Source organism: Telmatherina bonti (genome assembly GCF_933228915.1).
Source record: "Telmatherina bonti genome assembly, chromosome: 2".
NCBI lineage: Eukaryota > Metazoa > Chordata > Actinopteri > Atheriniformes > Telmatherinidae > Telmatherina > Telmatherina bonti.
The window spans coordinates 28,518,054-28,590,142 of record NC_136620.1 but is presented as its reverse complement, the minus strand read 5'-3'; the positions used below and the strand labels follow the sequence as shown (position 1 = coordinate 28,590,142).

Below are 72,089 nucleotides of genomic sequence, written 5' to 3'. Positions count from 1 at the left end.
ATTCTCTTTGCTTACACTTTTAATCGGCTACGGAGCGCTGAAATACTCCAGCTGGAATGAAAAGCAGATGAAGGCCTTCTTAACTTTTGACTGCAAATGATCTACAAATCCTTGAGCAGGATTGTTGTTCATTCTTCAATTATGTAAGCACTGCATCTGTTTTTCTCCTACTCACTTTGTACAAACAAATTCTCAAAGAAATATTCCAAAATGAAGTATACACTCGCTCTCTGCTGACAGTCTTCTGAAAACCGGATATTCATTGCCTGTGACTGATCGCCTCCATATACGTTTGTATAGAACAAATGCAATTTTTAAAGTCCTTCTTAGCCCGTGTGCAGATAATGCAGAGATGAATCTGATTGTTGAAAAGGGGTTGGAAATGCCATTTATTTCAAACAATCCGCTGATTGTGTAAATGTATTCTCAACTCTTGAATCTGCATATTTGCATACTGTAACAGTTACAGCTGTGGTCTCAGAAGAGTTTATCATTATTTCACATTTATTTTGTCTCCCTAATTACCTAATTAATTCCGTTGTTTTGATTGTGGTGTTTACCGTTTGTTTTTGTGGGGGCGTAATCCTGTTCTATTTGTCTGTTTGAAGAAGGAGCAGTCTCACTGAATTATTCATGCTGCGCTCCAGCGACAGCACAGCCGTTTAAATGATGAAGGCATTTGTGAAATCCTCTCTTTCACACACACACACACACACACTGTCTTTCTCACTCTTGCCTCTTTCCTTCTCAGAGCGCCTGAGGCAGTGGAAGTGTGAGGAGGGGAAGAGGATTTCACCAGACTCACAAGAACACCTCAAATGAGGCGATGGGAAAACATGTCCCTCTAATGTGTCTGGCTGATCTCTGAGAAGGCCGGACCCAAAGCAGCGTCTAATCTGACGGCATTACGTGACCTTTCATCTCCACTTGTCACAGAAAGCAGTGCTCCACCCTGGGCATCCTTACATGCCTGTGTGTGTGGTGTGTTTCTCCAGCCCAAGCGCCCACTGAGCAGAAATGTGGACACTTGAGTAGACATAGGCCCCTCCAGAGTGCTGCTGATGTGTCAAAATGGTGGTCGGTGATTGGATATCACTGTGTCATATAGTGGTCGGGTGTCCACTTCACACCTTCAGCTGTGACTTTTCACAGTGTTGACGATACTTGATAGACCAAAAGTCAGCAATAACTGTGCATCTATTCTAGGGTTGCTGGTATCTGGTTGGACTGTTTCTTTTTTTTTTTTTTTTTTTTTTTTAGGAAATCCTGTTTCCCCACCCTCAGTGTGGTCTTAATGGTGTTCCCTCTTAGAGAACACTTTGTCATAGACACAACAAGCAGGGGGGCTGATGGCGCTCTCTGGGGATTGTCTGTTTGTAGTGTTTACTGCCAAACCCTTAAGGACTTACAGGCACTTTCATCAGCACTCAGTGGTACATAATACACACTTTCCCGCTCGTGTTCACTCAGCTTTTAATGCCTCGCATGCTCCTCATTCTCCTGTGCATCTTAAAAAACTGTACACAACACCTCCAAGTCTCAGAGGTCACTCGTGTGTCTCGGTAAAGCCTGATTGCCACCTCCAAGTGGCTGCACACCCCCATTATGCATTTGCAGGAGGGGTGTTCTACGTCAGCCTTGATTTGTTTGCAGCTTCTTATATTGATTCTTCTTCACGGTGGTAGTTTTTTAAATGCAAAAATCCCAACCAGCTCTAGTTTATGGTTTTCATAGCATCTTTTGCTTTTGATGATAGCATGATGGACATTATCAGCAGCAGTAACTCCAGGCTGAGACAAAAGCCTCGAGCATGTGATACGTATGGTGGTTTTATTTAAAATCTTTTTTAATGTGTTGTTTTCTCTCTGTAGGCTTGTGGATTCTGCATTCTATTTGATCTGCCCAAAACATACATCTTTAATCTTTGCTGCAGGCTGTGTGAGAGGGAGTATGTGTGCCACCGCTGCCTCCCCACAGAGGCTGGAGGCCTGCTTTCTCACTGCTGCGGCCCCTCTGGGAGACCTGCAGAGGGCAGCATACTAAACACACTATCTCCCTCCTGCATTGGCTCCTTTACACCTGCACAGCTATCTTTATCAACGTACATCTTCATTAGCTCACTGGAGGAAGTCAGAGAAGAAAAGAGATAAGAAAAAAAGAAAGAATGAAACCATCATGGGCCCGCGGGGCGCTCTACTGTTTGTACTGACACAGAGGACGAGTTATGCTAATTGAGAGTTCTTTGCATAATTAGGAAGAAAAAAAAACTTTATCATTGTTATTAGTGGGGAATGGCCAGACTGCGGCTAATTTCAAGTTTCCCAGCAGGGTGCTGTGGGAGAACAGAAGGGAAAAGGACACACTCAATGTTATTCCTTCTGTCTTTTGATGCAGGAAGCATAATTCATCTAAGATACTTAGCCTGAGTATGCTTTAATGATGATGACTTTTCCCAAAGTGATTTAAAAAAAAAATGTTTTAATATATTGTCTTCTTAGCAGATGCGTTTGATGTGGAAAATTCAAGGACTGCATATTAAGTTATCTTCCTAAATGATTTTCTTATTTTCTCATTTAACAAGCCTTCAGTTTTTGATTTTTTTTATGGGTGACTATGTATTTTGTTGTGATTGTGGCTCTTGTATAGCTCTATGTAGAGAGAGAGGGGGAATGCGGGTGTTGTGTATATTTTGAAACCATGTTTGATATCACTGAAATATGGCTGAGAGGGCAAGCAAATAGCCGCCCAGTTAAACAGAGCTATAAGCAGGCTGTGGTTAACAGGCAACACAGTCGTACCAAAGTGTTGGATCTATTAGCTCCTCAGCAAGGCTTCAGCAGGTCATTAAGGTTCAGTAAGATCCTAAGACACCCTATGATGCATTTTTTCTTTTCACCTAAATGTGAGCAAGCCAGGCGGTGGATGTTCTATGAAGGAAGTTGTCTCTCTCTCTCAAAGCACAAGGTCTGTACTTGCTTTAAGACTGTGAGCGATAGTTTATGCCGCAGTAAGTATTCCTTTCAAAGGCTTTACAAGGCACTGGGGATTAAGAGACTGTACCACACTCATCTCATTTGTGTCAGAGCTGGGAAAAGGGAGCACTCTAAACGCACACTGCGCCAATAAGCCTTATGGTACAGAGTGGAGGCAAGGGCTCTCACAAACATTGCACCTGCCCCAGTTGTTTTGGGCCAACATGGCCGTCTGTGCAGCGCCTGCTTCACAAATTCAAGGAACATTCCCTCGCTTCAAAGGTTTCCCCCACTTTTTTTCATCTTTATGCACCAGCCCATGGCCAGAGCCATGGATTAATATTTCAAAACATGTTTCTTGCTTGCAACCCCCCACCTCTTGCTACTCCTCCTCTCCCTTCCTTGCCCCCCTTTACAAACCCTGCCAACCCCCCCCCCCCCCCTTCCCAGCATCATCTCTCACACTTGCAGCCCATTCCCTGTTCACCACTTATTCGCTCTCTCCCTTCCCCACACCCCCCCCTGCCCCCCTACAACCTGCCTCCCTGCCTGCATGTTCACCAAAATGTCTGATATTTTTCCATATCTCGTGCTTTGCTGCTCCACTGCTCTCTTCAATCCAATCACCAGGGCAGTATGTTTTATGAATTAATAAGAAATGATCCTGGAAGGTCCAGTCAGGCAGTTGAGGCGCCAAAAGCAGAAGGATGAAGCGATGAAACAGAGGGGGAGAGGGGATGGGTGCCGTCTGCAGTCGAATTTTAATGAGTACCAAGGGGAATATCCTATTTTATTTTCGTGGGGTATCCTTCTGGTGCATCGCTCTAAATCACTGTCACACAAACAAGGTATTCCCATCATGCCTCTGGTTTGGCTTGGTAACTGTGTCATCTTGTGGCGCTGCCACCTCACCGGCACACCTGCTCTGCTATCCTAATTGAACAGATGATCTGCCAATTTGTCATGTTTATCTTCAGAGGCGTTCTGGCGTCAATGCCCTGCTCTGCTCAGCCCCCTCAGAACACTGTGCAGATGTTAGCAGGGCTTTTTTTTTTGTGACAGATCTTGTAGTCATTACTGAATAATTCATTGCTGCATTAATGTCTTTAGATAGCATCTCCAGTATCTTGCACTGCTTTTTTGGCTTCCTCTCTTCTCTTTCTCCTCCAGCTCCACACAGGGGAAAACTTTATTATTCTCTCCTCTGACAGCAAAATATGCAGATAAAAGATAATTGCCTGGCTTGACTCAGCCATTGATATGAAAATAGGATTGGAATTATTCACTGAGGTTTAAAGGTTAGTTGAAGGTTATTATTCAGGGAAAGGTGTTGTGGAAAGAAGTCTTTACAGCCTGGCGTGCCTGACAAGACATTTCTGAGGGGCTAATATGGTGCACATGCTGCAAAGGCCATTCGGCAAATAAACAGAAAAGGGTCTCCTGAGATTTTAACATTGGAGGAGTCAATTATTTAGGAGCAAATTATGGCTCACTGTGCATAAATATGCACTCCAAATAAGACGGCGAGCTTGATTTTTGAGCACACTCCAGTGTTTTTTATTCAGTTTTTTTTTTTCTATTCAGTGTGTCCTTTCATTCAGCTTTCTACGCATGGTGGAATGTAATATGTACACTGTAATGAAGAGGGAGAGGGCTCCCTCAGCCAACTTAATGTATTCAGTCCATTGCATGCTTATAGGCTTGTTATGGTTCAGATAGACTTTGAGCGCAGGCTTAATAAATCACCTCCACCAGCAGTCGTCTGATGTTTCTGCTTAACAGCTGCTCTGATGTCTGTGGTTGGCCCATAGCTACTTACGCCAGTCTCCATTACCATGGCAACTGGGGTGGGGTTGGAGGTGGGGGGTTGTATGCAGGTAGCGTGCTGTAAGCTGGAAGAAGTCATGGTGTGCTGTTTCATAGCAGCCACAGAGCAGCAGACAGCTCTCTCTCTCTCTGTCTGTCTGCAGGCGGCTGGTCCCCTGCACATCTGCTCCTGCACCATACGTTGAGGCAGCTGAGTGAATATGCTGTCAGACTCATCATTTTCATGGATTTACAGGCCTACTTTGTTTCCTCGCATTTTCATGCACATGCAGCTGACTGAAATACATTTATATCTATTTGTGTAATTATTGCAAAACTAAGATGTTATCAAGTGTAATTTTTTTTATTAGTATTTTTCATGCAGATATTTGATCATATCACTGACATGATTCTGCCAATGAAATGATGTAAAACAAGGACTTCTCTTCGGCAGCACATCAGTTTTCAGACTTGTAAACCCTCATCTGGAGACTCTGAGTCTGAGTTGGTGATGCTTTCATGTAAATACATCAAAGAGAAGTGAGATGAGAGGCAGAAATGATCACACTCCTCCAGGGAGGATGCTACAGTTCACACCTCCTCTTCACCTGCTTCCTCACACTCTCATTTTATCCTTTTTCTGTCCGTTGAGGTTTGCTGTCTCCATCCAAAGATGCAGGTGTGATCACTCACCCATTCACTGTCAGTCAAAAACCATTTCTCCTGCACCCAGAAATAGAGGTTATTCAAATTGACATCATCATAAAAACCTGTCATGTTGTCTTAATTTTCCCACACAGACTAACGTTAGCCAAAATCATTCTACTACACAATCACATTTTAATTCTCCTTGGAAAAAGGACAGAAATTCTCGAAATGTGGCAGTAATTTTATTTGTCATTAATCCTCTCCTTTCTCTAATTCTGCCTCGGGAAGAGCTATGACATATTTAGCACCAGGCACTGCACTCAATTTATTGAACCTAAAAGCTGTGTGGATTAGCTATTGAATTGTGTGCTAAAAGATGCAGCACTGGTGTAGTTACACATAAGTGTTTCCACTGGTTCATACAAGGGCAGAATTAGGTCTCCATTGACAGTGATAGACAGCATGCTGTCAATATCTGTCTACTCTTCTGTTTCAGACCTCTACTAAAGATCCCTGACACCGTATCTCTTTCCTCCCTTCAGTCCCTGCTAAGAAATTGGATCCCGTCCTCAAAGCTAAGCACTTCAGGATGAAGTTTTTCTGAAGCCAAAACTGCTTGTGTGATTACAGACAGATCGATGCCTTGTGGTGTTTCCAGCCAGCTCACCCTGCTAGCACAGGAAATGATGCGATCCATGCAGCTCTGACATTGACAGGCCCCAGGGAGGTAACAGCTTTACTTACTAGAAAAATGCTGTCCATTAGCTCAGTCGGGTGGCTCTGCCCTGTCATTGTTATGCTAGCAAGACAGTGACATTTGTGTTGTGCGGATGGCAAATGCCTCTCTAATCATCTATGAGAAGCGCAATTTGAATTTTCATCAACTTTGACAGACAGCTCCTGAAGAATTATCATGAGGAAAAAGAATTTTTTTCCTGACCCTAAATGCCACGGCTGCTGCCACTCCCTGTCAGTGTCCCACAGTGCTAATGACAAAAGCTGCAGATGGTCATACCACATCTCCCTTCAGGCGGTTGACCTTTAGCTGCAGTGATACTGTTCAGAGGTTCAATCTCATGACTTTTCTCATAGTTGTGGAAAGCCCTGATGATAGGCCATGTCCTCTCTCAGAGTTCAACAACAGACCCTCTGCCCAGGAAGTGGGGCTTATATCCATGTCAGAGAACAGCAGCATTTCAGGGCATAGGTTGTTTTGTTATTTTTTTATGGCTGAGACAGCATCTCTTAAACCCAAGCACTTGTATTGACCCACCTCCCATTTCTCTCGCTGTCTCACTCTCATCTCCCACTGTTTCCTTGTTTGAAACAATATAGCCTGCCTGTTGTTATTGATTCCAGAAGATTGGACCCTGGTAAGTGCTCCTTCGAGTCTGCTGTTTTATTAAGTAATTGTTCCAACAGCAGATGACAGGGCTGGGAAAGTTTTGGCTGCCTCTAAAAGGCCTGGTATTAAGAGTGTGTTAATTGATGGGGCAGTGAAGGAGGGAATTGCCTGCACTGAGAGTTTAAGGCAAAGCAGCTGATATTTAACACGAACTCAGAACATTCACTTACATAAGAGCAAAATAGAATTCTTTCATAATATCAAGTAGGCTCATCCTTTTATAACCATGAAAGTGCATGATGAAAACTGTCAGTAGGCATGATGGAAAGTTCTCAGGTTGCATGCTTTCGGTTTCAAGGAGGATCTATCCAAGCTAGGAATTTTGTTGGCATTAGTGAAGCCTAACTTTATCCACTCTGCCATGCTGAGTGTATTTGCTAAAGCGTCTGAGCTGCACAGTCAGTAGCAAGAAACTGTCAGCAGTACAGGGGTAGTATTGCATGGCAGGCTGTTTTATGGAAGCCACCCGAAGTAAATGCTCCATTCATCCTGTCTGTCTGCACCAGCCTCCATTTCCTCCTCTGTCACACGCATGGTTAAGAGCAGCTTGAAGCATTTATCACAAGGCTAGAACATGGAGGGTGGGGTGGGTGAGGGTTGGGTGTTTGTGTGGTGGAGTTCAAGCAAAAGCAAACAGAGACAATTTTGATTTTTTTTCTCTCACATCAAAACATCTGTACTTGTAAGAAAAACAACAGCGGTGCCCACCACCCCCCACACCCTCCAGCCACTTCTGATCTGCAGCAACAGCTGCATACTGATTCTGCATCAGTTTGATGTCTGCGTAAGTGTTGACATTATTTTGACAGCTATAATGCATTGTGCATCTAATTCCATTAGCAGTGAGTGGTTATCGGCTGTTTTCTATGAATTTAGTGTGTACGTGTATATCTGTGTGTGTGTGTGTGTGTGTGTGTGTGTGTGTGTGTGTGTGTGTGTGTGTGTGTGTGTGTGTGTATGTGTGTTATTATGGTCAAGTGAATCCCATTTGATTCTATTTACAATAACAGCATGCTCTGCTGCGGTTGCATTTCAGTAGAGAGGTAATTTGCTAATGGTGGGGCCCTTATTAGAAAGCAATTATTATTAATAACCAGTGGGTGATACAAGAGCTGATTTAGTCCTTAAAGCACACTGTTTTTCCTCCGATGTGGCCAAAGTGAGTGTGGGTGTGTGTGTGTTTGTCATTCTGTCTTTCTCAGAGATGATTGCCAGCCCCACACCATCGCCTTCACCTCCCACTGGCCTGCTGCCAAGCAGCGGCATTGTCATTATCAGTGTGCCAGAGGCTGGGTAAATGTCATTATTGTAGCTTGCGAATTCCTCCAGGGAATCAGCAGCTACCCGTTTAATTTCTCTAACAGCCTGGGAAATATTTGTTGCATCACCAGCCCGGTTCATGGCAAACATCTATTGCTGCTATGCAATTAACGACATAGATCATTTACATAGTCACAGAGCTAATTTTCATAATGTTCCCTTTATTATCAGAGGAAGAAATTAACCCAGGAATTTATTTACACACCCACTGCAAATGGTAACAGTGTGGTAATTGGCTGTTAGATGATTAATAAGCTTATAGCACATGCTAATGAATGGTGCACTCACAGTTTCAGAGGTGCTCAGGCACCATGCTTGTGTTTTGGCAGCTTAATTAGACAGATAATTATGTACTTGTTGCTTTCACTTCCAAGCAAATGCCATCAAACATTTAAAAAGGTTAAACTGGCTCACGTTGCTGAGATTGTCCTGGTTTTATTAATTCTACTTCGCTATAAATGAATACACAACACAAAGGCTGGTTATTGCTTGAATTCCTTTTTGGGAATTGGGAGTGAGTATAAGGCGTCATTATGTTATCTGTTCCAGTTTAGTGCTTGAATGAGTGGAAAATAATGAAGAAATGAATGATTAAATGTCCTCGTGAATGCATAAAGTTACACTTCTTAAAAGCAACACTTTTATTGTACGATGAACCATTTCTGCTTATAGCTGGTAACAAGAGAAGATCATCCACCTCTCTAATCCCTTCATTTTTTTCAGTTTCTTTCCTGTAATACAATGATAATTTATTAATTATTACACTGGTTCCCTTTAAAGATTTTGTCCTCTGTGAAATAATGCCTCACCTCTTTGGGGGGATTCAAAGACCAGACATTTTCTGATGACAGGTTCAAGTTAGAGTCAACAAGATGCTTTCACTGCATAATGCTGTCAGACAACCATGCTTAACACATTGTTTGTTTGCCTTCTTAACTGAGGATGCCAAGAAAAGCCCTTTTTTTTAAGTTGTGCCTTCTCAAAACATAAAGCAGCACTTTGTAGATAACTACTGTACTCTGCAATTTTCCCTATGCAAGATCAAGCTTGGAGTAGCCGAGTCTTTACAAAGAATTCATTTGATTGTTTTGTTCTGTCTGCTCTGTGCTGAATAAAAGTCAGTGGTTGTCTATGGTGGTGAATCCTCTCGGGTAGCTGGCGATGAATGTTTGATGTAAATCCTCCTTTTTTTTTTTTCCATCACTGACACAGCTCAGAGCAAGAATCCTCATTGATCTGGTGTTATAATCACAGATTAAAAGAACCCTCCCCAAACAGTTGCCTGATTATTACTCTTGCTATATGCTGCGTTCATGACTGAGTGAAATCCACATGCGGGCACTGAAGGGAGTCTCCTGTATGATGAGTAGAGCTGCGAACGCACTTTCTTTAATGTGGCCCCCACCGGATATTGTGAGCACCGAGTCTGTGGATCTGTTTCAGCTCATTAGCTTCCAAACCTGAATCTCACATGTTGTGCCTAAAAAGCAAATGTGCAAAGAGATGAGGGAAGCAAGAAGCCACATTTTCTGGGTTATTCAACAGACACAAGGTCTGTTCAGAAAATTTGTTTCAATGCTAGAAAACAAACTTCTATCTTGCACAAACAAGGTCAGTTTCTGATCACTTTACTTGCATCTAATTTCAGATGCATTTGACTGCACATGTTTTCAGCTTTCTCTGTTACATTAGCATTGAACCTACACAGTTTTACTGCAGTGCCAATCCTGAATGCTGATTGAAGACACTAATAAACTGCCTGATCCCTTCTGCGAAGACAGATGAATGCCTCAACTGCAAGCCAATGGTATTTCAATAGGCTTTTGGCCTCTTGTCAAACCTCCATTTGTGAGTTTAAATGATTGGTGAATTTCATCTTAATTATAAATTACAAAGTCGAGCCAAGCCCAGAGTTCATTCTCATCTTGTTCTGTTTGCCAATTATGGATGTGGCTGGCTACACGGTGGCTTCCACCTCTCATTTCTCAAACCCACATCGCCCCCAGAGCAGAGAAGATTGGTACGTGCCCGGCGTCCTGCTGCTGTGCTCAAAATGAAACAGATGAGATTACTCTGTGTGCATGAAGATGATTTCACCTAATATCAACTATGAGCCTGCACCATGCATACTAACGATATGGATATGCTTTTTCATATGAACTAGCTCTCACCTTCATTAGAGTATAAAATGAAACATACTTTTTTCACATGATTGATATTCTGGGGAAGTGAGAGACTTGTGAGACTGTTAACTGTGACAAAGCTAAGCTCGCTATCCTCTCCTGCTCAGTTCTGTCAGTGCAGAAGAATAAGTTCACAATGGAGCACATTAAATTGTGAGAAATCAGGTCAAGGAGGAATTTTTGCTTGCATTCAGCTGTTGTAAGAGGGACTATTAATTCATGTTTTTCCCATATCAGATTAAATTTGCTTTCTTCATGCATGTGCTAAAGATAATCTGTTCCAGTGCTCAGACTTATGATTATCCTGGTGGCAAGGACAGAAAAGCAGACTGGCAATTGCAGCCCCAAGTAATTAAATTAGTCCTGAATGGCTAATTGGATCAATTTAGAAGGCAGACACTGTCAAGGATAAGAGTAATCATCTATGCAGGAGCAATCTTTTATTGCTCAGACACGTCTTGTAGAAAGACAAGGTGTGATCCAAAAGGTTAATGTAATTACTGTCCAATTCTCTCACTCACTGTGCACAATAATGCTAATTAATCTAAGATCTCTGGACTATAATGAAGCACGACAACCCAGGTAACGCTGATTATAGTTTTAAGGACATGACTGAATATTCTCTGTTATTTCTTCATACTAGGCTCAGCAATGATGCTGCAATTAGCTCACTCATTTCTCACACTATTGGCCTCAAAGTCTATGATATGCTGCAGACTGAGTGCATTTTGCTCTCACCTGTGTGCCATTTTAGTATGATAGTCATGTATTCTAGCCCAATAAAGCAGTGATTTACATTTTATCCAAGGCAAGCTCTCCCAGCTCAGTGAAGTGTAAAGCAATGTAATGAGAGAGAGACTTGGCTTATGAACAGCGCATTCATATTCATTAGCAGCAGACATTAACATATGATGCCCGTGACAGATCTGTGATGCATGTTTTATGAATGCAGTTAATGGCACGCTGACAGCACGGCAGGCCATAAAGGGCCAGAGCAATCCACCAAATGAAAGCCACAGAGCAGTGGGACGATTATTGATTCTCCCCTGTGTCCTATTGATCTCTGACGTTTTCATCTGGCACAGAGCTGCTAATCTGCTGTGTATCAGAGAGACACCCACAGTGCAGCCCATTGACTCTGCTATCAATAGCCACAAAGCTGGATATCATTAAATCCTCATCACTTTGTTTCCCCCGGCCAGCCGCCATAGACGACTAAGCACTCTGCGTGACCTCTGAATAACCACTGTCCACTGGCTTGTTTATGGCTTCAGCTTCTGGTGCCTGACATTTACTGCCTCTCTTTTAATAGGCCAGTGTAACAGCTTTGCTGTACACAAAACTGATATTGACCACTGCCTCCAAGTGTGTGACTGAACATGGTTTTATTCTATCACTTGAGCACATACTATTCCTCACCCACTAGAGAATGCATTCTTTTTTTGTCTGTAAATAAGATCTATATGTGGGAGGTAAATGTTGAAAATTCCTGTCAGGCTCATCAAGAACTAGTTGACATCAAAGTAAAGCTAACATTTCTTCCTCTATTAAGCTTTGACAGCAGTAGAATAGTGTGTTTGATTGTTTGAAACTGTCCTTCCAAGAAAATCAGATCTAATTTTCACCCCCAGAGGGTGGTGTCACCGTGGGTAAAGCCATCTTTTACGTACACATATAAGACTGTTGTAGCCACTGTCATATCACACATCAGTTGAAGGATGACAGATTTAAGGCCTTGAGGTTGAGATTGACCATCTTATTCTTTTGGAGCCAGAAATGTTGTGCAAGCGATGGATGTGACCGAGAACCCAAAACTACCACAAACATCTTTATAGGAAGCTGAAGCAGCGCAGCAAAATGGTCTTGCAGTTACTTATGCATTACTTTAGGGCTTGATGCATTTTAAATGAGTGAGTATATTAAAAAATGTACCCAGTGAACACTTGGTATGACGGAGAGAAATAAACAGTAGAAACCAAAGCAATTTTCCTACAAGACAGGAAGCATATTTATTTCTTTTGTAACATTGAGTATTTATTACTTTGCTTTTGGAGCCTGCCTCTAGTGGGTATTCGGAGAATTGCAGTTTGTTTTTTCGTTTGCTTTTGGGTTTGTATTTGTTTGTTTTTTAAGCCCATCTGTGTTCCATTAACTTTTCAGCCTGACAAGTTTCTGGTCTGTTCTGATCGAAAACAGCATCCATGAAAGATGAAAGCATATCGGAGTTCATAATAACCTCTTCACTATGGCAACAAACAAGCTAATGCTGACACATCTTAATACAGTACTGTGAATGCTACATCACACTGAAGTGTGTGTACAGAATAGTGGTTTCTAGAAATACAATATGGCAGCATGAAAAAAAGGAAATTATACATAATCACTGTAATTTTTAAAGAATAGAAAGACAACATTAACAGGTAATTGAGGTATATTTCACTTTTTTAACCAAACTGTTTTTGTCCTTAAAACTAACCAAAACATCACCAGTCATGTAAAATCAGAGAGCACATGTAAGTGTAGCATTGCCATATGTTCTGGATGAGTTACTGGTCATTGCACAAGAAAACTCAATGAGAAAATAAGTATGATGATTACTCCCTGCAGATGCTCCAGCATCATGAAACTAATGGTGATAATTAATGAAGTACTGCTTTGGCTAACAAGATTTAGAGGAAAATTATTACTTGCTTATTGCGTCTTTCAGACTTTTCAAAAGGCTGTGTTTTATCTTAGGTAGGTGCACAAAAATATACTGCTCATTCTTTCCAAGCTGCAGGGTGAGAGGGACATCGGGGAGAGCCAAGAAAAGACTAAGCCGTTGTGGTGTTCATAGTACAGGAGGAGAAACTCTCCTCCAAAGCATGAGACAAGGACGGGTGACACGGGGATCGATGATGCTTAAGGTGTGGGGGTGACAAGGACAGGTGCAAGGGAGCTCCCTACCACGGTCCATTAGAGACAGAGTCTTGCTGCTGAGAGCAGACAGCATGATAAACAGCTTCAGCTCTGATAATACTCCAGCTGATCAATAGCCTGTCCACCTGCCCTCCCTGAGGGACGAGCAAGAGTAGCAGCCATGACAGCTGACCCTCAGGTCATATGTCTGAGTGTGTGCGTTTGTGTGCATGTGTATGTGTCAGGACCAATCCTAACATGAGCTACACAAAGGTTTGGGATTGTGAACTGAGAAAACTCTCACTGCATCAGATGAAGCATCGTCTTGCCCTCTTGACCTTTCAGTCTAACCTTATCTTTATAATGTAATAGAATCAACCAAGCATATCCAATTAGTATCTGCATGTCCTTCACTTAAGATCTAATGGTTTATTCATTGTAGAATAAAGCAGACATTTTCACATCCTGGCCAGTCATTATCATGCAGAGTACTTTGTTCCACCTGCTTATGTCCAGTACTTCTCCTCCCTGTAGGGAATTTTAAAGACAAGAGGGCAGACAGCCAAACAATTGTTACTAGAGTTAGTAAGAAATAGGATTAAACTAATTGGTCAATTAGTTAACAAGATGACTCTAAACATAAACATTTATCTGTATTAGAAACAGGTTGCTCATTTTAAACAAACTGAATGTAAAAATATTTTCACAAGCAAGTTTTTTATGTTACTTTTCTATCAAGGTTTAAGGTTGGATAAATGAAAAAAAAAAGTAAACCTACCATTTTGGTTGACATTTAGAAGCACTTTATGAGCAAAAGCTAAAACTATCATTAAATCCTCATTACACTGCAATCATAAAAATTAACTGCAATTTATACTTCAGGTGCAAAGTTAAAATGTAGAAGCATTAATGACAATGTTAAAACAGCAAACTCATTTTAGCAGTGATAGAAACTGACTTGTTGATGTAAGTTTAAATCTCCCAGTTTCAGAATATGTTGGACAATGGGGATCCAAATCCACCAGGTCAGGAAAACAAGCAACAAGTTGATCCTACTGTGATATGTAAAATCAGCTTGATGTGTTACCTCTGCATTAGGTAGTAGATGCAAGGTTGTGCTAAAATGGCATGCTTGCCCCAGTTTTATGGGCCAAGTTGTGGAGTCAGGACACTTAGGAGTTACCCAAACTATTTTTTCTGTACTTAACCAATCATTATTGACATTTAAACGTAAACAAGTAGATTTATGCCTAAACCTCTGCAGTCCCCCAAAGGGAAGATGAAACTATAAAAAAAAGTTTTATTGTTAAAAGTATTGCTCTCATATTGTTACATCACCTTCTACTGACCCAAAAGAGGACAGATTATGGCTTTTGTAGACCATGACACAGGAAGGAAATCACTGTGTTGACCACCAACTGAGAATTTGTGCTAAAAACACATTGTTCAATTTCAAGATTTAGAACTTAGAATGTGTGACTGAGATCAGGTTACAACAAGTATCAATGACGTGAGCCTATGATCAGTCCACATACAATAGCACAAGTCTGAGGGTTCAGACACTGAACCAGGTTTTAATATTACCTGAATTGACGTATTTCTCCATCACCAATAGTTAATGCAAATGCTATCATCATTTATCCTTCATTTTCAGTTCAAAATAACCACTGAGATTCACAATATCTCAACTGACCTGGTAACCTTTACTGGGTGGACGTTTGATGGCACTTCCCCTCAACCATACCTCAATCCTCAACTGGATTCATGGAACTAAATAAAATAAACATTTTTGGCTTGCCAAAAAGAAAAATTAGCATGAAACATTTTGTCAAGAAGAACCTGGCAAGTATGCAATGCCTCAATCCTCCTTCTGTTTTTTGGGATAAAAGCACATATGTACAAAGAGCAAAAAGAGGAAGTAGTAGTGTTTGAGCAAGTGGTTGCAGTGTGCATCAGTATGTGGATGTGAATAAACAACAAGACACATATACACACATAAAAACTGTAGTGTTGTCACTCACTGACTCAAGGCTGCACGTTTGCTCTGAAGTCCTTTCTTCTCAACATGCTTGTGTTATCACACAGCTACAGTTGTGGCTTCAATAGCGGTGAGACATCCTGACTTGGAAAGTGAGACTCCATATCTTAAGCAACCCCACAAGCCATAAACCACAGGCAGCAGCTTCTGCAGCCCAGCTTGCTGTGACTTCAAACACTAACAAGCTGGAATAACATTTTGCTTGGGGTGGCTTCCCTTGACGGCTTCCAGCTGCTGGAAAGCTGATGGAAGAAAGACAAGAATTATTACAGGCCTTGTCGCATTTGGATAAAACCTAACCACATCATATAGAAACTGTGGGATCACAGAATGTGTCGTTGCTGCTTCTTTCTCTGTGGATCAAGATCCGGGATGGAATCAATCTGCTGGAAAATCAATGTCCATGTCTGTGCTTGCATCCTGCTGTCAGTGGTTCTTGAAAGCTGCGTGTAGAATTAAAATGACACTTTGGGTTGACTGTGAATTGCTTTAAAAAGTGCTTTGATTTCTAAATGATACTACAAAACCCGAATGAAATGCTTTAGTGTCACCATGAAAAAACTGAGGGAATAAAGCAGCAGAAGTGAATCTTCACACCGTGAGATAAACCTTCATCCAAAAGAATTTCAGCTCTCATGGTTTGTTAAGATCTGTTTCACTCTGTGGAGGCTGTCATGCTATTTCACAACAGGAAATATATAGTAATGATTAACCAACAATCTGACCCAAAAACATCTTCTCTGCAGGAGCACAGGAGATGCACAGATAGAATGACAAACTCCTATATATATCTAGAAATAGGTATATAAAAAAAATGATAAATGTAGCCCCCCAGGACAGAGATGAGTTATACTGAACCACCCACTAATGAATGAATAGTAAATATGTAGGAGCAACATTTTCCCTGAATCAACATGTCTCAACAGATTGCGCTGTCACAGGTCACAATGTTTCCTCATACCTGTAAAACAAGGAAATTAAAACACAAATGAGCAAAGCAGTTTCACAGAAAAACAAGAAGTGGGTGGAAAGAATATTACAAGATTTCCTCTTACAATAGAGGTTTGTGAGCTGTCGTCAACACCGCTTTTAAAAGGTCAGGTAGTCTTTGTGTGTGTGTGTGTGTGTGTGTGTGTGTGTGTCTATACTTGGTAAGACATCGGTTCTGCTCGGCTGCAAACACTAGCAGAACAAATGTATCACAGATGCGCCAACAGAAAAGCTGTTTAGGTCTGGGAGATGACAGGAAACTCCAAAGCTGCCTCCATCTTGCTACACTGTTTTCTGCCACTGTTTTGCCGCCTACCATCTCAACACCAGCGCATAAATTCAGCACTGAGGTGCATCAAATTACACTGGAGGGTGTAGCTGCACGTCTAGTTTAAACAGAGCTTGCCTTGATTTTAATTAAACTATAATTGGTTGGTTTCTTTAAAACAAAACAATATGAGAAGTTGGTTAGAAGATATGTGCTGTTTATTCTCCTGGGTAATGGACATGAGAGGACGCCGGGACCACCCACCTTGACATGAAAATGGGGCAGGCGGGCTGTGGTCACAAAGCAACTAGCCTGCTCTAACCAGATAAATCTCTGCTTTCATGAACCACATGAGAAGGGCCTACATCTGCAGAACATTTCAGCTGACATTTGGACTTAGTGCGGCTTACAATTTAGACATCAGAGAGCTGTGAAGACGTGGAAATTAGGGATTTGGGTTTGTATGATGGAAAGTTGTGTGGTTACAAAACAGGATGAGTGAGGGGTGGTTATTCATCTGTGCAGGGAGGATTAAAGAAAACACCTGTCTTTCTGTATTTCCTGTCTGTCTGTTCGTAGTATAATGTTGCAGCCTGGAAATAAGGCATTATTAACATCTAATTCAGATGTCAGTCAGAAGTGTTATGGACATTTTATTTTTGTTTTTTTTTCTTCATGTCATGTGAGAAGCTCTTGTTTTGTTCAGTTATTATTACTACTGTTGGGACATGTTGGACTGGTGGACAAAAAGTACGTCATCAGCCTGCGCATAGTGGGTGTGCGACGCATGTCTGTGGTTGCTAAGTGTAATGTGGTCATGTTGCATGTCCTGGCTGCCTAAAAAGAATCCCTGGGATTGAAAAGATCCACGCAACCCGGGGTGAATAAAGTTGCCAAAATCGAGACGGAGTCCTGTCTCTTTTAAGGGTGCAACAATAACATTATTTAGCAGCTCTGGAGAACAAAATATGACGAATGGTTTTAAACAGAGCTTGTCCTTGGCATCAATGAACATGCACGTAGGGTATCCACAGTCTGCTGGTGGTGAATCATCTTCTGTATGTCTTCCAGACAGACTAAATGAAGTTAAGAAATGGAAGCTGATTTTGTGTTTTTGTTTTGTTTTTGTTTTTTTTCTCTCCCCTCTTTCCACATTGTTTTGATTTATAACTGCAGGTCAGACTACATCGCACTAAAAATAACAAAGGAGCAGAGGCAGCACTCGCGGCTCTGTGATTGTATTGATTTTGATAGCTGGTCGTAGTGTTTGTATGGCTTGGGGCAGATTTTATCGAGAGCAGTAAAATAACAAAGGAGATGGGCTGGAAGTTCTCTATGTATACCAATCAGAATTTATAAATTGCTCCATTACCTTTATTTCCCTTGGTTACTCTGGGAACATTAGCAATCATTCTCTCATGGGCTTGGCTCATAAAACTAATAATCTGGTGATTTAGTGCCTCGTGGCACAGTGCACCCAGTCTAGCCCTCTCTAATCCATTCATCTTGCCACCTATTAGCTTTAGTTTGGAGGGACAAATTGCCTTCCAAGAGAAAATAGGTCAATAGGTGTCCTCTATTAGAAATAGCTAACAATGTAACTGTTTTTTTTTTCTCTCTGCATGTGTTTGGTAGAGTAGTGAGGCTGATTATCATTCTATTTGCATACTGGGAGGTTGCTTCAATTATCTTTCCTGGACTGCATGACAAATTGCAAATAACCAAGGTTACATATGCAATACTTCATTTATTCTGCATTTGCTTTTCTGCAAGTATGTGCACATAGTCCTACATAAACCGTTTAGTGTGTGTGCATGCTTGTATGTGCATGCATACAGCTGAGTGTGCTGCAAAATGAAGTCAACATTGTTTTTATTCTCTTGTTGTATGATCTTTAAGACAGATGTCAGTGCTGTGAGCTGAGAGGATTTCTGCTGCATGGTGGCTCTGTCCCACTGTCCCATTAGCAGCTCCCCAGGGAGAGAAAGATCTGGAATCTGGGGAGACAGAAGCTGATTAGCTCAAAAATCTCAACCCTGGGGACCGAGGCAAAACAGTGACTTCATCACGCTGAGACTTTCTGCCCTGTGATCTGGCTGACGGTGCAGTTCAGTAACAGTCGCTCTCAGTTGATATGAGTTGGCAGCAGACTGTGGCACAACACAGCCCACCCAAAACTGCCAGGGTTGTTCAGCATCTATATGCTTTTAACTTGTTTGTCATTTCAGTGACTTAATCTGTTTAATTTGTCTATAAAGCAGCAAAGTTTATTTTATTAAGTAAGCCACACATTTAAGTCTTAGTTGAAAGGAGATACCGGATACCCTTGTTTGAGCGGGAGTAACACACAGGCATTCATTTTTGTATAGTCAAAAGACAATCCCACAGTGTTACTGCTGCTCAGTGGCTGCCACTGGCTGTGAGGTAGTTATTTGTGAGGCCCAGTGTGTAGTTGGGTCTGTAATAAGTCCTGTGGAACCCTCCCTCCATCCGTCAGAGGTCTGTGGTCACACAGCTGGCCCCGTCTGGCCAACCGCTGCAACCTTGCTACTTCCCCTCCCTGGGTGGGATGACAGTCGCAGGCAGCAGGGAGAGAAGAACAGGCGATGGCCTTCTGTTGGTTCCTCACCAGATGTGGCCTGCCTGTCTGTCTGTGTGGCTGGAATGTGCTGTACATACAGTATATGGATAGAGAGGCTTTTAGACAAACAGGGAGGCTGTATTTATGTATCCTAAAATGAACTTTTCATAGTCACATGGCATCTTCGTGGCACCACACAGGGCCTGCATGTCAGCTGGTCTGTGCTTCCGCTGTCAGGGTACACACCTCCACACAGCTGTAATGCAGACATTTATCAGCAGTGAGGCATCCTGTCCACTAATATCACTTCATCTGCATAGAGTGTGCAGATGACAGTGAAAACAAATGCCAAGGGGGGGTGAACCATTAGACTAAATAAAAGTCGACAGCTTTAATTCCAGCTCCTGTGGGGACTTACTTTAACTGGCTGTGAGGAGCCGTCTCCCACAGTACACCCGAGTCCTGCTTTGTTAGTCCATAAAGGGTCGAGGGGATGCATTTGTCACATGAGGGGAGTCATCACAGTCCCCCGGCGGACGGCCTCTGTCCCCTGCAGACTCTGCTGATGTAATCTGCCAGACTTAAACTTACATTTACACAGGATGCACAGATGAGATAAGTGGCCCCAAGGCCAGCTTATCTGCTGCTATCAGAGGAGAGGAGCCAAGCCCAGCTTTCCTTCTCCTTCTCCCTCTGTGTCCTACAGCCCTGTTGCTCTGTCAGACTGCAGCAGATTTGTGTAATGACATCAGAGGGAGACTGAGGCCTGGCGACAGTGGCCCAGAGGCGCCCGAATCATAAACCTAATTGGTGGCTGTCGCAAGTTAACTACATAGCAAATTTCCACGTTTTCCCTGTGCTGCTTTATTATATGAATGGCTGAGAGATGGGAATAGCTGTCTCAAACAGCTTGTATCATTTGTAAGCAGTTTCTGGACTTTTTAATGTAGAATAATGTAGTATAGGAATATTACTACGCTTTTATTTCTCAATTAGTACGACTCACGGTCTTTACTCAGCTTGTTGCAGGGTAAATTCGCCTTGGGGTGTTAGTAATTTTTAGGTAAAATGAAGACAGGTAACAACGACATAACAAGGGAAATGTTGTGCCCACTTATGAAGAATCTTTGGTTTCTTTGCCCGAGGAGCCATTATAACGATGCGTAGGCTGTCCTGGTTACACAGGCACAGTCATTTCATGCAACCAAGTACCTCTGCCGGAGGCACCCGCTCCACCACCACGTTCAAAAATACAGTGTTTGGCCCAGCAAATCAGCTAGCTCCACAGACCACGCTTAAGCAGCTTCCCAACCTCAAAGCAAGGGGTCAGTGTAAAGGAAACACATCACACTAGAGCCACAATTGCAGCCCTCAAACATGAAAAGTCTCTTTTTATTTTTGACAGACTTCCCACTTCTAATAGCCGGTTCTATGTTCTGCATAAACAAACTGTGAGGCTTGGTCTGCACAGGCAGCCAGCAGCGGTGGCTTCAGTGGTGAGTTAGATTACAGGCTACGATGGAGCTGTGGTCAAGATGGCACATACTGAGCTCTGTGACAGTCAATTCAGCTCTCTCCCACTTTCTAACAGCTCAGTGGTGAATGCCACATTTCCAGATGTCAGAGCTGTGGCTTCTGAACTAGCTAGTCCTCACTGTAGATTCACTTTGGTGTAAAATATTTCCTGCAAATGCTATTTACCATATAGCGTGATTTTATGTCTACAGACATCTGTAGATTCTTGTGTTGTGATTTGATATTATATCCTATATCCTTACATCAGTCTTTTCATGTAGGAGATATTTTCTTTTAAAAGAGATCCTCTGTTTCATAGTTCAGTTTAAAAGGGGATTTGGGTTGTCCAATAAATGTTGAACATCGAAGTCTCATTTTTCCTCCATCCAATAAAATTATATCAAATACCCTCACCACATAGCTCTAGTTTTGTGTTTGTGTGTACAACTGCTGTTACGATGAATCTGCCAGTGTTTGCTCCACCCATATCTGTAGCAGCGCCTCCTCTTTCCAACACTGTTAATGTCAGCAAGCTTAATTAGTGCCAGCAGATCCCCCCACTAACTGTAACTTCATTAGTGGTTGTCAACAGGCCAAGCTACACTGCACACAAACATCATTATGCCTGTGCTCTATCTTTTGTCTCCTCTCTGCTCTAGAAGCTTACGCTGTATATCTCGATATTACTCCCTCTGCATTTATATATACACACACACACACACACACACACACACACACACACACACATATATATATATATATATATATATATATATATATATATATATATATATATATATATATATATATATATATATATATATATATATATATATATATATATATATATATATATATTTATATATATATATATATATATACATATATATAAATCTTGCCATAATAATGGTCCTTCAAATGGGATGAATGGGAAGCAGTAAGATCATCTTTCACTCCTTACAGAGTTTGAAGATGCACCATAAGCCCAAACTCACGCTTTTCTTTCTAGTTAACAGGTAGAAACAGCTGTGAAATGCTGTGTTTTCATTGTTCAAACAGTTATCACCTAAACAGTTAATGTGATGGTTAATATTAGTTCAGTGATAATCACAAGACAGTTAACTGGAGTCAATCACACAACTGAATAAACTATAAAACCATTTCTAATTTAGTCTCATATTGGTTACTTCTCTGACATATAAATCTAAATTGTGAAACCTCAAATTGCATTCGTTGACCCCGATGTTAACCATAACAACAGGATCAATATTGAAATAAAAGATCTGCAATGTTTTGTGTAGGTTTATACATCCCTGTGAGCAGTGACAGTGCAGATGTTTTATTATTTTATTACTTCACTTTCTTTTTTGGAGGGGAGCTGAGTGTGTGACATGTAAATGGGATCATTTGCTTTGTCAATTATCCCTCATCCTTCTACTGTTTGGCTGTCACTGAGCTGCATGTCAGCACTGTTAGACTGCTGATAGAGAGATAACCTCAATCCTTGTTAGAATCCTGACAAACGGAGCTTGTCAGTCCAAGGTTCTGAAACCTCCCTAATCAAAAAATCTCTTGGAGTGAGCCAGTGGGTTCTGCAGGGGTGAGTGCCATCAAATCCTTTCATGTACTCTGGCTAAAGGAAGAGAGTGAGAAGAGGAGAAAGCTTTAGCAGGTACACTGTGCTCTTTGTTTACCCTTTCTCTTACCAATCTGGTGCACAGATGGCCAACAATTATTTCTCTGTGTGCGCACTGCCGCTGGCGAGCCACCAGCTTTTCAGATTGGTGTAATCCTTTATTATTTATGATTGTCTGGGATTTTTGGATCAAGATTGAACACAAGCTGTTGAATAACCGAGACGAGCAGGAGGGGCAGAGAGAAACGAAAAGCAAACAAAGAGAGTGGAAACTGAAAAGTCAGGGCATCCATAATGAAGATGTGATGCTCACTGTTAGTAGAACTGCTCCTGAATCCTGCACACTTTAATCCCATTAACACTGACTAAATACACCATTTGTTTTAAGCTTGCCAGTGGTGGTGTTTATGCTAATAGCTTGGCTGCTCCGGGCGATTCAGAAGACTTTTGGAGGGCACCAGCTAATAATTAGATTTAATAAGGAAGTCAATTTCTATCCTCATTTGAAATAAAAATAAGAGGCTTAGTCTCTCATAGGACAGGCTTTAATTTGTTGATTTGGTCTTGCTCTCTCTCTTAGGGCTTCTGTCTCCATAAGTCTTTAACTCTTTTGTGTTCTTGTTTAGAGGACAAACCAGGAATAAACAGATTGGCTGGGGAAGAATTGCAATAAGTCTATAAGAATAGACTTTTCAATAAATATGAAACATCTTGTTGCCTAAAATGATCACATTTATGTTCTATTACATTACATTACTTTTGTTGTAAGCCTTCATACATGTAAGGAACTTTCAAGTATGAGATTTGAATTTTTCCTCCATCACTCCTGTTCTGACTCTAACATATAGACAGTGACAAGCTGTAAAGGTGCTGCTGTTCTGACCTGTCCCATATACTCCATACCTCATCATCCTATTTGACTGCTGGGTGCAGCTCTGCCAGGCTCATGAGCACGGGGTTCCAGCTGGAGGACCTCTCTGATCTGCTGTCAGACAGCAGCCTCTCCCTACCCTGCCTTGATAACTTCCTCAGCTCTCTATTATTCTTCTCTACCCAGTCAAGCTTTCTTCCCTATTCCCTCACCCTGTCTCTCTTTTTCAACTTAATAATGGAATCAAGCACCCCTCCAGCGCAAGCAGCAATGCCGGCCTTTGGTGAAAGAATCATTTTATACGAGCATATGTCAGTCAGCAGGTATAGGAACACTTGTGGAGTCAATTTGGCAGGAGTAGAGCTATAATACTGTGTGCCAGGGAATATGAAATGCTCCTCAGTGAAGCAGAAGTGGTGAAGCGCTGTTGTGATGACAGAGGCTTGTGGTCTCATGAGGAGATTTCTAAGATAGTATTCAACTCACATTTTCATTAAGGACCTAGTTAAAGCAGTCTGCTCATTATTCATCTGCTCTGTGAAGGTGCTTCACATTTCTCACTGATGAGGTTTTGCCTTACCTACATCATTGTTTGATGTAAGTGAATATAACCCTCAGCCTCATGAGACACTTAACCAAACAATTCAGTCTCTGACCTCAATAGAAACAGCACTTTTCCTGCCGTTACCCTGACAACAAACTTTTCTTTCAAGACAGTCATGTGAAGTCATTCCAATGCCATGTGAATGTAATCATGAACCATAACTGAATTTAGGCCCAAAGAATTTTTTAATCACATTAGCCATTTAGCAAACTGGATTAGAGTAACAGAATCTTTGTTGTGCAACTCAAGGTCCTCTCAATCAACTGGTACGGCTTGATCCTCAGATCAGTTTAATGTCGTTGAATCTTTGCACAGTACAGAATGTGTGCAGCAAAATATGAAGCGCATCAAGAAGCAGATTGTTAGGAATAATTTAATACCTGGACACTGCCAGCAACTAACTCTAATCTGTAGTTTGTTATGAAAATAGATATGATGCAGTTACAAATTTCCTGAGTTCAGGGTCTGTTGAAGAAACTACTACACACTACTGCAATCCTTATACTTGACTGTACAGAAGAGCGGGAGTGAAAGAAAAAAGTTGAGAAAGGCCACTGTCTGCCAGCTTTGCCTCTCTGAAAATAGTATTCTGAATTTAAAGGGATAAGAATAAAACTGGCAACCCTCCAGCTCTGCTATGTGTGGTGGACACACAACAAAAACAACGCAGGAAGATGACAACATTACATACGATAACAAGCCTGTGAGGGGAAAGGGGGAGTTCAAGTGTCAGCTGCCAGCTCCACTGGAAAGTGTTCCAGACAGAGCATGAAGTATTTCATCTGAGGCTTTTCTGTGTTTTAGATCCAGTTTGTTTCTGCATGAACTCAGATTTAACAGCATTAATAGTACTGACTACTATAACCAATGTACTGATCTGAAACACTGATTTATGACTGAACATTAACTGAAAGAAGACAAAAATGTGATTGCTGCTAAGATGAATGATTAGCAAATGCTGCTAATTGTTGAAGAGCTTTAGTGTCACACCCTCAGTCTTTTTTAATTACTATGTGGGATTCTGGGTGTTAACAAGTACTAGCAAGTCGATCAACTAGTTTAATGATGGGGTGAAAGTGAAAGCCAAGACACATAGCTGTGGTTTGGCTTGTCTTTTCATCATTATGCATGTATAGTTGTGAGATATTTTAGGTGGAAATTTGATGCCACAAAATTCATATGAAATCAAAATCCTGGCAGATAACCTCCAAACACAGTTGGATTGTAATCTTATACCATGTGTAATTTAGGTTACATATGCTAAATCTAATCAGCAGTAAAGTTTAACAGTTATTTGCATTAGGTTAAGATGAGTAAAAACTTTCCAACACTTCAATATTTTGTCTTTTTGGCAATTTTTTTTCCCCCAAAAACAAGCCATTTAAACAACCTGATCTAATGGACAGAGCAAGGACTTCATCTATGTTTAGAGAATTATAAGAAATTGGGAGGAGTGGAAAGAAAAGTAACTAGAGGACGTAACTTAATTTGAGTTTAGAATGTGCATGCACAGGATGTATTTCGTTATACTGCTTAATGCTGTCAAGTTGTTGTTTCCAAACGTGAAAGCCAAAAAGTCTGTGCTTTTTGCCTCTCATTGCTGATAAAAAATATTTGCACAAATGACTTTTTCAACTTTAAAGAGGTGTATGTATTATTATTACGGTGAGTACATATGTGAGGGTTGTTGATTGCAGGGAGTATTGATTTCAGAGTATCATTTGGCTGTGCCCCCGCCGCTGAGGGCTATTTACAGCTCCAGATTCCTGCTAAAAGCCTCTTTTTGTTTTGCGACACTTTTCATGTCTGCATTTTTCTCTTTTGATAAGGACTCTCATCCTGTTTTCATTGATTACTGTCTGATGACTCATCCTGATAATACAGTACAGGCAATTCATCTTTCCACCACATACTGTGGGCTCTTTGTTGCATGGAATGTGTGTGCGTGTTTTTGTACACTTCTGTCTCCTGCCTGTGAATGACGTGGCTGCGATACACAGCGTGTGTGTTTGTTTGTGAACGTGCGGTATGTAAGTCTGCAAATCTCCATGCAACAGCAGTACCCTTAAGTGTACTACTGCCATACAAACCCAGCCTTTGCAGTATCAGGGCTTCCATTTAGAGTTTAGTAAACACGAAAGCAAGGAGGCATTAGAAAGTATGGCCAAGCCATTTATTATATAAAAGCCACTTCATTGAACCAGTACTATGAAAGTGGCACCTATGCCCAGTAGTTCCACACAATCATCGATCTTTGCCTTGTTGGTGAGGCTGCAAAGGTATGATTTTAAAATGTATACTCCTCAATTTCACCACAAAAAACACATGCATGAGTGTGACAGGAATCGCTACCTTTGAACAATATAACCCCAAGGAGATTGTTCTGTGGAAGAAGCAAAATATTTGCTCATCTGAGCCGTATAGAAGGGAGTTTCAAGCCAGTTCAAAGTGGCAGGACTCAGGACAATCCATGCTCTGTCAAGAATTAGAGCCACCTCTGCAAATAGGCCTACGTGTAATGCCTGAGGGTAGGAGTTTCACCAAGGCTGGGGTTTCCGTGTAAATAAACAGAGTGGGGGTCTCAGTGGGCGGAGGGCCTCTTCTCCCTGGGGTTTGGCCCAGCCTTTTGTTGCCTTTAATCCAAGCACTCTCTATTGAAAAGCATGAGGGGGTGCCTGGCTGAGATTAGCCCGCCAGCTCTTGTGTGTTCTTAGAGTTTCTCACACACTGCCCCGTACTTTTGGAAATAACACAGTTATCCCACATCCTCAAGTTGGCTGACAAGAATGACAAGTAAGACGACTGCTGGGCAATCTCAGACTTTATCGTGACATAATGAACTTAGCATTCCCTCAAAAGCTGCTGCTATGCAAAGCGAAACATGGCTGGCTGTTATTGCTCCTGAGTAATTTTATACAGACCAGACTTATGTCATTAGTTTAAATGTGTTTTACTGGCATGACCATAATTGAGTTTTGTACAGGATTACATCGTGTACATGTGAAAGGATACCACATGTCTTGGCTTTTGCTACTTCATCAGCGATGACAATGTTTTATATATTTAAAAGCCAGAGCCTAGTTAGTCAGTATCTTCATGGGTGTGTTGTTTTTCTTTAATTGCCAGTCTTATTTTCAGAACTAAAATAAACAGCAGCTGATTTTATATTCATAAAAAGTGTCTTTTCCAGTTCTTTGATTGTGGAAACAGCACTAGTCTTTAAAAAAAAAAACACATTACTAACATCATGCCTGCTGCTCGAACAGGTCGATTGGCCTTTGTGATAAAAGTAAACAGTATGCTTTTGTATGCTTGTTATATAGGTCCATATGTAAAGAAAAACTACAGGTTGTAATGTTACAACTGTTTGCATGCTTCCTTTGTTTAATGTAGGCTCTCATTACCACGTGGTGGTAACAGATTGTTTGAACTGGAGAGAAAAGCCATTCGAAGCTAATTAAGCAGCCATTCCAGGCTCTATTCACAGGCAGAGGACCGGGGAGCACAGGCATTTGTCAGCGCTTGACCCCGCGTGGTATTGATTGACAACACTGCGCTGTGAATGACAAGCTCAACGCCAGTTAGCCAATAGGAAGTCGCCGAGTAAGTGCACCGCGCTGCTATTGGACGAGAGGTCTTAAAGCCGCAAAGGGCCCCCACGTGGGGTAGAGCTGAACCTTCAAAACAAGGCATAGAGGCAGTGCTCAGACATGGCTGATGTTCATATCACACAAAGGCAATCATCTCCTCTCCCCCCCGCTGTGCAAGTATCACCCAAAAGCTGATAGGTAGGCGCGCGGACGTGTTGTGCAACAATCACGAAACGCTTAAACTAAAATGTATATGGAGACGCTTTAATTTGGTTGTTGCTGACGACGGATTGATCATTATTGTGTTCTTCGTGGCGTGTGTGTTATTGAGGATTAAATTAGTTTTATTTTGTTTTCCTCTGCTTTTCTTTTTCAGTATAGTTCACAGTTACATCGCTTGACGCTGTAAAACCGCCTCCTTCAAAAACACTCTCACCTCCCACCTTATCCCTTCTATGGAGATAAAAAAAAAAAAAAAAAAAATGCTACAAGAATGCTTGTAGTATAGCACACCCCCTTTCCAACCTCCCCCCTCCATCTCGCTGGTGGTCTAACCCAAAATTTCATTAACTTTATTTCGGCAGCAAAAAAAAAAGCCCCCTAATGAAGCGCGGATGTGGAATTTGTGCTGTCTCTGTCAAATTTGGATATCATCGTCGGCACATCAATGCCTGCTGTTGTTGTCGTACACGGTGGGGCGGACGGCTGATGCCTTGTGGATCCGCGGGATGATGTCATGTATGGTTGCACCCCACGTGGGGCCGTCGCTCTCCGATAGGCAGATGTGGCCGTATTCCTTCCGAGTAATGCGATTGGACAGATAGGCGCTTTCACGGCAGTTCAGCCCTGCTGCCTGTGTGTGGCAACCGGGGTAAGCTGGACAACTGGGGGAAATGCGAGATTGTGGAGAGTACCATGTTACGCTTTTAAAGAACCTCTTCGAGTCAGAAGACAGATTTTGGAGGCACATTTTTTTCCTCTTTCTCTCTCTCTTTTTGGGATTAACCAGCCACAGAAGGCACACATTCAACGGAGGTTCGCGGCCGAAAAATAAAGTAGTTTAATCGAGCCCGACCGCACCGATTTTTCTCCCAGACTGCTGCCCCAGTCCGACTGGGCGCGTTCCGGAGAGTGAAGATGCTTGTCAAGAACCGCGTCCACATTACGACGGGATTAAACGCATGAATTATTACCTCTGTGGGGGTTTTTTTGTACGGGAACAGAGGTCCGACGGACGGTCGGGACGCGCGTTCGGGTACGTATTTACCCGAGCTGTTGATTTCTTTTTCATCTTTTCAGGGGCGTAAGCTCCACTTTCATGGCTCCGCGCGGAGTCAGGCAGTAGGTGGAAGCCAGCTGCTGTGGGTTGTAGTCAGCCTGTAGACGTCTGCTCATTTGACAAACATCAGTCAAGGCTGGACTCGCAAACACTTGAGTTTCACGCAAGGGCTTTATTTTAATGGAGAAAAAAAGTGGCATCTTTTATTTATTTTTTATTATTATTATTATTTTATTTAAAAAAAAACGTGTTTGCTTTAAGTGTAATCCTTTTTTTTTTCCACCCTCATGAATCTTTAACCACTGATCGAATAAGGTCACAAAGAACACAGGAGTTCACGTTTAATGCATTTTTCAGACGACTTGAATCGCAGCAATAACTGGGGGCTGTGCTGTGCTTTGACTATTCACTGGTAAACAACGTGAACTGCATTAAGTTGTTTATTTTACAGCTGTAGGTTAAACAGCGTCATTTTTTCAACACAGGATTTTCTCGACCTCCCCTGCATACCCCCCCACTCCTGTCTTCTGAGACTAGTGTGGCTGTGAGCACATTTCAACCATTTTGCCAAAGGACCTGCACACTGGAGAGATAAACAAAGGATACATTTCAAGATGTATCCACAAGGCCGACATCCGGTAAGACATGCATCCTCTATACTTTGAGCAGTTTACAGATTTATGGCAGAACAGCTATTTGTAGGTTCCTGACTGTGCCGATTCCCTCTCAAACTGCCCTCTAAAGCCTTTTCTGCCCCTCTCTACAGGTCATCACGTTTTCTATATGTTACAGTGTATTTATCTCACACCAGGCTGTGCTCTTAAACCAGTGCAGATGTTTTCCACACCTGGAGATATTTACTAACGTATAGCTGTGCTGAAAATGAGGACAGGTGGTGATTTGAAATGATCTCTGGGATGAGGATTCATATTCGGTGTGAAAGCCTATTCATGTGATGTTATTAGCAGCTGGAGGTGTGAAGTAGATCCACCTCTTTGGTGTGGTAATGTGTTACTGCAAAGAAGATATTATCCTGAAAGTAGTCAGATGTGAGAACTCCGCTGCATGGGGCACAATGACAAAAACTGACAGAAGCTCAATTGTATGATTGGTTTTTTTTTTAATTTTTTTTTTTTTTTTAAATTTAAGATATTTATTTTGTAATCTTCTTTCAGGCTCCACATCAACCCGGCCAGCCTGGCTTCAAATTCACTGTAGCAGAGTCTTGCGACAGAATAAAAGATGAATTTCAGTTCCTGCAAGCTCAGTATCACAGGTAATCGTTATCACCCAAGTACAACCATCAGCATTTGTTCTATTGGTTTATAAAAAAAAAAGTTAAGGGTCAAATTTAAGGTGATTCCAAGAATGAAAAATGACCCATTTCTATCCTGCTGTCGAGTAGTTAAGTGCGAGTGAGTTACTGAAGTGGTGGGGATGCTTGAAAATGACACCTTGTCTTCTATTTTAGTCTTAAGGTGGAGTATGACAAACTGGCCAATGAGAAGACAGAGATGCAGCGCCACTATGTCATGGTAAGATTATGTTACAATAGGGAGCAATTATGGTACCAAATTGCAAGGCTTGTTGTAGATCCAGTTGGGGTGGAGTGACACAGGCTGTTGTGATCACCTATGTAGTGGTTAGGGCGGGCTGAGTGTCAGGTACAGGCCTGTGAAAGCCCTCAGGGGGTTTGATGCAGCTGGTCGTTACAGAGGAGCTCTTCCTGTCAGGCAGTGGGCTGAGGCTCCATTATAACATGCCCCTGATCTCCAAGGGTTGACTGCAGCGTTGCCCTCTGTGTGTGCTGATCTGATTATTCTCCTAGGAGACTCCACACTCAGACATATGCATGGCCATAAATTAGGCGTGAGCTGCTGGTGGAGGCCCAGAGCAGTGTGTGGGAAAATGCACCACTGTAAACAAGATGGAGGACATGGAACAAGGCTGTAGCAGATTTTTCTTTTCTTTAGCACCAGCATGCTTTGTAAACTTAAATTATCTTTTATTTCAGCAGCCGTTTAGAAAAACAAAGGTGTGCTCTTGACACAACAAATGAGCTCAGACATGATGCAATGAGCAGGTTTTTTTTATTTTCTATGGAAATGTACTCTATTGTCCCAGGTAAACACACACCTGGGATGATTTAAACCAGTATATTCTGACTTAATTTAAGCCTGTTGTTGTTGTTTCACGGTTAAACATGTCAGCCTGACAAGGAGGGGGTTAGGTAAACATGTAGGGAAGTATCCCACAGCCAGCACAGGGTGTCAAGTTACGCCATGGCTGTAGGGCTCTGATCTCAGACAGAATGGCTCTCTTGTTTGAGAGTAATTTTCGAAGAAGCTAATGGACTGAATAATGCATTGGCCTCATCAAATAGACGCTGACTGGAAAGCCATTTCTGCCCCGGCTGCCACTTGTGGGCTCCACAGATTACATTTCAGCCAGACAGACTGACCTGGCTGGAAATATCAAAAGTGTTGAGCAATCACGTTATGCTAAGTAAACAGACATCATGGAGATTTGAGGGCTTAAGATAGTGATCAATAATTCTGACCCTTTCTTCTTTGTGCCTACACTACAAACAGATAAACATTGACTTATTGGCTGTTCACTGTCAGCTGCTCAAAGAAGTCCTTTTTTGTAGTCTGATCTTAGTGCATCACCTCGTAGTTTTTATCACAATGTCCGAAACCATGTGTTGATGCAGTTAGTGTACAAATCAATGCCATTGATTAGTGGCTGTACAGAGTTGGCTAATTACATTGAAATCAGAATTTTTAAAAATGGCACTTTTGCAGAGTACGTACTATAGATTGTAATGTTTCTTTGCTTTAATTTCAGTATTACGAGATGTCTTACGGGTTGAACATAGAGATGCACAAACAGGTATGTATCTTCTCCTTTCTCATATTTCTCAGCCCATAAAGTCAGATGCAGGAGGAGTCTTGTATGGTCTGTGAATGGAACATCAGTAATAAGTTGTAGACATGCAGATCTATTGCTTGTAAACTATATGGCTCAACTGCAAACGTGTACTGTACAAGCATTCAAACCACTTCCATTTACAAGTGGTGTAACGCCTGGATTTGACTCAGCTTTTTGATAAGATTAAAGGTAGACTTTGACAGGCTCAGCCTTTGACGTAATGATTAAAAGGAGAGGACTTCTGATGGGTCAGTGTTTCTTTTTTAGACAAGTAGCAATTACCAGAGCGGTGCAAAAGTCGTGTAGACACTTATTGTGCCTTTATCTTTATCAAAGGCTTCTAGCTTGTATTGCTTCATAGATCAATCACACAGATGCCTGAAGTTATAAAGATTTTATGAATGAGTAATCCTGAGATTTCAGTGTATGCTCATCTTGGACCATTCAGTCTGTCCCTTCTATTGTGACTGCTTAACTTGGTTAACGACAACACTGGGAGCATGGCAGATTGGCATGGTAGGGTGATCCATCAGTGTCTGGGCTGTATGTCACACATCCACATGTCTGTCAGGCCTCGGGCCCCTGTGATAGCTTCTGTCAGGCACTTATCACCAACCAGAGCAAAGAAAAGGAAGGGGGGAGAATAGACCTGGGGGAGGGGCAACAGCCCAGCTCTGTGTAAACAGGTTAATCGACTGATCCATTTTAGCGCCTGACTTTTATCAGGAACCTCAACAGAGCTGATGGAAGCGTTTGAATAATTCATCAGTGGGGCCCTAACCTGCTGAACGGCATGTTTGTGAGCAAACAGTGCAGGTCCCATCCTCGCAGCTCCCCGGCTTACATCTCAGGCAGGGGAGGAGGAGAAAATGGGGAGTGGTTAACAGGCGGGGTTGGGATGGATTATTGGATGCACACGGGCATATTATTTTCCCACCTGGAGATTTATTCCACAGTGAGGAAACCCATTGCTCTAACTGTGCCTTTTTCATTACAGCACGGGGACATAATTCAGCTTTCAGAATGCGCGCACCGGCACAGCTTAGATGGACTGATGTGGTGGTCTTATCTGATCCCGCCGTCAGCCGTAGCAGTGCAGAGATGCAAACGGCTAATTTCTGCTGCATGATGTCAGTCCATAATTACCATCATATGGTGCCTGTTTCCAAGAGATGCATGGGGTTTGGGACTTGTATGTTGGTTAGCTTCAATCAGATTTGGCTGTTACCTGTAATTGCGACACAGACATGAGACCCATGCCTGCAGCAATCGTTTGCTTATTAGCAACGAGTCTTTCTTGTCTGGTGCCAAAGCAAACTTGATCAGTCAACAGACTGTCTGTATTGTTCTTACAAAAGAGGCGTGCTGTGAAAAGTGGAACTGTGTCTCTCCAAGCCATCAGTGCTTCCATTTCTCCAATCTGTCATGTGGGACTGGACTGCAGTGTAACGATTCCTCGTCTAAGCTTTTTGATGTCGAGTCAAATTATACAAATGTGAAATTGCTGAACTTACATGTGGTGGTACTGAAAGGATTATTTTGTTTTTATTTGGAGCAAAGATGCTTTAAGATCAAGTTTTAAAGGTATTCATATCTAAAAACACCTGACTCAAATGAATAGCTCATAAGCAAGTGTTCAAAGATCGTGCTGGAGTTGGAACAAGCTAAATCATGTTGGGCAGTGGTTCCAGAGAAGCAGGATTAGGAAACACTGAGCTAGATCAGTACTGATGAGTCAAAATGCCAGTTAGAAGTTTACTGTGGATTTGCTTCACATTAACAATGACAGAGACTTTCTGCGACATCTCTTCTGCAGACATGATCATTGTGTTAGAGGACTGAAAGAACTAGTCTAGTTTCTTCTCACAGAAACATTTAGTTCTCTGGGAAATTTCTGACCCTATAAATATTTGACTCCTCAAATATTGTTTACGGATGGCTCACCTGCTTTTCCTCTGTATTTAATAGTCATCACTGTCTCAATTCCATTTTCCCTCTGCTGATAGCAACAGGCGAACACCTCTCTGCACACCATTGACAAGCCAGTCTGAGATTGCTCTAAAGTGGTACTACACAAGTCCGAGTACCTGTAATTGTGTAGCAGCAGTGCAAAGCTGGCCTCTCAAGAGCCAAGCTGTCATCTACTTAAAGTGACAACAGCCCCATTTTTATCTGCCAGTAGAACAAAAAAAAAAAAAAAAAAACAGTCCTCCCTGCACTGTGTTGTATCTGTTTTGACAGCAGTGGTGAGCTGAGCCGATGCCTCTGCCATGTATTTGCATGTTGCATTGTGAGAGTGTAGAGACTGGCAGTTGTTTAGGGCAGTGGATAAGCCACCTCCTGACCTCTCCCAGCCAGCTGTCACCATGACACTAAGCTTACAGAGGAATGGACCGTGTGCTCAGTGCCTTTTCACAAATCCTGTCAAATGTTCGACTGCTATTTACATGGCTTATCTCAACAAACACGGATTATACGGGCCCAGTAGCTTTTAAACTATTTCTGAAAGTCTCCTTCAGCTCTTTCTAGAACACTTACTAAATTGCATTAATAACTTTATTCATAAAACCTTTATGTAATACTTGCAGTGGGTTTATTTGTTCTCGGCTATATTTATTGCAAGAGAACACAGTTCATCCTTATCAGTAAGCAATAACAATGTTAATGTTGGTGTTTACTCATGGACTATTGTACTTTGTGTAACACACACCACCATGTATTTGTTCCAGATTATTGCCCGTTATCCCAAGCTTCACTTAGTTTCATCTGATATTTCATGTTTGGCTTCTTGTTTGTCCGGCTGCCTTGCCTGGCTAAGTGGCTATCTATGTTGCAGCTTGGGTCAGCAGGTCTTGTTCTGTTGGACATTACTCTCCAATCTCTCAGGCTCTGCTCAGATGTAATATGTCTGGCTGCCAAAACTGCCTGGCATTTCTGCCATGTGTAATAAATAAGCTGGCGGTCTGCAAAGTACATTGTGTGTGCAGCTCCAAATGAAAAATCAGAGAAAATCCCTGTGATGTGTTTGTGTTCCGCAGTGGCCCTGGGTTGAACTGCAGCTCATAAATTCCAAAGATGATGTAGCTTTGGCCCTGTTATTTTTCTGCTCCCAGAGCACAGCCCGAACCTGAAAGTCTCATCTCAGAGAGAGAGAGAGAGAGAGAGAGAGAGAGAGAGAGAGAGAGAGAGAGAGAGAGAGAGAGAGAGAGAGAGAGAGAGAGAGAGAGAGAGAGAGAGAGAGAGAGAGAGAGAGAGAGAGAGAGAGAGAGAGAGAGAGAGAGAGAGAGAGAGAGAGAGAGAGAGAGAGAGAGAGAGAGAGAGAGAGAGAGAGAGAGAGAGAGAGAGAGAGAGAACTGTTTCTACAGAAGAGGGAGGTGGCACACACCCCCTCCCTCTGCTCTTTTTATCCACCATTCATTTGGTCTGTTCATGTGATCGACAGGCTGAAAATTCAATTTAATGACCTGCCTCCAAGCACGTAATATGATTTTAAAGCCTGTTACGGTCAAGCAGGGGTGCCATTTGCATAATGATCCCAGCCAGATAGGGCTGCAGCCGTTGCCATGGCAGTTGGTAGACAAGCAGAAGAATGGAGGCAGGGATCTGTGGATGGATGGGAGGCTGGGAGGGTGGTGGGCTGAGCACTTGATTGCAGTGAGAAATGGCCCCAGCTCCATTCTTGGAAAGGACGAGCTTTCGCATAGAGTGCACTCACAGAGTGCTTGCTTTCTTTTAATGGTTATTGATCATAAATTTGATATGTTACCCACAAGGTTATTATGGTTTGTTATCTTTGTTCACCGTAATTCTTACTGTTGATTGTGTTCTGTCACATGTAAGTAAACAACGCAGTGCAGGTTGCTGGGGTGTGGTTGTGTGGTTTAACACAGAGGTTAAGTGCAGGACAGTGCAGTTGCAGCTGAGTGGAAGGAGAGCAGAGTGCGAGAGAGGATCCTCTCAACACAGCAGCACACTGCCTGCTCATATCCGTTTATCATGGAGTGCACTCTCAGCACAGCTGTGCTCCATCCCCCTGGGCTCTCCTAATGTTTTAAATATTTCAAATGTCAATATCACGCTGTTTAGAGGATGTTGAGTCAAGCAGTTCTGATTGCCGCAGTAATTGACTTAATCGGTGTAAACATTAAAGGCGGGGTTATATGAAGTCACTGTGCGTTTCATACTCAACCATCTTATTTTGCTTCTCTTTGCTTTTCCAGACCGAGATTGCCAAACGACTGAACGCAATTTTAGCTCAAATTATGCCTTTCCTGTCACAAGAGGTAAGCTTTGGAAGTGGTCTTTAAACAGTGTTGCAGTTTATTTTAAAGCAGTTGTTCGTTGTTGCCTGCATTGTAGAGATACTTCTTGAAAAAAAACATTCATGTTAAGTAGTTTGGAGTAATCAAGTGTGTGTGTGTGTGTGTGTGTGTGTGTGTGTGTGTGTGTGAGTGAGAGAGAGAGAGGGTGGGGGGGGTATTTGCGCTCTCTTTGTGAATCCTTGTGGTGCTGTGGAAATTAAGTGTGAAATTGCAGGTTTGGCACGTTCCAATAATTGTTTGTAAATGTCTTCTCTCAGCACCAACAGCAGGTTGCTCAGGCAGTGGAGAGAGCTAAGCAGGTGACTATGACCGAGCTGAATGCCATCATCGGGGTACGTGGACTTCCCAATCTGCCTCTCACCGTGTGTATACCACCTTTTATTCCTTTATATGAACTTGTGTTGGGGAAATGCAGAAATGTTTTGCACATCACATGATCTTAAACCGATTAGTCTAAATTGTTAAGTATCCAGAATGTAACAGGCCATTAGTTACTGTTGCCGTGCCAGTTTGTTTCTTATGGAATAAAATTTGCTAAGATATCTTTTTTTTTTTTTTTTTTTTTTTTTTTTCTCTTCCCCATTTCACATAATGTTTATCACAAGGAAAAAACAAATGCGTTGCTCTTGACGTGGTCTCTTTCTGCAGCACTGATCTCAGTGGCATCCGCTCTGCCTTGTTGTGTGTTTATAAATGTGAGCCTGAGAGCTCTTGAGATCCCCTTTGCAGCCCGTATCGCTTTAATTGGCTAAGGTTTTAACGAGGAGCTTCATCCCTCACTGTTGACCTGGATAGCTGTGGGAGTTAAAAGCCTGAAGCTGAACAGCTAGCGCTGCATGCTCGCTGAGACAATACAGACAGCAGTCAGCCATCACAGCGCTGCTGCACAACACAGCCCTGAGCAATAATGTTTGGTGTTCATCACTGCTTCAAAACACCATCTGCTCCTCATTGATCAGCCATACTCATCCTGCCTTGCTGCAGCAAGAGTGATTGGTTTCACAGGCAATACAAAGCTCAGGTTATCAGTGATCTTATTACGACAGTTGAATCTTTAGCATGCACAAGAGGGTGGGTCAAAAGGCTGACCTGATGACTGGAGGCACATATTGGAATTCAATTAATGCCCCCACTGTGACCTTTTGTTCTAGGATAATTGCTGGGTTTCATTTGTTTGAGTAAATGTCTTGAAGTAACAAGCAGCTGTTTGTTTTTGTTTTTGTTGTTTTTGGACCGAATCAGATGCGTTCTTACACTTTCACAAAAGCAGAGCAGCAGTGATTCCTAAGAATAGTAATATTTGATTTGTGACTCCATCCTGCATATGCTCTCTTCATATTTAGCACATATGCTACATGTTCTGTATTATTACTGTGTGTTTGAAATTGTAATGAAGCTGTGATATTTTCTCCATGACACTCTGTTGGTCTATAATTTAAAGTTGGCTAAATTAAAAATCAACTTATGAAATATTTGCTGAGCCAACATGAGATTTTTAGAATATCTTCTAGTGTGATGCCATGACTGCTAAATGAAACTGAGGCTCCAAAACAAGTCATATGGCTGCGTTTGCCAGGGTTTGTGGAAATGTAGCTACTGTATGTTTAACGAATACCTGTCCATCAGTTATTAAGAAGAAGCGCTGTAGGCATGCCAAAAATCCTCATGTATATTGTAAAGCAAGGCAGGGTGAAAGAGTGTGCCAGCTAGACAGCCAGCATCCAGGAAGCTGCTGCATGTCTTATTGATGGAGTTGCTGGCCATTAATAGAATGCAACTAGGGCAGCTGCTTGTGTTGAGAGGAACCTGACTGGTGTGGTCTCCTGTTTTTGATTAGAAAACCTGCAAAATATTCAAGTGTACAGTAAGTGGCTAAGATATGTGTTTTATCTGCGACAAGCAGCCTGAATATTTTCACACATTGTTTAGCAATGAGTAAAACCATTTCTTTTGTCTGTGAGGCCAGTAAATGTCATGTAGTATTTTAATAATGTAAACGGGGCATCTGAAGCAGCTTTAGCATTGACCCCTTCGTCCTTCTTTTCCGCAGCAGCAAGCTGCCTACCCTGCTCTCATGGTCAGTGGCATCCACAAGTGTCTGTGTCACGCTCTTGTTAACAAACTTGGTGGTCAAACACATGTGGGCTTGAAGTGCTTGTGCATGTAGCTTGGCACTAATTGTGCCCAAGTGCTGTGCTTTTTGCCATAGTTATTTTCTTTGCACACCTGAGAATACTGTAATACATGTGCTGAGTTTAGGCTTTTTCTTTTCTCTCTCTGTCTAGCTATGCTCAGTGTGAGGGGGGCAATGAGTAGGTCTTTATCTTGGAATATTAAATTAGAAGAAATAGGCCAGATTCCTTTCTTTATTTATTATTGTCTTCATTTATGGCGCTTTAATGAGGGCTCTTGCTGATCAGCCATGCTTATTACCCATCAGTGCCTCATTAAACACAATGAGCAAGGATGTCTCTCCCCTGCCAATGAACTGGCTCCTTAATTTCCCTCATGGACACAATATTATAATACACTCTCTGGCTCTCTGCTCTCTCTATCCTGGGTACATTTTGTATTTAGATGGCTTGTGGAGCAGGGGAAGAAGTTGCATCTTAAAAACTTAGCTTTTTTTTTTTTTTAAATCCAACCTATTTTACTTCCAAGGGAAAAAGATTAAAACAAAAAAAGAATAGAAACTTGTTAAAAGTTTCTTAGGGATGCACCGATACAGATAGCAGTATCTGTATCGGCTCAATACCAAGCGTGTGTACTCATACTTGGTATCAATAAAAGTTTACCGATACCACACTACTCAAGCTAGCACAGATGTGTTTGATGACATGCTTCTGACATGTTTTAAAAGAAATTAATGCCTTGAATGTTAAAATGTGACATTTTTTGTTACACTAACTAAAAGCTAGATATTTGTTATATAACCACACAATTATAATTGTATTTAGGTAAAATGCGCCAAATCAAAATAAAACTTGTTGAGATTGTTAGATCTGTAATGTTATTATTCTGTGTTAGTACTTAAGAAAGGATGGGTAATTTATTACAACATAATGAAATCTTACACAGTTATAACAGCAATAATAACCATAGTCACAATAATGTTTACATGAACAGATTTGGTATCAGCAAATATTGGTATCGGCAGATATTCAAATTTCAGATATCAGTATCGGATCGGAACTCCCAAAAAGTGGATCGGTGCATCCCTAAAGTTTCCTATATTATCTTTTACAGACATATTTTAATACTATGTGCCTTTTTTATTTCTACCAATAACTCTGAAAGCAAGCTCCTGCTGAGTTAATCCACTGTTATGTGTTGTACCACCCATAGTCATTTTTTTCTCTATTATTCTTGAAGTGGCCATAAAAGGACACTGATTGAAGTCTGTCTTGTAAAAGAATGAGGTGTATGCTGTAACAGCAGCTGAATTATTCAGCTGCCTTGTAGATGGGTAATAAATTGCTGATGTTTTTATTGGTGTCTCAGCTAAGTATTATTTAACCTTACTTTAAACTGCTTACTTCCATGCTGAGTGCCTTTTAACTCCCATCTATTTCCCTGCGCCTTTCAAATATTGATGGTGAATGTTGGAGGGTTGACTGAGTGCCAGCATGAGACCCCTGGTCCTGGCTCCCAGAGCAGTCTTCCAGACACACACTCAAACACTGAGGGAGAAAGCATGCCAGCTTCTGGCACTTCCCACAGTCACTTAAAGTTTTGGCATGCTAATGATTTATGTTATGTTAATTCAGGAATATGAATATAGGAGTAGTAAACAGACAGTAGTTGTGTTTTTGAAGTGTAGTTGTTTCGCCCACAGGCTGACAGTGTGATGTTGCTCTCTGATGGCACACAAGTTGTGATGATGCAATATGAAATGGGTTATGATTAAATTATGTTTAGCTGTTAATGTTAGCACAGACTTGCCTAGCTTCTTTAAATTTATTTAGATTTATTTATTTATCCTTTTTTAATTAATAGTGAATTACTAACACTGTGTGACTCAACATGTAATGCATTGGGTGTTTTGAGAAGATTGTCAGTAATAACTAACTACTTTTCACAGCACAGTGCCTAATCCACCTTGGCTTGATATGGAAAGGGCACTGAGGGGGACTGCTTTTCTTGACAGTAATAGATGTGTGAATGTGCTAATATCATTTGGTGTTTATCCAATCAGCCTCATGTAAATGGTTATATGTTGTTGCCTTACATCCGTATCAAGCCATATTTATATTTTGGGTTTTTTAAAATCTATATTTATATTGCTCTACTGATATATTAAAGACAGAAACTAGAAGTCAGGACTTGAGGGGTGGTGGGATTGCTTTTGTATGAAACGTGCTTTATAAATAAAATTTGCTTTGATTTGATGTGAAGTATGTATATACCCTTTGGCTTTTCCTTCCAACCCACTTGTTGTCTGTCGGTCTGTCTCCCTGTATTCTTGTAGCAACAGCAGCTCCAGGCACAGCATCTCTCCCATGCAGCTCATGGGCCTCCAGTCCAGCTGCCGCCCCACCCCTCGGGTCTGCAGCCACCTGGCATCCCCCCTGTGACAGGCTCTGGATCAGGCCTGCTTGCTTTAGGGGCTCTGGGCAGCCAAGCTCACCTCCCAGTAAAGGATGAGAAGAACCACCATGATCTTGAACACAGAGGTAAGACATTAAGCTCCCTGTAAAAGCATATTAGGTGGCTAGTCAGTTTATATAGGAAAACTGAGATTTATTTTAATTTTAACGGGGTTTCAAAAGATGTTAAACAGTTAAAAAAAAAAAAAAAAAAACCCAATTAATTGTGGAGTGCTTCTTACTCTCTCTAGAGCCAAATCATTTGGCCCTTAGGTGAGGAGCACATCCTGTCTGTTCACATTCTGCCTGGGTAATGGGCTGGTACATTCCCAGCCCATGACTACATAAGCTATGCAGCAGCTCCAGTATGTGGTGAAAAGAGGGGCCTTATGCCCTGCAGCTTATTCACACATGTTCAGCCAGAAGCATTTGTTATGATGTACTAACTGACATGTTTTTCTCTTTGCTCACTTGGTTTCATCATTACTTCCACCGCCATTGCTATGCCTGTGATCCAGAGAACACGGTGAGTGTGCAGAACTGCACCTTTTTATGTTAAAGGGATTGTTGGTTTCAAAACATCATCCCACTGTCATATCTTCTGCATGTTATAGCTGATTGCATACGCTGTTGCAATCTGTTTTCAATAAAATGATTAATTGAAAATGAGGTTCGGAATAAAAATCTTGTCTTTAATCCAAAAGGGAAATGGCTGCTATCATGTTGGAGAGATTAGATTCCTTGTAATTTCATAACAATTAATGAAGGACTTGGACTTCCCTTTCTTAAAGGATTTATTTGATTTTTTTTTTTTTCTACTGTCTCTTTTGTGTAGAAGCTCACTCCTTCTTCTCTTTGGGACATGATGAATATTTATGATCACAAATACAAGTTGTTTTGTTTCCTTCCACCCCGTCGGGTTGGACCTGTTGAAGTTTTATTTGAAACGCTGCGATCTCTGATGACTTGTGATGGGCCTGTGAGATTGTGTTTCTGTAGACTGGGTCAGCTGAATGGGTGCAGTCATGTCTGAAGAAATGGAACTCCTGGGGCGATTAGCAGGCCTGTTTTGTTTCTGTGCTCTCGTCCCAGGTCATCTGATAGTAGAGTGGTGACTTTGGTTAATGAGTCACGCTAAGCATCTCTTTAAAGGTCAGCCATTATGCAGACAGTGGCCCTTTGCCCAGACTGCTAGTCCATCAGCCATTGTTCCCTCCTCTGGGTTACCGCTGACTTTGTCCGTGTTGTTGCTTTGGTCCTCTGATGAGGGACAGAGAGAATCGGGAGAATTTGGCAGTTTGTAGGCAAATGGCAAACTCCTGCAAAAGCCGTTGGACACCCGCCTAGTGCCTCGTATTCTGTTGGCATTTGGAGTGAGCTGTCCCAGCTTGTGTGGGCAGGCTCCATGAAGAAGCACCAACCAGTCCCACGCTGCTGTGCCTACTGGCAGGATATAGATTCTCTTTCTTTATCAGAGCTCAAAGCCTGTGCTGACATGGTGCCCAAGCGCACTGTGGCAATCAATGCCTAGTGCCCACAATATATAGTTTCTCTCTCTCTTTCTCTCTACCCCGCCTCTTCCTGTCTCTCATGCTTGGCCAGAATGACTCTGGAGAAAAGGCCCTCTGTTCAGTCACAACATACTGCTCATGTCCCTGTGAGGTTGTTTGTTGTCCAGTTATGAGGAGGAGAGAGCCCAGCTTGGAAAACAAGCCCTCCTCCTTTCAATTCAGATAACAGCCCATTCTGTTGTGTGGCCAGGGCCAGCCTTGTGTGTGAGATTGGACTTGGCTGGTGTCAGGGTACTGTTTGGAGCTGACCCACAGCTGCATTTTAAAGAGTCTGCTGTACCCATCGTTGTATGAATGAAGCATTTTTAGTGTTTGGATTGGCTCAGTGTGCTCTCTGTGAATTTGTAATAGATGAATGACTTGCTCTCTTTGACGAAGGAAGACAAAGTGGAAATAAATCGGATTCGGTTTTCTCTTGGCAGAATAACTCAATATCCCCATCAGACAGTTTGCGAACAACCAGTGAGAAGCATCGTAGCTCATCCGACTACAGTTTGGACTCAAAGAAGCGCAAAGTAGAAGAGAAGGACAGCATGAGCCGATATGTAAGTCATTAAAGGAATATCTTAACATGCTTTGAAGTATAGTAAGCCGATTTGTTTAACATTATTCATCCCAAAAATCCAAAGTGAAAAATTGACAGGTTTTACATTTTAAACTGTGCAGGGAATATTGACTTCCTGGAGTCTTTGCTGGTTGCCTGGCAACCTCACACTCCAGGAAGTTACTTCTCCTGGGCCATCCAATTTGCAGCAAGAAGGCAAATAAGCTTTTATCCCCCAAATCTCACTAAGCTGTGAAGGGCCCCCCAAGTAGCAAGGCATGTATCTGGAGTGTATCTGCAATGTTAACTAATTTTGTCTAATTATCCTTACAGGACAGTGATGGAGAAAAAAGTGATGACTTGGTGGTAGATGTTTCTAATGAGGTGAGAAGTATGGAGTGTATTTTAAATGGCTCATGGACATGTCCAGTGATGTACATGTCAATAGTATCTATCAATGTCAAAATGTGTGTTGCATCAGGATCCTGCTACTCCACGGGCAAGCCCAGCCCATTCACCACCTGAAAATGGCATTGATAAACCACGCCCACCTAAGAAGGACACACCCAACAGCCCTGCGTCAGTGGCATCCTCTGGAAGCACCCCATCCTCCAAGGCCAAGGAGCTCAGTCATGTAAGACAATCATGAGAGTTGAAGGCAAAGTAGGACAGAAAAGGCTTTAAATGAGAATTGCAGAGAGAGCAAAGGGATATGTGCAAATAGATCTAGGACATTTTCTACTGTGGATTAGAAATGGCTGTCTCTGCTTTAAGTGCATGACCAAATGTCAGGGATAATATTGTCCCACATCAGGATCAGTCAGGTCTTCTCTCTTAATAGCTCAATGTATTTAACTATTCCAGGATTTTTGACTCTGCCGCACTGAAAGATTAAAGCTGAAGCAGTAAGGGGATAAAAACGGCCCCATCTCCATTGTGACCATAATAGGTTTTTAGAATAAATAGCAGTTTATGGCTCTGCAGGACTATGAGGGCTGTCAGAATTAGATTGGATTAAGTTCAGTTTGCTCTCAAATTGTCAGTCTGCACAGGGCTCTGTCTCTGGATTGTGAATGTGCTTGCTCTCTCGTTCCCTTGACAGAATGACAAATCCTCCACGCCTGGTCTCAAATCCAACACCCCCACCCCTCGTAACGATGCCCCCACCCCTGGCACCAGCTCCACTCCTGGGCTCAGACCCATTCTGGGCAAACCACCAGGCATGGAGGCTCTTGGTTAGTTACCATCCTCTGGCCTCTCTAGAAACCGAGATAATCACTAACCATTCTCTCCACTACTATGTCACATAGCGATATCTATCTCCCGTCTTTGTCTTTAGCAGCACCAGCTTTGCGTACCCCTCTGTCTATTGCGGGTTCCTATCCTGCCCCCTTTGCCATGATGGGCCACCATGAAATGAATGGAGGCCTGACGAGTCCTGGTGTATATGCCGGTCTGCACATTTCCCCTCAGATGAGTGCTGCAGCAGCAGCAGCTTATGGACGCTCCCCCATGGTAATGGTTTTTCTTGCTCTTTTATCTGGTTGTAATGGGAATTACGTTAGAAGCATTGCAATCGTTAATTTGGGTGCGATCACAGGTTAGAGACAGATCTGCTGTTTAAACATGTATATGTTGTCACCTTCTAGGGGTTTGATCCTCACACCCACATGAGAGCCCCAGGCCTTCCAGCCAGCCTTACATCCATTTCTGGTGGCAAACCGTAAGTGTATTACCGAATGTGTTATCTTCATGCATTTTTAAAACCAGCAACAGTAACACACACTTGTATCTGTCCTTTTTTCCTGCAGAGCTTATTCCTTCCACGTTAGTGCAGATGGTCAGATGCAACCTGTACCCTTCCCACCTGACGCCCTCATTGGCCCTGGTATCCCACGCCATGCCCGTCAGATCAACACTCTGAGCCACGGTGAAGTGGTGTGTGCGGTTACCATTAGCAACCCCACACGTCATGTCTACACTGGTGGCAAAGGCTGTGTCAAAATCTGGGATATCAGCCAGCCCGGCAGCAAGAGTCCTGTGTCCCAACTGGACTGCCTGGTAAGGCTCTGTGCTGATGCACATTTCACTCATCGGCAACATTTTACCATCAGTTCTTTAACTGCATTTTATGCACAGTGACATTCTGCTAACAATGAAGTCATCTTTTTTTTTTTTTTTTTTAACTGACACTGAAATGTGCATGGTGCTTAAGCTTTATTTTGATTTAAAATGGACAAAAGTACTTCTGGCAACATCCAAGAAAGAAAGTGCTAAACATCACACATTTTCTTATCATTTATATTTGCCTGGAAATGTCAGCAACTCCAAATAAAGGTGCAAATTCAACAAGCTATAAGCTTGCCCACTTATTTCAGATTGTGTTAGATGATCCCCCTCAGTTGATTTTTTTTTTTTTTAATATAAAAACAAGATTTTTATCCTTTTTCCTCAAGATTTGCTCTCTCATTCCACTGCCCTGAAAATGTATTGATTTACTTTGTCCTCTGCACAACAGAACAGGGATAACTACATCCGCTCCTGTAAGCTGCTGCCTGATGGCCGCACTTTGATTGTTGGAGGCGAGGCCAGCACATTGACCATCTGGGATCTGGCCTCTCAAACACCCAGAATCAAGGCTGAGCTCACCTCCTCAGCCCCAGCTTGCTACGCCTTGGCCATCAGCCCTGACGCCAAAGTCTGCTTTTCCTGCTGCAGTGATGGAAACATTGCCGTTTGGGACTTGCACAACCAGACTCTTGTTAGGTTAGCAGAAAAAAAGGAAAGATTCCTACTGTGTGGGTTTTAACCTCACAACAGAAGGGCTCTTGTTTGAGACATTTTAAAGATTAAGTCAATAAATGTTTGTGTCCCTTCATACTTCGATTGCAGGCAGTTCCAGGGTCATACAGATGGTGCTAGCTGTATTGACATATCCCACGATGGCACAAAGTTGTGGACAGGTGGTCTTGATAACACTGTTCGGTCTTGGGATCTGAGGGAGGGTCGACAGCTGCAACAACATGATTTCACTTCGCAGGTAAAAACCCTGTAACACAGACAAAACTGATCACGCGCTCTTGCTTCAATGTATTGGAAAGGGTGGGGTTTTTTTTTTTTGGTTTTTTTTTTGTTTTGTTTTTTTAGCTTCAGAGCTTTCAGTAATTGTTGCCGTGTCCCATGTCCAGATCTTCTCTTTAGGCTACTGTCCGACTGGAGAGTGGCTTGCTGTGGGTATGGAGAGCAGCAATGTGGAGGTGCTTCACCATTCAAAGCCTGACAAGTATCAGCTCCACCTGCATGAGAGCTGTGTTCTCTCCCTCAAGTTCGCCTACTGTGGTATGACCAAACACACACACAAAGAAAAAGATGAAATGTTTTTTACTCAGCTGCTAAGGGACCTTAGATTGTTATCATTTATTCAGTGCTAAGCCTGCAGAGAATACAATTTACAGATTGTTGTATCCTCAGGCTTATCGATGAAGTAATAGTCAGTTTGTAGATAATTTTTCTCAAACGCCTTAGTCAAAGGGGTCTGACGGCGCTGGTGTTTTATTTGCAGGTAAATGGTTCGTAAGCACTGGGAAGGACAATCTGTTGAATGCTTGGAGGACTCCTTATGGCGCCAGTATATTCCAGGTATGTGGATCAATACACTCTGTCTGCAGCCATGCCAAAAGTATGCACACTTGTCTCTAAGAGGAAGGGCACAGCGACCGCTGTCTGACAGGACTATCCTATCAGTGAAAACTGAACCTGAATTATTGACTCGATAAAGGAGTCTTTTTGAAGGCTGTCAGACCAAAACCTGATGTCACTGCAATCTAATCTAGCCCACTTAACTTTAAATGCACTTGGGTGTGTTAACTGCCTCCAAGACTAAAGTATTTTTTATCTCTTTTTCTCTAAACAGTCCAAGGAATCTTCATCTGTCCTGAGCTGTGACATCTCAACAGACGACAAGTACATTGTGACAGGCTCTGGTGACAAGAAGGCCACTGTGTATGAAGTGATCTATTAGAACAGACAGCTATGGATCGGAGCATGTTTATGCTCAGGAACAGTAGACTCTTCCTCCATCTGTCTTCCCTCACACAGACAGCATGGATGTTGCCTGCAGCCCCAGGGTGGATTGGCTGGAAGTTTGGCAGTGCCAGATTGCAATAGATGGTGGCCCTGTTTTGGCCCTCGGATTCTCTGACGTTCGGCTTTGCCCTTCTCACTCATGCAACACTTGTACAGAGTGCAGTTTCCCAAGGCACTAAGAAGAAAATAATGTCTTGCTGTTTTTCTGTTTGTTGGATATTTTTTTTTTATTCATCCTTTTTAATGTGGGGATAAAGTTCCATGACACAACTAGAAGCAGCGCTTCACTCTGGAGCTTCTCCTTGGAGATCCTGTGAAAAGTGTACATAATGGAGTAATAAATGGCCTTTTATAGATTTATATTTTGGTGTCCAGTTACGCTTGTGATGGTTCTTTCTTGTTCTCTCCGTGATTTTTCTGTCCCTTCTGGGGATAGAAATTAGATTAGGACTTGGTAAGAGGATATTCTATTTCAGCTTTTTCCTTCCTCGGCCCCTTTTTATTTTTTTTTTTTGTCCACATTTGATGTCCAGAATGACTATTTTGGAAATTTAATTGGATCTTTTTTTCCTCTGTGGCAACAGCTTTTTTTTTCTCTTTTTATTTTTTTTTTTATGTCTCTGCCATGTGCAACAACAGACGTTTATCTCCTGGATTTTAGCAATGGAAAACTCTGGAAATGCCATTTTTAGACTGGAAAAAGAAAAAAAAAAAGTTTTCTAGTGACCATAAAATTCAGCTCCTAAATATCACTGAACACTGTCTGCTTTTGAACGATTAATAACTGGAACACTGATGGTTTTACAAAAGTTGCAAATTGAGTTTAGTCTTGACTCAGTTATTGTATGAAAAGTCATTGCTCCACCCAGCAAAGTCACCAGTTTGAGTCAATTACTGCCTTTCTAATTTTGACAGCCCATGACATCTGATATTTGGGGTAAACTGTTAGCTTTCATTAATATCCAACCAGAGCCTTCTCATACAGGAATGTTTTGGGGTTTTTTTTGTGCATAAACACAAGTTAAATTGTAGGATACACATGTCATCACCCATAAGGACTGTACAGCTGACAGTTGTTGATAAATCAATAAACTGTTTTTATATAAAAAATAATCTTGACTGGATTTCTCTAGTGCTGTTGCCTTGCTACAGCTCTTAAGTTTATAAGAACAGTTCAACATTTTGCTCATTAGTTGTCTGTTAATTTAAAAACCTTTCATTTTAGATGATTGATTTGAACATATTTGCTTGTCTACATTTATTTGTCATTTTCTTACTAGGTACACTATTTTTTTCAGCTCATTGCCTGGCATAAAATATAAAACTTCTAAACTAAACTTTCTTCACAAAGTCACACCATGCTTTTGACTGAATCCAAGAAAATATGTTGCAAATAGCATGTAGCATAAATCTGCATATTTTACTCATGTTTTCCATTAAGTAAGAATTAAGTATTCTATAATAATTGATTAGCATTCAAAATATGAGAGGCAAAGTCAACTTAGTTTTGTTTTATTTTTATTTAAGTAAACCTTTCCCTTTTCTGGAGTTTGCTCTAATAAGCTAGCTCTCTGCAGCTAAGCATGCTAGCTTATCTCTAAATGTCAGTATTCCTTTAAGTAAGGCACTACATTAAATACATTGTATTTGGGTAACTGAGTTAGAGCTACAAACATTGACATACTGAAGATCTTCTGGCTCTACTTTTCCTGCTTGAAGAACATAAAACTGTCTCAAAGTCCCTGTTGGTCTGAATGTTGAATTGTGACAGCTCTCTTATACCGTAGTCTGCATTTACAATATAGAGGCTACAATATTATTTGTAGGCTCCCCTTGACAGTTAATGTAAGTGCATCAGCAAATGGCTTTAAATGCATCTGGCTGACAACGGTCTCAGGAGGACTGCACACATAAGTGAAAAACATTCTTGGTGCTGTTGGAGAAGGTATTCTTCACTGTATTTTAACTCAGAAAATTACTGAACTCAGGTTCATTTTTGAGGGATGAAGATGGTGCATTTTTCAAGGCCACAGCAAAATCCAGCTGTGGGCACAGTCAGAAACTACCTTAATTTGGTTTTCTGTGGCGACACATTGAAATCACAGTCATGTCATTATGATGAAATAAGGCAGAAATCTTATTCAGTGCCTCTTCAGAATAATGACGTAAACACTGCTCTTGAGTTCTGCTGAGTGGCCTTTTGGTAGCTGAGTACTTTTGGGCAGGAAGAGGTGAATGGCCCAACCCGTCCTCTCCAGAGTAACACTCTTCTAGGACTCTGTGCTTGAAGCTCTGAGCCCTTCATAAGGCGGCCTCTCCAGAGATGTTGTTGTTAGATTATAAAAGCAGGGCCGGATGCTTTCAGCATGGAGCCAGCCGCCATGCTCCGCTCTCACGGGCTCATTTGTTAAAGCCTATAGTCTTTCTTTTCCCACATTGGTGAAGTGTGTACTTCCTCTGTGCATTTGTAGTTTAAGCTCCCTGCTCAAGTACAATTTTCTCTCTTGCTTAATCAAACAGTGGAATATCTGCAGATGAAAGGTTGTACCACTGAGTCCCTATTGGTGGACATTGAGGGGGTCATTGTCTCGCCTTCCGCTCATAAGTCTCAATAGAAGGCTTCAGGAGATTCATATGCAAAAGCCCATGCTGCTCTCCTCTACTTAAGACAGGGGCAACAGTGCAGAATAAAATGAAGTGGCTTTAGTGTTTTACAGCAACTCAAAATACAAGAACAAAGGCCAATTCCCTATTCTGCAAGAATTGTTGGAGACGAGACAAGAAGGCTATGCAGAAAATCAGCGGGAGGGTGGGTGGTGTAATGCCAATATGTGAACTATGTGAATATTTTTTGTTTTTGTTTTTTCTTTAGTCTTAGCTCCCAGTCACTGATCACAGTCCAGTAGAATTCTGGCTGGTTCTTCTGGCTGGCATTTAGTTTTCTACCCTCCCCCACCATCTCACAGGAAATCAGGGTTTTTGCTTTTTTTCTTTTTTCCAACAGTGAGGGACTGGCACCGTGCTGAAATGCAGAATAATAATCCTCTAATCACCTGAGTATTGCCAGTCCTAGGTTTTATCTGCAATGGATGTGAAAGCCCCCAGTGCCTAGTGATTACAGCATTTGATCTGGGTAATAATGTCTTCACTGTTGCCCTGCCTTGGGCCCGAAGGCAGCACAGCTCTAATCCACAGTGCATTCTAGTGGAATCGCATTACACAAAGACCACCAGGGTTCTCTCCTACAAGGGAGGGGTGGGGGTTAAAGGAGGAGGTTGCCATGGAAACAAGCTTCCCCTCTTTATTTCTCTCTCTCTTCCTCTCTCTCTTTTTCTCTTTTTCTGTCTCTCATACACACGCACACTCGTGAACACCCATGAACACACACATAAGGCACACACTCTCCTGGGACAGATAAGCGAAGGACAGGTTCTATGTTTACTTTGCACAGACCCTCCAATCCCTGAGCAGGCTGAGCTCTGATAACATGAGGCCTGTACAGTCACCGACCACTGACAGCAGATAAACACTCCAGCAGAGCAGAGCAGTCATCACCCTCCAACCAGGATGAACAAACCTGGGAGACCTGGATTCATTTGGATTAGCCTGGATTGCCACTGCCACCGCCACCGCCGCTGTCTCTGCTGCTTTTCCTGCAACTGCTGTGTTTAGACTACTGATGTCTGCAGGACTTTCCACATGAGAAGTTGAAGTTGCTCTTCACCCTGTGGACAGTTTAGTCAAAGGACATAGCCGCACTAGTGGACTGGATGCTATTTTAGATATGGAGGTCAAGGGACTGTCAGCACTGGGCATGTTTGTGTCACTGCAGCTAAAGGGCTGTGAACTTAGAAAACATAAATTCCTCCTGATGTGTCCTGAGGAGACACCACACATTATCACTGTGCAGTTTCACCTTCTCCTTGTGTCCAATCTTTTGTAATGATTTTTTTAACCAGCCAAAAGCAGGACAACTATCAGGGAATTGCTTGGTGTTTATCCCAAGTAAGAATCAGGCATTTCGATTCTGGAAGTGATTATAAATGTATTATACTAATGCCCTAAGAAGGGACTAACATGGTCTTTGATGTTGAGATCAAGACAGCTACAATGACTTCTTTATTATGTGCATTATGCTAAGATGCTAATTATTTTTCCACACACACGTTCTGTGATTAAGGCACAGCTGGAGGTGAATAAGCAACATGACTAATTACAGAGGAAATTATGGTATTGAGCTAAAGTGGTGGGAGCTGAAATTCCCTTTGGCACCTTCTTCTGCCTGTGTTTATTTCTAATTTATCAATTTATTCTTTGGAGAAAAATTCACAGATTCGCTTCTCATCTGCATTTATCCGACACAAGCTGTCTGCAAATATTTTAGACTTGTGGTCTATATTTAAGGACCAATTGATGCTGATTCAACTCTAAAGCTACATTTTAGAGCACAGGTGACTGATGCTTTCTGCACTGCAAAGGCAGAATATCATGTTGAGTAATATCTATGATTATGGAGTAATCCAAAAACACAATGATCTTTGTTTCTTCTTCTTTTTTTTTTTTTTTAACTTAAATTGAGTACAAATGATTCCTGGAGCTCCAATCCAAATATCTTCACTTTCATTTATATATATATATATATATATATATATATATATATATATATATATATATATATATATATATATATATATATATATATATATATATATATATATATATCACCTGTGCTCTAAAATGTAGCTTTAGAGTTGAATCAGCATCAATTGGTCCTTAAATATAGACCACAAGTCTAAAATATTTGCAGACAGCTTGTGTATATATATATATACACAAGCTGTGTATCTATACATATATATATCTTCACTTTCATATAACTATTTCTGTGGTGACTGATAGAGTTACTCTTTATTAGGGTCTTGTGTCTGCAACCAAGCTGAAGCACATTTATGGTTTAGCTAAATTTATTTACATTCATTCATTCATTTTCCGAACTGCTTATTCCAAATTCAGGGTCGTGGGGAAGCTGGAGCCTATCCCAGCTGGCTTTGGGCGACAGGCAGGGCACACCCTGGACAGCTTGCCAGTCCATCGCAGGGCCACACACAGAGAGACGAACAACCATGCTCACACTCACTCCTAGGGGGAATTTAGAGTGACCAATTAACCTATCATGCATGTCTTTGGATGGTGGGAGGAAGCTGGAGTACCTGGAGAGAACCCACACATACATGGGGAGAACATGCAAACTCCACACAGAAAGGCCACTGACCAAACCAGCCAAGGATTGAACCAGCGACCTTCTTGCTGTGAGGCCACAGTGCTAACCACTGCGCCACTGTGCAGCCCCTAAATTTATTTACATTTCATAAATCTAAATGTTATATATAACTAAAGAATATTCCTGTTATGCAGTGAAGGCTTGTGGCTAGGCTGAGCGCAGCTGCACAGCCTTCCTGAAAATATAAGTCAGCATGGAATAAAGTTAAGGTTTGCAAATCAACATCTCAATAATGTTGATTGCAAATAAAAATAGTTATTTATGAAGAGTTAGTTCCACTGCAAGATTTCTTCATCGTAAGGGTGGACAACAGTGTTTTGTGCTGATTTGCATTATTTCTATGGGCGTTTGGTGTTTTTCCTCCAAATCATTATCATCATCAATAACTTTAAGTTGATCATAGTTGCTCCTCTTATCAACAAAAGCATTTGAAACCTGCAGAGAGTTAATGATTAATATTAGAATATGTGAATATCTTTGCTGTTGTCAGAAACATTTTGCTGATTTTTTTCTTCTCATAAGGACATTTTAAGTGTATCTGCTAAAAGCTATCTGAAAGTGAGGGGATCAAAACAAAAACTATTTTTCTATATTGGTTGTCGACCTATAAGTGGTTTTAAAAAGTGATTTTTTTTAAAGAACTTGTATTTGTGTTGCAAATGGGTCTTTGCATGATGTCTCACTAAATAAACAGCTAAAAGCTATAGTCTCTGATTAAACTTATCCTGTGCTTTTGTAATCTGGAGGCTGGTAGATGAACGTACACTTTGCAGGACTTGTAAGTGGACGTGTTTTTATTGATACATTTTCAAATTTAAGTACAGTAGGTGCATAGATCTGTTTGAGAAAGCAGAGCCAATCGTGTGTAACTAAGGGCAAACTCACACCAGCCTTTGTGATTTGAATCCATGTGTTTGCTGGGAAAGTTCACTTCATTTGGGGTACTTTAAGGGTGCATTCACATCAGAATAGTCTGGTAGACTCGGTCCGTTTTGGGACTCGGCTCAGTTATAGGGGGCTTTATCCATTCAGACCGAGATTGCATTCTCACTACAGTTTGCTCAAAAGTACCAAAACTTTACATTAATATATCCCTGTTCCCACCATTAGCGGCGCTGCACTTGTATTCAGCAAAAGAGAGAACAAGACAAAAAAAAAAGATGAAGAAGAAAACTCTCCATTTTAAGTTTTTTATTTTGTCTTATGCAAGTATACTGCAGAAATACACTGCAACAATGAGGCAGGGGACACTTAACAGGATCGCAATGTATTTACTCACATCACAATGCTACGTCAAATGCAGGAAGGGACTTTTTTTTTGGAGTCCGCTGCCTGTATCTGGTCCCCTTAAAACGTGCTGAGACCTGCGTTTGTTGGCAGACTGAGTCCACTTCTTTGGTCCGAATCAGAATTTGTTTGGCGCTTTTACAGCTCCCCAAACAAAGTGGACTTTTAGCAAACTGACTCTGATGCGAATCAAAAAGGCTCATGTGAATATGCCCTAAATATGCAAGCGAATTCTGATTTGGACCTGGTCTGCCTACAAATGCAAGTTGTAGTCCATTTCATTCATTCGTTCGTTCGTCCTTTCGTTCGTTCATTATCCCAACTGCTATCCCAGCAGTCTCCGGGCCAGAGGCGGGTGGTAGTCCATTTCCATACGATGGGTTAACACAATCATAACATACAGAGTTGTGGGGCAATAGGTAGTTCTGGGTGGGACAAATAGCTCACGGTCAAATGTGGAAGGCTTCGGTAAAAGTTCTGATAAAAATATGATCAACACAGACCCTGGGATCGAATGCAGCTCCATATTTTTTTTGCAACTGGTGGAGAGTGAAATGTTTAATTTTTTTAGTCTAATTTATTTGAGAAGCGCAGTGGGAATGTGAAATTGGTCCGGAATAATGTTGCACCCTGCTTGGTCAAATATCTTATAAAAACTAATTCTCACTATATAACTCTGTGTTGCTGATAAAGTTAGATATGACTTCTCTTGTCTCTTGGCTTTTTGGAGAGCTCTCACTAATACCTAAAAAGGGAGCAGTCACATGGTGTCTTTGATTTGCTAAGTCCTGTTCAAATTTTTGTTACTGTAAGCAGACAATAAGTCATGTTTGCCACTGAGTGCAGCAGATAGATGTAGCTATAAAGACTCAGGAAATCACTTTGGTCTGAACAAAGTTTTCATCCTTATAAATGTAAATGTATTAGAAAAACTCTAGTTGTGATTTCATTTCAGTAAAATTTGTTAATTGTATGCTTTTTTTTTTTAAAGGGCCATATTATTCTAAATTTGCTTTCTAAAGGTTTTCTAACTGTCATATGTCCCCATGTGAGGATCAAAAAAGAAAAAATTCTGTCATTTCTTTGACATGTTTACTCCGCTTTTTAGCTAATGTGTGCTCAAACAGGTTGGTCTGAGATCTTTTCCTTTATGACCTCACAAAAGGAAATAATAACTACTGACCTGCCCCCAGCTAACTAAGCCGTCCCTCTACAAGAATCGAGTGGGTGCCAGCTTAAGTCGCATCATCTCCTCAGGAGGGTAGAGTGGGCTCATGGGAGCTTTTTGGAAAGGTAAAATTAAGGACCAAGGCTGAATTTGGCTTAATACACTTTGAAAGACAATGTTATTAGACCTCTGACTGATCATTGTTGTTTTTGTTCTTGATTTTTTTATGATGATATTATAAATAAAACTGTATGCATGCAGTATACATTTATGTTCATTTCATACATTTAACACCAGGCTTAAGTAAATTCACATAATACAATTTTTAGGGAAATTTAATTTTCTTGCCCCTGCTTCTGGTGACTGATTTTTTTTTTTTTTTTTTTTGGAGGGGGGGGGGGGGGGGGGGGGGGGGGGTTCTGGATAACTATTTTTATTCTTGTTTGGTTCATTGAAGCATCTGTCATTCCCAGTGCTCCCACTGTGCCTGACAAAAGCAGAGCCATGTTAGATTGAAAAGACAGAGGGCCAATCTTTCAAATGGATCTCTTTTTGAAAATATATTATGACATAATCATGTTTTCTCCCTAAAAGCCCAGGGGAAGCCTGTCTGTCAGATTGCAGTCCTCTCTTTGGCTGCATGGTCTGAACAGAAACAGCAGTTGCGTGTTAATAGAACCCAGAGGCACTCTGAAACCTTACCCATTCTGCTTTACGCTCTCAGCCAAGAGATTAAAGTCAGGGAAACATTACAGGAGGCTGGATAATTGCCCCTGTGTCTCCAGCAGACAAAAGGCAACGCTCCGGCAATTCCCTCGGTAAATTGTCAAGAGAGGCTCAAGGATCCTTCAAGGCTGCAGCAAATTGTACAGTGCTGTCTAACAAACTACCAATCTCTGGATATTATGAGACTTCCATATATCCTTGGTCATAATGACAGCTTGCACTGCTGTAATAGAGTGCAGGCACAAGACAGCTTTTGTGAGCACACTTCCAATAGAAAAATTACTACCTTGGCTCCCAGTCTGCGCTTTTCATTTTTGCTTGTTACCATTTGTATTTTGATTTATCCTGCTATCATTTTTATGGTTGTTTCCATTCAGCGCTGAGTGTTGGTTGCTGCCACCACCAGATGATTGCAACCTTTATTCCCAAGAGCCACTTGATCCCCTGACAGGAAAAAAAAAAAATCTGCAAGCAGTTAATGAGTTGCCATACATGCCCAGTGTTAAGGGTGTCTGCAAATTAACAGAGGATTTTGTCATGGCTCCTCTCTGCTCTCGCACTCTTTCCTCCTCTTGCCACCACTTTCTCTTCTCATTCTTGTGCCCACCCCCCTCCTCCATCGTGCCCTTCCTCCTGCTCTTCAATTTTCTCCCTCTACCTGCCTGCTTCACGCTCCAGTAGCTGCGTGGCGGGAGCAGCGCTGTCTGGCTTTGGCTCTGAGCAGCATTCATTGTCAGCACGGTTCATGTTTAGAATTAGCCATTTAATGAGAACAAAAGAAATTAATTGGTGGTTTAAGCCTAATGAGACGTCTGTGAAATTAACAGCCCTCATCAATAGAAACAAATAAAATCCTTCAGCGTGTTGTTGGGGAGCATTATTCTGACAAAGCTTTTGACACAATGATGAATAGCAGGTCAGGAGAGACCATCTGTGCTTTTTTAAACCCCTGCAGGAGGGGGATGGAATGTGGGCTGGCTCGAAGAGATGGTGATAAAAGAGGGAGAGAGGCAATGGGGGAAAGGGGGAGGGATGGGAGAAAAAAGAAGAGAGAAAAGAGGAAAAAAGCTGAGAAAAAAATCCCCAGTTTTATTCATCACCCTTTAGTATGATACCACTGTCTTACCATGGTTACAAAGGAAATAAAAAACATGGGCATTAGCATGTGAAAGGCACTAGGTTTCTGACTATGCATTCAGAAAGGCAAAGAGCTCTGATTTCGAGGGATATTTAACCTCTATTCAGACAGCAACAAAGGCCTGGCTGTCGCGCTGAGAGCAGTGGTTCAGCCTGATTGGGGCTCAGGGGGGGAAGGTGGGGGGGTAGAGGAGGGGACAGCCAGGATCACAGACCTCATTTGTTCCCCCTCTTTACTTTAGCCTGTCTGTATTCCCACTGAAGAGCAGCATTTCCTCTCCACCCCACGCCCCCTCCTCCTCTCTCAAAGTTGTAAATGTATGACCTAAGGAATAAATTGGATGGGAAGGAGGCGAGGAGGCAGTACAGAGAGCAGTAATACATCTCTATCATGTTCAGTGACCTTTATTTACCGAGCACTCAGCAACATCTTTGTCAGTGTTATGCGTCTGCCTTGCATCCTCCTCTTTTAATGGCCCAGTTTGGAAGTTGCAGACGGGATGGAGGTGGTTATCTGCATGTCCTCAGCTCAGCCAGTGACTCAGCCCCTTCCATTGCTCTCTCTGGCCACTCAGCAGGGAAGACCCAGCCCTGCCTGTTTGTGTATCATAGAGAAACTGTTTGCTTTCCTGTGCCAATCAAATAAACAGTCTGTGTCTTTCAGGGCGGGAGGTTGGAGGAGTTGTGTTGTTAAGTTCTATTGGTGAAGATAAGGAATTGTTTGATGGGGTCGAGAGAAACGAGAGCGATTTAGGTCAGCTAATCTGATTTACAGAGATGGTCTGGCCATTGCAGGGAGCAGTAATTACATAGAGGGATTAGAACCCCCATCCCCCCTCAAATAAAAAAAAGAACCTGACAACCTACTGAGAGAAAAGAGGGGTGGCAGCTTAAAGGCCTGAGAACTGCTGGAGTATGTTGCTGCAACAACAACAGCTTGAGCAGCTCTTGGTGCAGATTAAAAATGGCTGAGATTGCACTCAAAACAAAGAGGGCATTTGGCCAAACTGGAATTACAAAGCTTGTTTACATGCGTTTACATCTGCTGCTTTTGATTCTAAATTTATAAGAATTGGTTTTTGGTGGCCAAATGACACATCTGCAACAGAATCCAGTTTAGTCGATCATCAGAACCTGGGGATCTGGGAGGAACATAGCCATACATTTGTGTTTTGCTCTTGAGCTGGATCCCAGTGATATGTTGCATTTTGCTGTGATTCTGCTTGACAATATTTTGGAGATGTATCACTTTCAGCCTTGACATTTTGCTCATATTTTGCCATTTTTCCAAAGCAGATATTTAGAGCATCTCGTTGCCACTTGTCTATGTATTTAAAATGCACAGTTGAATAATTGCACTGCCAGAGCTGTCACTACATCCACGGGAATGACTTGCACGCTTGGCTGCTGTTTTCTAAAGTGTGCTTGGTTAATCCACTCATTGCTTTGTGCATTGAATCCTGCGAACCATAGGGCACCCGCTTGGATGCCCGTGCATAAATTACTGCCATGGAACATAAAGTGCTGGGAGGATTTTCCTTAACGATCGCCAACGCTTTAAATGCTTCTGCTTCAACAGTCGATACTGCTCAGCCCATTCAATTATTCAGCGGTCCGTCCCTCATTAACAAAATCCTGACCTTGACATGTCTGCCCTATTTCTCTCCCCTGACAGACTCAGCTCTCCAAACGACTCTGTTTGCTCTGATATTGGCTGGGAAATCCATGCATATTGATAAGTTGTTTGCAGTGTAATTGAAAATGTCAGTTATGAGGCCCATGCAGGCAAAGGTCAGTGCCAAGAATAAAAGCTGACAGGCTGCTATGTATGGTGAATATATAGTAAAGGAATGGAGGAGGGCAGGGAAACAATTGAATGTGTCATATGCTATAAACCTATAAAAATGTGTGTTGAAGGCCTGGAAAAAAACGTTTTGTAACAGCATAAGGAAGAACATTTAAGATGTTTTTATCATAAGGTAATTATAAGACTCCACTTTTTCTGGTTTCATATAGTTTTATGGATTGGTTTGTGGTCATTTGATTGAAATTCTAATCCGTTTCCAAAGGTCAAATTGTTCATCATTCATATCTCATGGTCTGGGTAAACATCCACAGCTCAAACATCAGATAAGATTTATGAATATACTTATCAGGTGACTCATAATATCTCGAGGAGTAGCGGGTGTCCTATGGGTGCTGTCTTATAGCAGCCTCGTACAATGTGCATCAATGACATGAGGTGTCAATCAAAAACCGTCATGCTCTGCATTTTAGAGCACAATCTGCTGCTGTCTTAATCTGCACCTCAGGAGACTCATCCTAGGTTAAAGTGCTTGCCACTATTTCTGCATAAACAAAGATCTGAACCTCAATCCCCACAAGACTCTGCCGGCCAACCCCCACCCTTCCAATCCTCCCCGCAGGCAGAGTGGTGACTGCCTGCTGGTTCTTTAATCGATTGCTAATGGGTTCAATTCCATCGTTGAGGAGCTGCTTGGAACCTGGCCCTGAGACTGAATGAAGTGGAAATACCATTTGAGGCTTTATGAGCCGTTATACTGCACGAAGAGACCTCTATTCGGCATGCTTCATAGCGCTGCAGAGAGTTTTGCACCACCGCTTGATGGTTTTTCTTATGCCAGGCTCCTACTGCTTTCGTCTCAGTGCTTCCCATTTACACCATGCCCTAAAGCATTTACATCCACTCAATCTACAACAAAATAGCTTTGCTTTGCTGCATTTTCACAAGGCTTGATGTGTAGGGTAATTACCATAGTATATCTCCCTTATACACTGGAGAAAGCAGCATATTCGCTCTTTCTTTATGCCATGATATTCATCAGTTTTTATCAGGAGCCATGGCCCAGTGTAACTCACAACTCTGACTTCACTCTTTTATTACTCACAGTATGAGCTAAAGATGACTTATGAAACTACAGTTGTTGTTTTTTAGTGGGGAGGGGTGTTTTTTTTCGTTTTTTTTTTATGGCACAAAGATGTTTTTACCTTTTTGAGAGAGGTTGAACCCTCCAGTCCACCCACCCTGGTTACAGATTTGCCCAGTTTTCTGCAGCGCTCTTATGAGCTTGCTCTGGCTGAAATGCAAAGCTAAGCAGCCAACACTGTTCTATATTTCACAGCCAGTCCCAGCAGACATGTACTCTTTGAAGCATTCTGGGCCAGGGATACAAGTCTTATTTGTTCAGTTCTTCTAGAAAGGGGTGAGAGGAGGGGGAAAAAAAGGACTTAGAAAAATGTAAGCTATTTTTTTTTTCTTTCATGACAGCAGAGAGTAACATTCTTTGACGTCTCAACAGCAAGCCTTGTATTACAGCACTTGCTGCCAAATGCCTTGATAGAATCACCCATGTCAAACAGGAAGAGAAATAAATGCTTCATTGAACTAGAGCTTGGCCTAGTGATGGTGGGAGTGGAAACGGTGAGGAGTAGGGAGGGGAGAGCAGGCTTCTCTGTGGGTGTCTGTGGGTGTCAGTTCACTTGGGGATGGTTATTCTCAACCCTCAGTACAAGTACTTTCTTAGATGTGGTGTGAATAATTAGTGTGCCTGGCCTAGATAGTCTCATCAATGGACATTTAATCTTCTGAAGAATAGGGAGAAGAAAGCTGTAATCAAGGAAGCCAATGATTTCAGTAGCGGACCTGATGCCAGCAGTTGCAGCGGAGTACAAAGCACATGTTTGTGTTTGTTCTTTCAGGCTCATCTTCCAGCGCCAAGTAGAGGATGACAGGATTTACATGCAGGCTTCTAATCTCTGTAAGAGAACCTGTTTCGGGATGTAATTCACATGGTATGTCTTTTGATTCGGATTAGTCTTGGAAATCCTCTTACCCGTGGCTCAGTATAACTTATCACTGACAAGGCCGTCTCGTGGAGCAGTGCAAATCCTCATATCCACCCCTCCCAGACTTCCAACTCGTAATTCTAATCTGTCCAAATCTGATCTGAGACTTTAACTTCCAAATACCTCTTGAAAGCCAAAGCTCAAACTGAAGTTCATGCAAGGCATTTGGATTACATAAATTGAGGTTAGGGATTTCCAGTATGTTCTTATGTTTGAGTATACAGTACAACTTGGATCTGGGCTGTGAGGGAATTTTATTATTTCTTTTTCTCGCTAGCACCGATTCTTATATAAAAGATTATCACTCATGCTATGCCCTAAACATAATTGATATTGTAGCATTCCCATTAATTCCCACTACAGAAATAGAATTCTGTATCTTACAGTCTGTATGGACATTTGGTTTATATAAGTTATTTACATATTGGAAAGTTGGGTAGGAATACAAAATTACGGGAAAAAAATGAAAGGGAGAAACTTTACATTCCACGTGTGATGACATGCTTTTACATAAAATATTTAAATGTTTGAGCTATATTCATGATCCTTTAAGGTTCTTTATAATTCAATAAACAGGATTTAAAGTGGAGCATGCATGCTCCACTTTTTCTCTCTCAGCTGGAAGGCCACAAACGGGTTCTTATTAAACGTTGCAAGATTATGCCTTAATCTCAGTGAACACATGTTGGGTGGAATAAAAGCAATTTTATTTCTGAAACAGAGCTCCACGCAGCTTTCTCTCGTCATAATCTTATCCTAGCTTCTGCAACAAAATGAAAAGCCTAGCTGCTGTGCAAAAGCTGCTGTGTGTTTTGAGGAGGCTAAGCTATCAAGGTCCTAATTAGGACCTGGACACTTTTACATACCTGTGACCGAATTGGACGTCAGCAACAGCCCAAAGACAAACTTCGTTTGCAGTCAGAGAGGATTTGGGGGGCATGTAGTCTGCTAGTGGTGAGACAGTGGTGTGAAGATGATGATAAGCCAAAGCTCTAAATCCCAGACTCAGCTGTCTTATCTGGAGCTGCTGGGCTGTGCGACATGCTTTAATGGAGGCGGCTCACTGTCTGAGCTTTAGCTACAATCGCATTAAGATTCCCCTTCACCTCAACTGGGCTTGTTTGTTGTCAGTTTTTGATTGAATCTTGTGAATTAAGGTTTTGTGTCAGTTAGTCACCCTACTTTAATTCCTTTGACAACCAGGTTCCCAGGAAGGCATCATCTATTTAATCTCTTATCATATGAGGAAGTGACAATACTTGTACAACTAATACTGCAACAAAATCCTCATAACTAATCAGACTTTTAATCCAGTGTAAGACAGGATATTTACCTTTCTTGACCCCTTTTTTAAACTGCAAAGGAGCAACTCTTTAAGTACAACAAGAAGTACAAAGAAACTCGAAGCACAAAGAGACTATCATAGATGTACGACATGAAATAAAACCAAGTTATAAATCAAACAAAACACCAGTTCTGTCAGTGGCTGAAGACAGATAAACAAGTTGTTAGTGAAGCTTTTGGAAAAGGGTTCTTTGCAGTCACTTGGTTTAAAAAAAAGTATTAAATCAACATACTGTCCTTATGCACATGTAGTATGTGTGGATTTGAATAACTATCCATCCATCCATCCATCCATCCATCCATCCATCCCTTCATCCATCCATCCATCCATCCATCCATCCATCCATCCCTTCATCCATCCATCCATCCATCCATCCATCCATCCATCCATCCATCCATCCATCCAGTAGATTTGAATGTAAACAGTCAAATTTGTTTTAGAATAAAAGTAGTAATGGAAACTGTGCAAAGACACCTATACTAGCTAGTTTTTTTTTTATCCAGCGATGAAGCAAATTTAAAGCAAATATTTAAAATGATGCCACAGACAACAGACAAAGATTATTTTTAATCATTTTAATACAGTAAACAAACAATGCCGTTTAGTGTTTTTTGGCAGGGGGGTGGTGCACGTATTGATCAATAACCATAAATACAACGTTTCAAACCTGATGCGCCTGTCATACATGAGAAAGAAAAGAAGCAGTCAGCAGCACTTTTTTCAGATGTGTATGAAGAGTTTATTCTTTAATGTCTGCATTATTTTTACTATTAGCCATTTTGATAAAAAAAAAAAAAAAAAAGATTAATACATGAATAATTGTTTATATAACCAGTTAAATAGCATCATTAAAAAGATGCTGAGTGTAGGTGCTGTCAGCAGCTCCTCCTTTACATGAAGTTGTGTAGGACACTTCGGATTAACCCCCCCCCCCCCCCCCCCCCCCCCAAATCCACCCACAACTGCACTAATGTACACATGCACAAAACATCCACACCCCGGTGAGTCCAAGTCTGTTTACTCAGGTGCCTGCTCACTCAGTGCAGTGATGAACTCCTGTGCAGACTTTAACACTCTGCTGCCTCTCAGGCAAATGCCAAAACAAATCTTGTCATAATTAGCAGTAATCCTGCTCATTACCGTCTGCTTAATTATCCTATTAATAGCACTTCCTGGGAGAGCTTGTTTGCTATGCAGGCAAATGTTTGTTCCTAAATTAGCAGACAAGAAGACAGCTCCATTGTTCAAACAGCAGCTTTGACAAAGCAGAACAGGCAGGATTAACAGCAGACAGAACGGGCCACAAGCTCATCTCTGCTTGGAGCTGACAAGCAGGGAGGAGGCAGCCAGGGCCAACAACAGCACTCTTATCCTTCAAGCTGCTGTGTAATCTACATCACATACACACAATCGGCACAGGCAACTTGTCATATCAGAGCTGCAGTGAATTATGAAAAAAATACAAGTGATGAGAATAGAACAGGCTACAGGTACATTATGAATAAAAGACACTTCCTCCAAAGAGATAAAATGTTTCTATATGTGTTTGACTCTAATCAAGTGCCTAATTGCTGTATGTAGAGATAAACTACAGAGTTGAATTTCATGAGATTCAATCAGATTCTTACTGACTTACAGAAGCATCCTGCAGACAAGTGCCCAACTAGTTGGGCCCAACAAGTGCCCAACTAGTGTGAACTGCATGCCTTTGAAAAAGAGAGTTATGTCTTCTGTGACCTGTCCAGGGTGTACCCTGCCTCTTGCCTGATTGCAGCTGGAATAGGCTCCGGCTCCTGTTCCCTGACCCAACATCGGACTGAGCAGTAGAACATGGGTGGGTGGAAGGAGTTTTGCATTCCTTCAGTCTTGGAAGGCAGTGGGGTCATTATTGTAAAAATGAATTGGGTCTGTCGTATCCATCAACCCTCCTAAGATTCTAAACATTACTTCAGTGAAAAGCTTTTAAAGTAAATAAGGCTAATGCTTAGAGTAAGGTGAAGACCTGGCATATTGAGCTGTGCACACTAACCTAAGCAGACTCAACACCTCATACTCTTGCAGGCCTTTACATTATAAATAACCCTCTCTCTTTCCCCATGCACCAATCCCCTATACATACACAGTGCACCATGGTAGGAGTAAGCAGAGCCCGCAGCACTGTCAGCCCATTGATGTACAACACTCTGCCCTTTGTTCCTTGTACACAAACACACTTTCCACATTAATATTTCACAGGAAATGTACTCCGTGCTTGTGATTTAAAGCCTTTTCTTGTTAACAATGCTGTTTTCTCTATTCTGTTGCACTGAATTATGGAGGCAACTTGTCAGAAAGAAGACATGCCCATTAGATTATAATAATACTGGAGATAAATGAATACTGGCAAGGCACATGTGACTTCATCCACTGTGCCTCGCTGTGTTCCAGTTCAAACATTTTCCCTGAGGTTGCACTTGCAGCTATTAGTTAAGAGATAACCGAAGATATGTTTAATGTGGTGTGTATACTGTATGTGTGAGTGAGCATTTGCAGTGTGTGTACACATTATGCACATCTGCAGATTATGTGGCACCATAATGCAGATGCATTTTCTCATATCTGTTTGTTGGAGTGTTAGAAAATGCACGGCCACGTGATGTCACTTGTTTGTTCTTGTTGTCAGAGAAAAGGCAAGGATCAATGGATTTTCCTTGCAAGAGTGAAACATGACAGACATAACGAAAGCCTTTCATGAGAAATGAATGAATAATTCATAGGCTCTCTCTCTCTCTCTCTCTCTCTCTCTCTCTCGCTGTGCTTTGTTGTGTCTCGTACAGATGGGATTACAGAAGGCTAGATCTTGGAAACATATGAAAGATTAATTTGTGATCTGGGACACTGCTTGCTTACAAAAGGACTAAATAATGATTTTACAGAGAGTGGTAGGGATCTGGGGAAGGGTGTGATGTGCACACGGGGCTGGACACAAAAAGCCTGCAGAGAACAGAGCAGAAAACATTCAGAATAATGTGACCTGACAGATATTCAAAAACTTTTAACAAAAAGTGAGCTCAAGCTTTAGAACATTTCTCATATAACTTCTCTCCATGTAATGATTGATTCCTGTTACAAGTCAGTGTTGTGATAGATTTTTAATCCTTGTTTTTGTTTTTTCTTTTTATCTCTGCAGAACAAAACACTTCACCCCTTTTTGGACATGCAGGTCAGACACTTAGCAGCTGTAAAATATCTTCAGCTCAAGAACACTTCTGCTGTAGAGAGACTTGCTTTCTCTTAAATCCTGGACCGGCTACTGGAGAGCTGACTTCAAATTAGCAGCATCCTGTGCAAAATTTCACATCACTTGAGTCACTGCTCTCGTCACCAGATTTGCTGAATTTTTGGCATTAAGGGGCTGTCTGAAAATAACGTGCATCTTATCATAAGAGTACTCTTGTAATTCACCAGCTAGGGAGCAGGAGAAGCTGTTTTCTAGTCTCTCACAGATGGCATAGACTCTAGGGTGGCACTGCTTGTTGTTTTTGATGAGCTGTGCATATACAAAAGCAAAACATCTGGAGCTGCCATGTGGCCTCTCCATTTGGCCAACCCCATACCTCCCTGAGCCAGATGCACCCAAACAACTGTGAGCTAAACAGCATGAATGATTCATAGAGGAGTGAGAGGCACAGCTCACGCTAGAGACCTGCCAGCTACTTTGATTGGAAATCTGAAAAAGCTATGAATATGTAAAAGACGTTAAGCCCTTCGGGGGCATGATTTGTTGAATGATCTATATTTGATCAACACGGTAAAAACTCCTGTGCTTTTCCTGATTAGAAAATAAGGAATATAGCGCACAATTCTTGGAGTCATTAAATTATTAAGACCTTGAAATGGTTGGCAAGGTGCTTGATGAATGTGACTGCGACTCGCTGCTGGACTGCTGCTGTGTCAAAGCTGAGTAAACACTGAAAGGCGAGGGATTCACACCTTCTCCATGACTCCATCATATCAGACTTAATTAGATTCTAAATTAGAAACACTTTGCATCTGATATCAAATCATTTACATAGGAAGCTATCTATGGAAATAAAATCAGTCAGAGAGAACAGACAATTGATAGAAAAACACACAGTCATTCGACTCGGTGCTTGAGTACATAAACAATTAGAGTTTCCAATTTTCTTCCTCAAATCACATCTATTTGATGTCACTGTGAAAAACTGCAAGGGTGGGAGACTATTTTAAAATGTTATTTCGAAATGAGTGTGCAAAGTTAAGAAAAAAGTTGACTTTTAAATAATAATATATGGAATGTTTTATTTTTTTTCATTTAGATAAAAAAAAAAGCTTTTCCACTACATCCAATACATTTTCTCTGCAATCAGTCTAGCTGGAGACCATCTTCTCATGGGAACTGCATCAGCTACGACACCACTGACTGCCTGCCCTGTTGAATCAGAATGTCAAACACGCTTGTAAAATTTCGTAGCTTGCTAGCTAGCTTCTTTATGATCCGATATCACGAAGAAGCATCACAGCTGGTGTAATACCACTGTAAAATATTTTCAAGTTACCTCAACAATGTGTCTTCTATTTTTTTGTTGTTGTTTATATTAGGTACACACTTACCAATATCCAATCAGAAATGTGGGAAATATAGACTATCTTATCCATCATTACAGACCACCACACCTTGAACCAAAATACTTCCCGGTAAAGAGACATGTAATGCAATCTTACAAAAGCAACAAAAGTCTTTCGTTTTTGTCAAGGTTCGTGTTACTGTAACTGCACCTGGGAGCATATTTTGATGTATTATGTCAGACACACAGACTTAGACTAAGAGTTATTGCAGGAAAACAATAGTTACTAATTTATCATGACTAAGGAAAATTTTTCTAATTCTCTTCCTGTGGAAATACTTCTAAAAGCCTTGAGCTGTTTGCATTGTGATTTTATGCTCTGTTCACATTAGTCATATTACATTAAGCACATTGTTTTTGCATCAACACTCATGTTTTTTGTCTTGACCCTGAAGTTATGTTCAGGACAAACTACTTCTTCTGTAATGTAGTTAGGATATACTCCAACAGATATGTAACAAAACTATCCATTTAGAAAAATGGTTTTAAAAAAAACAAAAAAAAACTTGAAAACAATATTTCTTGCAGCTGTATGACAGCTTTCACACTGTTGCAAATTCGCTTGATTGTCAACATTTTTTCCTTGTGAGCAAAGCAGCATGGGAAATATTTGCTAAATTCTGTGCACTCTACTTGATTTTTGCTTCAGTTCATTGTGGATAGGCTTTATAAAATCTCACTGCATATTTGGACTACACAAAACAAAAAAAGTCCCATTATAAAGCAGGTAAGGGTAAATTGTGACTGAGACGTTCAAGCATTCAGATTTGAGCTATGTTATGTTTGCAGAAAGAGACATACCATACCTTTTTTTTTTCTTTTGTGGGAAAGGTCTAATTCAAAGTTTTGAATGGTTGTCTCTATATATAAATGTTTTGTGGTGCTGTGGAAGTTTTTATGTCATCCTGCTGACTCATGACCTATAAAGACTGCACACCTTTTGCTTAGCTGGAAACATTTTCTCTACTCATTAATCTGTGTTAAAGAGAAGCCAAGCATCGCAGATGGGAAAGCATTTGGATGATTCCACATTTTTCTGCTAAGAAACAGCTTATTCTTTCTTTCCCTTATTTTGTGATGTTTTTCTTTTACCCAGCGAATCACTTTTTATTTAATCATCACACACACCAACTTTAAATCATCCATCACAGTCAATATGTCAAGTAATTCAGATACAGACATCTAGTGGCCTTGTTGTAATGAGATTTGATTTTGCTCATTTGAAAATAGAGATTTATGATACTTCTACAGATAATCACAGATGTAAAGTATCATACCATTTCTGCTCCCTCCAGGGCCGTTTCAATAGGGGCTCAATGCAACATGCTCTCTGGAGGCCTCTAGTTTGCCCAACCAGAGAGATGCCTGGACCCTTAGAAGATCCACAAACATGCCATGATTTATTACACAAGGAAAACAGGCTATAATAAGCTCTTTTTAAAATTGAAGATAAAAAAATGAATAACTCAGACTTTTAAATCTGTAGATATCGCTGTACAAAGCAAAAAGACAAAACACTTTTGAGATACTGCTAATATAGGATCAGAAACAGGGCCAGATTAGTACAAAAAGTAAGATCAGGAGTCATAACGGAGGCTCATGCCTCCGCAGCTCATATCTGCATGCATACGCTCACACTTGCAAAATGTAAGTGCACATACATACGGGCTCAGTGCTCATCAAAGCTCATTATTTATAACCAACATTAACATGAAACTACAAACCCCTTGTCCCATGTTTTTCTCTTCTCTACCCTCATCAAAAGATTGATGAGCCAAAACAGAAGTACTTTATTAATGATGGTAATATGTTGAAATAAACAACATGATTGTATGTTTTTGTCAGCAAGTCCAAGCGTTTTCTTCTTGTTGCTTAATCATTAAAAAAAAATCTTGCCAGTGCCAGACAAGCCAATGAGCCACACTGATGTAGAGAAATGATTTTTAAAAAAATAAAAGCACGGCAGTCAGCCCACCCGGAATTGTCCCACTGCTACCGCAGGCCAGTCGGGTATTATCAGAAAGAACTGACGGCCAGTCAGCTGGATGTACTGGTTTTAGAAAAACAGGCTGCTCAGCTTGTTAGTTTGCGACTGATAAGTTTACCTCCTGTTTACTGCTAAGATGGAGGTCCTGATGATCATGTAGGTCCTGCAGCTGAAGAAGGTCCAAGATATTTCAGAATTGCTTTGCAAAGGCAAGGTTCTTCAGATTACCAAGTAAAATAGATTATAAGCACATATTCTTACTTTCTAAATGCAGTGATGCTGCAGTAGTACAGACATTCATAACCTGGTTTTATATTAAACATTGTTGCATACATGGTTCCTTTAAGACATGTACTGTACCTAATTACACAACTTGTATCTAACTTGATTTTTTTTCTGCACGCAGAGCAAACAGTCATAAATAGCAGTTTAAAGTACACTTAGTTAAGTTTGCAATACAATGGCTCTATAATTTTTGCCTATCGACCAATCTTTCGATCATTTTTGTGGCTGACAGCCATCACTGACAGTGGAGTCGACAACCACAGTTAATCATTCAACTATTATATCCTATATTTATTTTTAAGTATATAATGAATAAATACCAGTCATTTTAATACTTCATATAAGTCTGGACATTCAGCTGCAAGGCCCCCTTTTGACTTCTGGGGTCCTATGCATTTGTATGACAACATAAAGCTAGAAAATTACTGATTCCCACTCAGAACTTGCTAATAATGTTTTCTGATGGTTTCCTTACAAAAAAAGTTCTGGCAAAGTGACCTATAGTGTCATTTTATGAGTTTATATTTAGAATGCTGTAGTACGATAGAGGCAAGGGTTTAATGATGTGTGTCACTGTCTATAAACAGACCAATAAATATGGAGAGCTGCTGAAGCAGCTCTGTGGAGGAATGTGTTATCAGAGCTCTGAGAGTATGTTGTAGACTCAGCACTGATGTCATTCACTGTCTAATGAGATGAGCTCTCACAGCTAATTAACCCATCAATAACTCCCAGTGCTGCCTTCATCACCACACAAAGCAGAGTGAAAACATGCAGAGAAGACCATAACATCCATCCATCCATCCATCCATCCATCCATACATCCATACATCCATCTATCCATCCATCCATCTATCCATCCATCCATCCGTCCATCCGACCATCCATCCATCCATCCGTCCATCCATCCATACATACATACATACATCTGTCCATCCATCCATCCATCCATCCATCCATCCGTCCATACATCCATCCATCCGTCCATCTATCCATCCATACATCCATCCATCCATCCATCCATTCATACATCCATTCATACATCCATACATCCATCCATCCGTCCATCTATCCATCCATACATCCGTCCATCCGTCCATCCATCCATCCATCCGTCCATCCATCCATCCATCCGTCCATCCATACATCCATACATCCATACATCCATCTGCCTGACCATCCATAGATTGGATTTCTTTGCATTGGGTCAATAGAGATGACTGGAAATGATGTCAAGAACTACTGAATGTTTGGGAAGTTTCTGGACAGTACTGTATGTCTCTTTCTCTCTTATATATGTGTATGTATGTATATAGCCTTCTCTTTCTCAACCACCTTAAGGAGGTGTTTTCCATTGAGACTTAGGGGTCTCATATCCTGCACAGCACCAGCTGATTAGTTACAGCGTTCCATGTATAATTTGCCTGCCAGTAACTTGCACCCTGTTGTGAAGTGCTGAATTGTTTTAGGGTACTCTGTGTATAGTCAACACCTCAAGTCCTGCCCGGTAGATCTGAGTCTAGACAGCCCTGATACTCAAGGCTTGCAACTGTGCTGCAATGATTAGGGCAGGGACATGCTTGCTGTGTACGCTTGCAAAGTATATACTTGCTGCAAACAATGCAAACATTCTGCGGCCAAAACGTTCAGTACAAGAGGTCACCACTAGGGGCAGTACACAGCCATAGGACTCTCAACTAAAAGTAAAAAAAAAACAACAGCAATCCGCTGGTAATGTATTTCTGTGGCATTTCCATAAACAACAGTTCACCAATCTGTTGCTAATTAGGCACAAGTGTGTGTCACTTTGCAACAGGGAGGAACAATGAGTTAAATGAGTATAAAAATGAGTTGCGAAAGAAGTACTGTTCAGAACTATCTGCCATCGTGTTTACCTCTTATCTTGTGTTGGCAGTGGAAAGACGGTTACCCACTATCTGAAGAAATTATTTAGTTCTTTGAAAGATCTTAGAAGAAATTGAGAAAGGGGCAAAAAGTACTGGGTAATTTCAGTCAAATTTCTGTTTTATCTTTCACTTGTTTAAATTACATCTTCCAAGTGGCCTTTTCTTAGACGTAACAAAAACGTCACGTATCTGTTGTATATGTTTAATGTACAGAAGACTGTTCATAATGCAATGCAGTAAAACAGTCCTGCAACAAAGAGCTTGTTAGTCAAGCTGTCACTCAAGACCTTTGATGCTTAGTGTTGGTGCTGGTCTGTGGAAAAGGTACTTTGTGAGTATTTATTTGCATGCACAGCAGGAAAGTTGTCAGCTAAGTAGTCACTCAAGACACATTTGCTGCATGAACTGCAATCTGCCTCAGTGACAGTAGGTTATTTTCAAGGCTTCATCTGGTCATTTGCATTTATGAGAGCAGTAAATAGCTTCGTGCACATCTTATACCATTTTCAGACAGCAAATGTGTTTGATAAATAAGTCTGTTGAGCCACAATGCAGTCTCAAATCTGCTGGTTGTTTGACCTATAACTTGAAAGTTACATTGTAAAACCTAAAACAGTTAATCAAGCAATAGTTATTGTTTTCCAACTCCACAAAATGGTGGAAGTGAATTCATGTTGAAGAAGATCAATTTTTTCCCACCAGGATTCCTGTCTTTTTCAGCATTTCCCAGGTTCTGGTATGCACAGATCTTTAGGTGTCATTTTTTTGTGGTACATTGTGTTGATGAACACAGATTAACAGCATAACTGCCCTTGTACGAGAATTAGATTTTGCCCTTCTCGTTGCACTTGTTTCTGGTTTATTGCATTGATGGCAGCTTTCAATTTCCCCCATGTTCCCTTTGGTTTCAGAACTAAGCTGCGTAAAAAAGGATTAAGATTAAGCTTTGAATGAGTCATCACTTTAAACTACAGATGGAGTTTACAGTTCAAAAGGGATTATAAATATTAAAGAAGGCATTTTTCTTTTTTCAGATGATTGGGTTTTGCTTCAGTGCATTGCTGAATCACACAGCCTACACAAATTCAAGGAATTAAGCAAATATAAATCTTCAAGGTCTCTCTTATGACTTGGTCTGCAATACATTACCTCTAAGAAATATCCAATTAAATAATGCATTATTTGTAAGAAACGCAGCCTGCCACTGAGGCTGGTGAAAATACAGGAGGTTGAAGTCCACAGTCGCTCAGCACAAGGCATCATGTGATCAGACAGCTGCTCTTTGCCTTTTAGAGACAGCATGATTAATAAGGCCCTGCTTTCCCATTTGGTTTTCATTTAGTCTTCAGATCCCCATCACTGTGTGTAAAATTAGACTTTATATCTTGGATTGTTCTGCATAGCAACAAAATATATCATTGTTTCATTTTGTCTTAATCACACATGTTCATAAAACTTGCTAATGCCTTCTGATATCTGGCTCTTTTGTGCAACGACAAAGTGTATCAGCATTCAATCCTGCATCACATGGCTGCGATAGATGCAAGTCTGAAGTTCTGATAGGAATATAACACCTGGCTGTAAATGTGGATGTGTCTGGAGCAACAAAAATAGATAACGCTCACTTTTTCTTTACAGAAACACACATATACTGATAACAATGTCTTTAATTGATAATTTTTCCTTTTCTTATACCTGTGGTCAAAACAGCTGGAAGCTTATTCTCATACATTCAATGTCCAATCAAAAGCAGTAAACTAGCCTGATTACCTCAGAGAGTTGTGATAAGGAACACAGGACAGTTTAACACATCCTTTCAGTCTGTTG

At 41.4% G+C, this 72,089-nt stretch overlaps 1 protein-coding gene across 1 annotated transcript; it reads left to right on the top strand.

The window, feature by feature from the left end:
* The first annotated feature begins 28,226 nt into the window (after nt 1-28,226).
* tle3a (TLE family member 3, transcriptional corepressor a) lies at nt 28,227-47,691 on the top strand. The gene is made up of 21 exons (XM_079249667.1): nt 28,227-28,580; nt 29,090-29,242; nt 29,780-29,880; nt 30,076-30,139; nt 31,452-31,496; nt 35,756-35,818; nt 36,115-36,219; nt 37,908-37,934; nt 40,326-40,530; nt 42,393-42,559; nt 42,892-42,942; nt 43,040-43,192; nt 43,661-43,793; nt 43,898-44,073; nt 44,208-44,281; nt 44,370-44,619; nt 45,077-45,324; nt 45,451-45,598; nt 45,747-45,897; nt 46,121-46,197; nt 46,472-47,691. Exons 2-21 carry the CDS (start codon nt 29,219-29,221, stop codon nt 46,577-46,579), a joined length of 2,370 nt encoding a protein of 789 aa, XP_079105793.1. The 5' UTR covers nt 28,227-28,580; nt 29,090-29,218; the 3' UTR covers nt 46,580-47,691.
* Nucleotides 47,692-72,089: the final 24,398 nt, after the last annotated feature.

Excerpts from the sequence above, each read along its gene's own strand:
- tle3a (XM_079249667.1), top strand. The coding sequence starts at position 29,219 with ATGTATCCACAAGGCCGACATCCG. Across the intron at positions 31,497-35,755 it reads ACATAGAGATGCACAAACAG|ACCGAGATTGCCAAACGACT; the intron begins GTATGTATCTTC and ends TTGCTTTTCCAG. Across the intron at positions 45,599-45,746 it reads AACATGATTTCACTTCGCAG|ATCTTCTCTTTAGGCTACTG; the intron begins GTAAAAACCCTG and ends TCCCATGTCCAG.